A 72089-nucleotide genomic window follows, 5' to 3' on the forward strand; every position below is an offset into this window, starting at 1 on the left:
CGGGCAGAGCAGGCGAGTGATTGAGAGGACGTTTGGCCTCCTGAAGAGCTGATTCCGGTGCCTTCACAAGACAGGCGGGTCCCTCCCATATGCACTGGCAAAGGTCTGCAAAATCTTCCTCGTGTGCTGCATGCTGCACAACATGGCAGTGGAGAAGACGTTGCCACTCATCCTGGAGCAGCATGAGCAGGAACATCCACCCGTGGAGGATGAAGGGCTTGGTCACGAGGCAAGTGAGGAGGAGGAGGAGGAGGAGGATATCCGGAGTCAGCTCATACGCAACTTCTTCTCATAATGGTGAGTCACTGGGTCTGAGTATGCACACTTGGAGCCTTGTGTGGCATGTGTTGCAATGTGTGTGTCCAGCTGATTGTATGCTAAGTGACTTAGATGTGTGTTCTGATGTGTCACTCGAGTGATGATGTCATTCCACTCATTTTAGCTGAGACACTAAATTTTCAAATCGCATGGTGACAACATTATTCCTGTAGAGTAAATGACCATGTATGCGGATAACAATCTTTTAGCTGACTTCTTGTGTGTCTGTCATTCACAGGTTCTTGCGCATGTTGTCTGGTCGTGTCATCGTTGGCCTCCTGCTATTCCTCATGAGTATTGCAACGTGTGCTGAATCAGCGTTCCATGCACGAACATGGGGAAAAGTAATTTTGGGTGAGGATTGCAGCAAGGCATTTTGGGGTTGTTACGTGTTTGGAATGTGTGGGGACTGCTCCTGTGCATGTTGGGTTACCATGCATACATGTCGACTCACCATGGGGCACATGACATGTCGCATGACTCCCATGAATTGATAGTCAACTTTGTGACAGTCATCTGTAATGGTTTGTGGATTCTGATGAAGGCATCAATGTGTGTAAAACTTCCCTCAGAAACATACGGGATGCTACGGGTGGACATAGTGTGGGACATCCCCATAAGAGGCTCAATGGGGATTTGCAGTCTCTCCGTGTGCAGCAGGGGGTGTTTGGCTCATCCCCTTAACTTGTGTGCCAGGCCATTTGGATTTACTACATCTGTGTTGTGAAGGGGTTGTCCAGTGTAGGTCCCACATGTTCAGCCAAATGACCTGTGAGTCTGTTCATATTGATGTATTTCCCTTAGTGTGAGCCTGAATAATAAAGGGGTTCCTCACCCTCCAAGGTGCCTCATCTCTGTCAATGCAGGTCTCTTGCCACTTTGCATGCGGCATCTCTGGCATAGTTGTCAAAGATTGTGCATATGAGTCTATGTGTAGTTTGGCTACATGCATGCAGTTCTTCATGGGTTAGAATCTCGATTGTGCATGAAGTCCATGGTTGTGTATGTATTTGGGCATGTTGGTCCCCACGACTGGCCGTCAACGCCTGCTGAGGGTGTGTCTCCTGTGCGCGGCTCGGCCTTCTGTTTCCTGATCCTGTGTCAGTCATCTTTGGTGATTGTGCATCCATTTTCTCTGGGTGTGCCATGGGTAACCGGACATTCCTTCCTTTACATACGCCTGTTGCAGTTGTCCTTTCTGACATCCTTGTCTTTGTGTGCTACTTTTGGCATAGTTTCCAGGACATGCCGCCTGCTGCTGCGGCCCCTGCAGCAAGGGCTCACAAAGTACCGGGATTCGGCAACACACACGCCTCAAAGACGCTCCTCCCTGCTTCGCTCCATCCATTCATTTGGCTGTCATCATCTTGTCTGTGCCACTGTTGCGGCCACGCGGTGCCAAAGGCAGGACGGTCAGCACATGCAACGTGCACATTGCACGACCCTCATGTCCTTGCATGACCCACATCACACTACAGTCTGATGTTGCAGCCACCCTCCAAGCAATGTCTATCCGAAATTCAACCCCCTGCTCTCAGGCATACCCTAAGCGCACACACGACACCTTTGCATGCTGAGTGTGCAACTCCAACTGCCTACACAGCGCTGCCCCGCCTTCCAGGCCCTGTCACACCAACCAGATCATGTCCCTCCTGCTCCACACCGGCTCCGTCCACCAGCAAGGCCATGGGAGTGGGACTCAAGCCTTCAGCATGTAGTATAGTGGCGTCATCTGGCACATGGCCCAGGGATCATCTCTCAGCGTGTCAATCTTCAATGTGTCCGGGACCCCCCTCTCCACCGTCACATGCGCACACAACCTCATCATCATGTCGTATGCCATTGACATCCAGGTGCTCCTCACCAAAGACGCGGCCATTGCCAGTTCCAACATTCAAGAAGGCATGAGGTCCGTGGATGAATGGCTGAACATCAGCCACCTGAGGCTGGACTTGTACAGGACTGAGGTAATCATCTGAGGATTGTCCCCTTACAGCTGGCTCAACTCCTTGTGTCCCACCCGCAGGGGCCCTACACAAGTACCCAGTGGCCACGCACACAAGATGGTGTGCATCATGGATTTGTCACTCACATTTGCCATGCAAATCACCAGCATCTGTACCTCATGCTGCAACACCCTCTGCATGATGCACATGATCCACAGATAGATCCACTCCAAGGAAGGACAGACCATCCCCCAGGTCCACGACACCAGCCATGTCAACTACTGCCCCGCCCTCTACGGAGCAAGCACATCCAAACTCACGGGAAACTTGTCCACATCCAGGGTGCATCTGCATAACTCAGTTTCAACATCCCGCACCCCATCCACATCACCGTCCACCTGAGATAGCTGCAAGGGATCACTGTGTGCTGCAGGATGACCTTTACACTCCTCACACACACTCAGGAGGCAGTCAACAACCCCAGACCCCAAAATCAACCTTGTATGTCTGTCATCCAAGACCCCGTTGGCCCAACTCTATGCATCCGAACTTGGCCTGGCCACCATTCTTTACATCCACAACATTGCAGCATGAAGAAGATGGTTCTCCCACCTGGACAAACATACCTGGGACTCCCTCCCCGGGAACCTCCACATGAGCCATGACCCTTGTAACGCCCTGAACGTCTCAGGATCGTTTAACAGACACGACAATGAGGACGCAACCACTTGTGAAGGGTTAGTTCTTTTAATGAAGGCAAATAAAATACAAAGAACAAACAAAAGTTATAGTCACTGGAATCCTCCAGGCTAAGTACGTTACCAGCCCACAGCACGGATGGTCCTAACCGTCCTCTGCATATACGCCGATCCCGGCGTATGCCAACAGAGGGCAGAAATGAAATGGCCGACAATGCCAATCGGTAGGCTGTGAGGGGCACGAAGAGTGTTGGGGAGAATCGAGGAGTCAGGGAAACACCCAGCCGGGGTCTCTACCTGAAGGGAGCAGCCGCTCAACCTCTTCCTCCGACTGCACCGGGACGCGGAGTCACCTCCTGGTGATGCGTCACCGATACCCCAATCACAAGCAAGAAGACTGAACCGAGAGCAGCCGCTCGATCGATCCTGTGGACTTCCGAGTCTGTAACGCGGCAAACACCTCCTGGTGTGCGTTACAGCTGGCAGTCCCTGTGTCTCTGGTCGGGCTGGGAGTTACGACTCCAACCAGTAAAAGCGCCACTGCGCTTGGACTCAGCCGAGTCAAAAAGCGAAGCTCAATGGTTGACCGGTAGAGCTTCCGGGTCCTTCACAGGTGACGATGGGGCAAGACACGGCCCAGGGAGTAACGACTCGACCTACCTCCGTTCTTGCCTTACTGGAGCACCACTCCGGAACACTGCTCTTCACGAAGCAGGTACGTCGGTGTAAACACAATATCCGACAGCCTTGTACCTCCCGGTTCCTCCCTTTATAGGGCGTGTTTTCCTTGAGTTATGTAACAGCTCTCCTGTTTACATAAGGGCGTGTTTCCCTTGAGTTATGTAACAGCTCTCCTGTTTACATAAGGGCGTGTTTCCCTTGAGTTATGTAACAGCTCTCCTGTTTACATAAGGGCGTGTTTCCCTTGAGTTATGTAACAGCTCTCCTGTTTACATAAGGGCGTGTTTCCCTTGTATGACAGGAATTCTTGACAGTACATCCTCCCTCTCAGCGGCTCCCCACGGGTCCAGCGCTGGCAGGAAAACGCCGATGGAACAAGGAGACCAAGCGCGGAGCATGAACCCCTTCAGCCGGTTCCCATGAATGCTCCTCCGGGCCATAGCCTTTCCACGCAACCAGGTACCACAGCTTCCCCCTGCGCCATTTGGACGCCCGTATGCCCGACACTTCATACTCCACCTCCGACTCCACGCATACCGGCCTAGGTGTCCCAGACGGCTTGGAGGGTGCTGGTTTGAGCAATGATACATGAAAGACAGGGTGTATCCGCAATGACTGGGGCAAGCACACCTTCACGTTCACGGGACCCATACACTTGGTAATTCGATAGGGGCCCATGTACTTGGGATGGAACACACTGTTCTTTCGAAACCTCATGTTTCTTGTGGATATCCAGACGTAGTCTCCAGTGCGGTACAGTGGCCTGGGCCTTCTCTTCCTATCTGCCGCAGCCTTGTATCTTCTCTTGGCCTCTATTAGGACAGCCCTTGAGCGCATCAACGTGTCTTTTATGTGTGCCACCCTGTCCGCTGTGGCGGGAATCCTGTCCTCTCTGAACGGATGTAGAAATGGCAAGAACCTGGGATGTTGGCCATAGTTGCTATAGAACGGATATGACTGTGTGGAGCTGTGAGTGGCGTTGTTATAGGCTATCTCTGCAACCCATAGCAAGTCGACCCATTCTTCCCTGCCCTGGTCCACAAAACATCGCAGATACTGTTTGAGCGTTTGGTTCAGGCGCTCGGTTTGGCCGTCCGTTTGAGGGTGGTAGCTGGTGGACAGGGCGGTCTTAACATGCAGCGCAGTGCACCAAGTCTTCCAGAATTGCGCAGTAAACTGCGACCCCCGGTCCGACACGATCACCCCAGGTAATCCATGCAGTCGTACCACATTCTTTAGGAGTAGTGACGCCAATTCCCCGGCCGTAGGGACTCTCTTGCAGGGGATGAAGTGCCCCATTTTCGTCAAGTAATCCACCACCACCAGTATTGCCGTCATCCCCTGGTCTACCGGTAGGCCCACCACGAAGTCCAGTGATATGCTATCCCATGGTCTATCCGGGGTCGGAAGTGGATGTAAGAGCCCTTGGGTTCGGCCATGGTCGGCCTTCATGGTAGCACACGTAGGACACTCCTGTCCCCACCTCCTGACATCCACTCTCATGGTTGGCCACCAGAAATGCCGTCCCATGCTAGCCACCGTTTTTTCAAAGCCCAAATGACCTGCGCATGGAGAGTCATGGCACCAGATGAATGCTTGTTTCCTTAGCCTAGGCGTGGGTATCAATAGGCACCTGCCCTTCAGGGGTATCCCGTCCTTCAGCTGCCATTCTCTGTGACTGAGGAGCCACCTCCGCCATGCGAATGACCTGATCCCTCTCTTTATTCCCCTCAGGAAAGTATCCGGTTGGATAACCCCCAATACCATCCTCGGGGAAATGATGGAACGCTCGGTTGCAGGCAATGGTTCCTTAACTGCAGATTGACGGGACAGGGCGTCCGCCTTCCGGTTTTCCGTCCCCGGCCGATATGTGATGCGGAAGTTGAACCCCGCAAAGAAGATCATCCACCGCAGCTGCCTGGGAGAAAGGTGTCTAGTGGCCGTCATGAACTGTAGGTTCCGATGGTCCGTGTACACCGATACCACATGTCTTGCCCCCATCAACCAATGCCTCCATTCGGTGAAGGCGTCCTTGATTGCGAGAAGCTCCTTCTCCGCAATATGGTAGTTGCGTTCGGCGTCGTTGAGTTTGCGGGACATGTACGCAACGGGATGAAGCACCCCTGTGTCGTGGTTGCGTTGGGACAAGATAGCCCCCAGCGCCACATCCGACGCGTCCGCTTCCACCACGTAGGGGAGATCCGGATCGGGGTGAGCCAACACCGGCGCCTTACCAAAGGCGCTTTTCAGGGCCTCAAAGGCTTTGTTCGCTTCAGGGGACCAGACAAACTCCTTGGACTTCCTCAGTAGCTGTGTGATTGGGGCCACCACTCCTGAAAATCCATCTATAAACCGCCTGTAAAAGTTGGCGAAGCCAATGAAACTTTGGACGTCCTTCACGCTTTGGGGCACCGGCCATTCTTTCACCGCCTTGATCTTTCGTTCTGCCATCTCCTGTCCCTCTGGACTCAGCATCACTCCGAGGAATTCCACGGATGTGACGTGGAAGTCACACTTGCTGAGTTTACAAAACAGCATGTTTTCCCTCAGCTTTTGGAGCACAGCTTTGACGTGGTGTACGTGCTCCTCCACACTGGACGAATAGATGAGGATGTCGTCGATATATACGACCACGTAGATATCCAACTCCTCTCTGAATACCTCATTCAAAAAGTACTGAAAGGCTGCCGGGGCGTTGCACAGACCGAACGGCATGACGAGGTACTCAAAAAGGCCGAACCTGGTCTTAAAGGCGGTCTTCCACTCGTCTCCGTCCCTCATGCGCACCAGATGGTATGCCCCTTTCAAATCCAACTTGGTGTAGATACGAGCTTTCTTGACCTGTTCCAGAAGTACACTGATGAGAGGCAAGGGGTACCGATTTTTTATGGTTATCGCATTCAATGCCCTAAAGTCCACACAGGCTCTCAGCTCCCCATTAGCCTTCGGGATGAAGAAGAGTGGCGAGGCGGCCGGAGACTTGGACGGGCGGATGAATCCTAGCTTGAGGAGTTTATCCAGGTACCCCCGGAGATGCACGTTTTCAGGCTCCGTCAGGGCATACAGCCTGCCGCTGGGAACGCTGGCCCCTGGCACCAGGTCGATCTGGCAGTCAAACTGTCTATGTGGTGGTAGCACTTCCGCCTTCACCTCATCAAATACATCCTCAAAACTGTGATAAGCCTGGGGGAGAGCCACATCTTTTTCTGCCGCTGTAGCCACCGTCTGACTCCCGCTCTCATCTGCGTCAAGGGATTCCGTTCTTATTCCACAATGCAGGATGCAATACGGTGACGTCATTTCGATGCGATGTGTTGGCCAATCCACAAAGGGGTTGTGTTTCTGTAGCCACGGCAATCCCAATATGACGCCATATTGGGGCGCTCGGATGATGTTAAAATCGATTTGTTCCAAATGGTTCCTCCCATATCTCATCGGAAGGACCCCCGTGTGCTGTCCGATGGGCCCCGTCACCAATCGCCTTCCGTCTACCGCATAGACGTCTTCGGGTACTGCTTTGGGAAGAAGCACTAGCCCTAGCCTGCATGCCTCGTTGTGGTCCATAAAAATGCCAGTGGCCCCTGAATCCACCATGGCCACAACGGGTATCCACTGGTCATGCACTCCCACGTGCACCGTGATAAACAGGTGTCGTTGTCCCTTAGTGACCGAGTTGGAAAGTGAAGGGATGGATGAGTGACTCCGAGATGCCCCTTCTCTGGTCTTGGAGTCCTCTAGTTTTCCGCCGGTATGTCCACCACGGCTGTTACCGACCGGTTGGCCCGATAACGTGACGTCTTCGGTTTGGCAGGGCATTCACGTACGTAGTGGCCTTTTTTGCCACAATATAGGCACAATCCTTGTTTACGGCGTGACTCTTTCTCCGTGGCTGTGAGGCTCGCTCGTATTGCGCTGATGTCCATGGGTTCTCCCTTGGATGCGGTGGAAGTTTCAGGACTTCCCACCGTCACATAGGATGGAAGGGATTTTCCTTTTCTCCCATGATCCCCCTTTCTTTCACTTAGCCTATGTTCCAGCCGTAATACCAGGTTGATAAGGCCCTCACATGTCTTGGGTTGAGGGTCAATATGAGCCACGGCGTCCTTGAGCTCATCGCACAGCCCTTGATGGAAGAGCGCCGTCTGTTTAGCAACAGGCCACTTCGTTTCCGCAACCAGCCTTCGGAACGCGTTGAGATACTGCACCAGGTCGTTGGATCCCTGTCTCAACTCAAGCCTTTCACGGTCCGCCGTGTACGAGTCAGCCCTTCTGTCGAATACCTTCAGGAATTCCTCGCGAAAAGCACCCCAATCACATAAGAGGGGGTCGTCCCTGCTCACCAGAGGTACGGCCCATTGTGCCGCGTTTCCAGCCAAATAGGATATAAGGAAAGCCACACGAGCCTGACTCGTGGGGAACGCCTTTGGTTTGCACGATAAATGTAGCGCCACTTGTGTGAGGAATACCTGCACTGTGTTAGGATCCCCACTGTACCTCTCTGGTGTTGCCAAGGGGATGGCTACCGGCATTTCCACTACTACCGCAGGGGTCTGGTTCGTGAGGGAGGTGCTGGGCGTGAGCGGGTCCATTTGGATAGCATCCAGTCTGGCTTTTACATCGGCTGTTTCTTGCCTAGAGGCAGCCACTTCAACTTGCATGGCCGCTAAAGCAGCCAGCACATCATCAAGTGTTGCCATGTCTGTTATCGACCGGGAGACAGTTAGTGTTATTAAGGTCGGATATTTTGTAACGCCCTGAACGTCTCAGGATCGTTTAACAGACACGACAATGAGGACGCAACCACTTGTGAAGGGTTAGTTCTTTTAAGGAAGGCAAATAAAATACAAAGAACAAACAAAAGTTATAGTCACTGGAATCCTCCAGGCTAAGTACGTTACCAGCCCACAGCACGGATGGTCCTAACCGTCCTCTGCATATACGCCGATCCCGGCGTATGCCAACAGAGGGCAGAAATGAAATGGCCGACAATGCCAATCGGTAGGCTGTGAGGGGCACGAAGAGTGTTGGGGAGAATCGAGGAGTCAGGGAAACACCCAGCCGGGGTCTCTACCTGAAGGGAGCAGCCGCTCAACCTCTTCCTCCGACTGCACCGGGACGCGGAGTCACCTCCTGGTGATGCGTCACCGATACCCCAATCACAAGCAAGAAGACTGAACCGAGAGCAGCCGCTCGATCGATCCTGTGGACTTCCGAGTCTGTAACGCGGCAAACACCTCCTGGTGTGCGTTACAGCTGGCAGTCCCTGTGTCTCTGGTCGGGCTGGGAGTTACGACTCCAACCAGTAAAAGCGCCACTGCGCTTGGACTCAGCCGAGTCAAAAAGCGAAGCTCAATGGTTGACCGGTAGAGCTTCCGGGTCCTTCACAGGTGACGATGGGGCAAGACACGGCCCAGGGAGTAACGACTCGACCTACCTCCGTTCTTGCCTTACTGGAGCACCACTCCGGAACACTGCTCTTCACGAAGCAGGTACGTCGGTGTAAACACAATATCCGACAGCCTTGTACCTCCCGGTTCCTCCCTTTATAGGGCGTGTTTTCCTTGAGTTATGTAACAGCTCTCCTGTTTACATAAGGGCGTGTTTCCCTTGAGTTATGTAACAGCTCTCCTGTTTACATAAGGGCGTGTTTCCCTTGAGTTATGTAACAGCTCTCCTGTTTACATAAGGGCGTGTTTCCCTTGAGTTATGTAACAGCTCTCCTGTTTACATAAGGGCGTGTTTCCCTTGTATGACAGGAATTCTTGACAACCCTCTAGACCTTCATCATCCTCTTCCTGATTGGTGTGTCCGCACAGTATTTCAAGCCCCCCCTCAGCAGCTTGAGGCCATCACGGGTGAGTATTTGGCTCCCAGGCTGTATCGGATGATACATTGTGACCCATATGTGTCCTGTACCGGACTCAGATCCCAGGGTATGGATGGCTGGAGTTAGTTCAACACTCAGGCATAGTTTGACATTTACCCACACATATGTTGTGGACTAATGCAAAATGACTGCAACATCTAATTACAAAAAAATAGTTTTATTCTCGGTGGGGTGCGTGTTTTGCTAGAAAAAATAAGGTGCTCTACCGGGTGCATAGAATCCAAAATTCACAGGGGGAGATGGGATCCTTGGCATTTGAAGTCATCAGAGTCTAGACCACAGTGTTGGTCATCATTGGTCAGACTGTGACCAGCAAGTCCATGTGGCACAGAATGTCAGTGAATGATGTGCTGCTGTTGCGCATGAAGGCCAGGTGCCAGGCCAGGTGACCTGGGAGATGTGGATGGTCCGCTGCCTCTCACGGTCTTTTCCGTGGACGACCCACCTTCCTCCGGGGACCCTCAGATGCAGGCCTTAACGATGCTTGGGACGCTCCGTCGGACGAATCCTCCTCCTCCTCCTCCCTCCCTGTGGCTGGTGCTGGTCTGCGCCTGGTGTCACAGGGAGGGTTGCCCATGTTGTCAGCGATCCGACGGAGTGAATGGCTTATGTCCCTTTGCACCGCCAGGAGCTCAGCCAGTCTTGCCTCCATCCGTCCTTGGTGTTGTTGTTGACTGGCGAGTTGCTGGACCTGCTGATTCTTAATGTCTGTGAGGGTCGCCACTACCTGACTGATGGCCCCGGTGTCAATGTCTCCATGATGTTGCGTACGTGTGATATACCGGTCCCTTCAGCTGTCTGGTCAGGTTCTCGCCTCCGTGCCTCCACTCCCACCACCCCTGCCCACACGAGCCTGGCCTGCCGTTGTGGGCACATCGGGTCTACGGGACCCCTGAGGGATGGCAGTGTCGGTGTTGGCTGCCTCCTCCTGGGTGCCCGGCGAACCTTGTCCCTCCAGGTCAGACTGGCTCAGTTGTTCAGTGTGGGCAGGGCTCCTGGGTGTCTCCTGGGATGTGGCAGTAATGGGGGTGGTGGTTGGCACAGATGTACCTGAAGCAGGTGCTGCAGGGGCTTGGACACCAGAGGGGCCAGGTGGGTTGGGGTCATCCGCGGAGTGTTGTGAGGTGTCGCTGCCGGTGGGATCAGGTTCCTCCTGAGCCTGGGACTGTGGTACTCCCCCCCCATTGTTGGGGGGAGATCCATGACGTTGCCCTGTGTGTGAGAGAGAGACAATGTTAATGCTGTTTAATGCGACATCCATGTTTCATACATATTCTAGTTCCCACAGTTCCTCAAGGCAGTTGTATGTGCCTAGCATTCACATCAATGTTCACTTGTGGATGGGTATGTTGCAGGGGACTGATTGAAATGTTCTCCAGGGTGTTTGACATGTCAAATTTGGGCTTGGATGCTTCTTTGGCTGTGGCTTGATCTTGTTGTGTCACATGTCCACTGCCCCGGGGGTGTGTGCTTGTGTAAGGGGTGAGTGATCATCCCTCAGCCCGACGCTGTTCAACATCCACATGGCCCCCTCACACAAGTGGCCCGCCACCACAACCTCAAAAACATCTCCTACGCCGACGACACCCAGCTCATCCTCTCCCTCACCAAGGACCCTCACACCACCAAAACAAACATCCACGAGGGTCTGAGGGCCATCGCCGACTGGATGAGGAGCGGCCATCTGAAACTGAACTCGGACAAGACGGAGGTCCTCATCCTCGGACCCACACCCTCAGCCTGGGACGACTCCTGGTGGCCGATCGCTCTGGGGACAGCACCGACACCCACCGACCACGCACGCAACCTAGGATTGATCCTCGCATCCTCCCTCTCCATGTCCAAGCAGGTCAACGCCGTCTCCTCCTCCTGCTACGACACCCTACGCACGCTCCGCCGGATCTACAGGTGGATCCCGACCGAAACAAGTAGAACAGTGACACAGGCCCTCGTCAGCAGCAGACTGGACTACGGCAACGCACTCTACACAGGACTCCCATCCAAACACCAACGGCGGCTACAACGCTTCCAAAACGCCTCCGCACGACTGATCGTCAATACCCCCCGCCACAGCCACATTACCCCCCTCCTGAGTGACCTGCACTGGCACCACATTGATAAGAGGATCACCTTCAAGCTCCTCACCAATGCACACAAGGCACTCCACAACGCCGGACAAGCCTACCTGAACATCAGACTCAGCTTCTACACCCCCACACGCCAGCTCCGCTCTGGCAGCCTCGCCCTCGCAGCTGTCCCCCGCATTCAACATACGACCGCCTTCGGCAGATCCTTCTCCTTCCTCACCGCCAAGACCTGGAACACCCTCCCAACCCACCTACGACTGACCCAAGACCTACTTGCCTTCAGAAGACTCCTCAAGACCTGGCTCTTCGAGCAGTAGTGGATCCCCCCCCTCAGCACCTTGAGACCCTCACAGGTAAGCAGCGCGCCTTACAAGTACCCTGATCGATTGTTGATTGATTGACGGTGCCTGCTGGTGGGTGTAGTGTGATTTGGCGGTGGGTCTCCCAGGTTATGTATCTGTCCCCCCATGGAGCATGCTGCCATGTCAGTGAGTGTGAGTTCCTGTCATAGATATCTGAGCTTGTTGTGTTTGTGTTAGAGTTTGCAGTGGTCACAGGAGGGCCTTGTGCTGCCTACAGCAGGGCCAAGTGTCAGCTACCTTGTCAGTACTTTGCCAGTCCCTGTGCATTGAGCATGGTGCATGGGTATGTACCTGGACCATATGGGCTGAGGGCAATGGTGTCTGTTTCTGAGTTGTACAATAAGTTTAGTGATCCCCACCCTCCCAGCATCCCGGACATCCAGTCTTGGGTTTGTGGTTTGTGTAGGCTGGGACAAGGCATGGCATTGCTTTGTGAATGGGGCATACACATGTTAGTGGCATGAGCGTTGTTTTTGAGTGTGGTTGTGTCCGGTGAGGGCTTGGGGGTAGGTGAGTGCATTTGTTGTAGTTGGGGTGTGGATGCCATTACCCCCATGTTACGTAAGTTGTTTGTGTACTCACCAGGCTCGGCAACTCCTTCGACTCCGTGTACTCCCACTGGCGGAAGCAGGGCCATCACCTTCTCCTCCCAGGGATGATAATGTACCGGTCTGCGGGGCAGCCCACCTCCAGTGATGTTACTCTGGGCGTAGTCCTTGTTCATTTTGCGCTTGACTGCCCTCCGCAGATCGTACCACCTGGCTTGGCATTCATTCCTGGTCCTTCTGATGGGCGCAACAGCATTCACCCGATCGACGATCCTCTGCCACAGGCGTGATTTTTCGGCTATGCTGGTCTGTCTGACCATTGTTCCAAAGAGCTGTGGCTCGACTCTGATGACTTCGTTGACAAGGATGTCCAGCTCCTCCCTTGTGAACTTTGGATTCTTGTTTGTGGGCATGGTGTGGGGTGTGGGTGTAGATGGTTGTGGGTGTGTATGTGTGAATGTGTAGGTGTGTGTCTGAATGTGTATAGGGGGGTATGTGTGAAGGAGGTTGTGTGAAGGTGTATAAGTTAAGGTGTATGGGTGCAGTTGTTTGTGTGTGGTGTCTGTCAGCAGTGGGTCTGTTGCAAAGGCTCATGGATTGTGAGTGTGGGCCCTTTTTAGTGGTCCATTTGTGGGTGTGGCTGGGTTTGAAATTTTGGTGGGTGTGTTATAAGAGGTGGTTGTGAGTTTGGGCCTCTGTTTGCCTGTTTGGATGTGCCAGGACAGTCTTTTAGATGTTTTTTCTACTGTAGACGTGTTTTGTGGTGTTGTGCGAGTCGAATTGACCCTCCTTGTGCTGTTTTACAATGTCCTGGTTCTGTACAAGTCGTTTTAGCGTATGTAAGGTGCGTACATACGCAATGTTGTTGTACAGTGCTCACATATGCAATGTTGTTGTACGGTTCGTACATACGCGATGCTGGGGTACGGTGGTGGGGTATGGTGCGTCCAAGTACGGGGCTGGGGTACGGTGTTGGGGTACGGTGCGTACAAGTACGGTGCTGGGGTACGGTGCTGGGGTACGGTGCGTACATGTACGGGGCTGGGGTATGGTGCTGGGGTACGGTGCGTCCAAGTATGGGCATGGGGTACGGCACTGGGGTACGGTGCGTCCAAGTATGGGGCTGGGGTACGGTGGTGGGGTATGGTGCGTACAAGTATGGGGCTGGGGTACGGTGGTGGGGTACGGTGCGTCCAAGTACGGGGCTGGGCTACGGTGGTGGGGTACGGTGCATACAAGTACGGGGCTGGGGTACGGTGGTGGGGTACGGTGCGTACATGTACGGGGCTGGGGTACGGCGCTGGGGTACTGGGCTGGGGTAGGGCGCTGGGGTACGGTGCGTGCCAAGTACGGGCATGGGGTACGGTGCTGGGGTACGGTGCGTCCAAGTACGGGGCTGGGGTACGGTGGTGGGGTACAGTGCGTACAAGTAAGGGGCTGGGGTACGGTGGTGGGGTATGGTGCGTCCAAGTATGGGGCTGGGGTACAGTGGTGGGGTACAGTGCGTACAAGTAAGGGGCTGGGGTACGGTGGTGGGGTACGGTGCATACATGTACGGGGCTGGGGTACGGTGGTGGGGTACGGTGCGTACACGTACAGAGCTGGGGTAGAGTGCGGACATGGGGGGGTACGGTGCTGACATATGGGGGGGTAGGGGGGGGCTGTACGACTCGTATCCCGGGCACAAGTTTACCCGGATACGAGTGGTATGGCGTTCGCTCCGTACGGGGCCTTTTCCATGCGCTTTTGTTTTCGGAAGGGCGGTACGGATCGTACTTGCGCGCTCGGACTTCAGTTTTACGATTTGTATGTTAAACTGTCCGGGCACGTCTCGTAGACTTTTCCCGAAGCGATTCGTATGTATTTTTCACGTACAAATCGTACTTCACCGGTGGGACGGCACTTATACGATTCGTACGTAAAAAGAAACGGATATGAGTCGTACGGTAATTTTTTTTAACGGATCGGAATCGGCACCTTAATGTAAAAATAATTTAAACATATATATGTATAACATATAATATATATACTTACTTATTAATATTTATAAATAATTATTTTAATAACTTATAAATTCTTAAAAATCACTTTACAAATTATAAATACATATAAGTATACACATACACAAATAATATAAATAAAAATATAAGAAATATATATAAAAAATCAAAAAATTACAATTTTTAAAATCTTTTTAAAATAAATTATACACTACAGTAACAAAAATGGTAGAGAAAATATGATAGGGGAGGGGATAAAATTACTATTCTCACTCCAGAGAGTGCAACAGTAGGGCAAGTGTTGGATAGCGTAGGGATAAAAATTACTATTTCCACTCCAGAGAGTGCAACAGTAGGGAAAGTGTTGGATAGTGTAGGGGTAAAAATTACTATTCCCACTCCAGAGAGTGCAACAGTAGGGAAAGTGTTGGATAGAGGAGGGGTAAAAATTACTTTTCCCACTCCAATGAGTGCAACAGTAGGGAAAGTGTTGGATAGCGGAGAAGTAAAAATTACTATTCCCTCGCCAGAGAGTGCAACAGTAGGGAAAGTGTTGGATAGCGAAGGGGTTAAAATAACTATTCCCACTCCAGAGAGTGCAACAGTAGGGAAAGTGTTGGATAGCGTAGGGGTAAAAATTACTATTCCCACTCCAGGGAGTGCAACAGTTGGGAAAGTGTTGGATTGCGTAGGGGTAAAAATTACTATTCCCACTCCAGAGAGTGTAACTGTAGGGAAAGTGTTGGAAAGCAGAGGGTTAAAATTTACATGCTTATCAAATAAATAATTATTTAAATTAAATAACCAATTAATAATTAATTAACAATAAATTAATTATGAATACCAATAAATAAAAATTTATAATTACTTATAACCCTATAAACCCACAACCCACCCCTAAAATAAATTAATACAATTAATATAATTATCAATTAATCAATTAATAAAAATTAATTAACAATTAATAATTAACAATACATTTATTATCAATAGCAATAAATACAAATTAATAATTACTATATTATAATTAAATACCTTCCCGCCCTATTCCCCAATAAATCCACAACCCACTCCTAAAATAAATTAACACAATTAATATAAAAATCAATTAACCAAAATTAATTACCAATTAATAATTAATTAACAAAAAAATTACTATGCTATCATTAAATTACTTCCCACCCTATTCCCCTATAAACCCAAAACCCGCTACGGAACTAAAATGCAAAATATAATCCAAAATAATTAATAATTCCTAAAAATTATTATTTAGTTTACTATAATTAAATTACTTCCCACCCTATTCCCCTATAAACCCACAACCCGCTACGGTACTAAAATGCAAAATTTACTTTAAAAAAAATTACTAACTTCTAAAAATGTAGTGCATATATTAAAAAAACAAATACAATACTTAACAAAAAATATAGAACACAAACATATAAAATACATATTAAAATACGTAACACTAATATAAACATCGATATTATTAACTACGATATTTTTGCAAACAATATTACTGACTTCGATATTAACAAAAACAATATTTCTTACCTTCAGTTCGATATTCTGGTCACCGATATTCTAGATGCCTATATTCTGTCCCTTCGATATTTCCAACTCGATTTTTCTGTAGGTCGAAATAAAAAACTCAATATTAAGGTGCCGATTCGGATCCTGGAGAAACCGGGTACGAACCGTCGGTCGGAGCGTTTTCTCCGTCCGACTCGTACCCGGGAAATAAACATTACAAACATGCAAGTACGATTCCCACGGACACACCATTTCCGTACGAATCGTAAAAAACACTGACCGACGAAAAAATACATACCAATGTGATCAGAGACAGCGCCGACGTGACGTCGGGACGCATTCAGCCTGCGGTTCACGAACCAGGAAGTACGATCCGCACCGACGTCACCCCGCACAGATAAAATTCTCCGCCTGCCAAAAACTGCCGGGAAACCAGGACGACGCGCACAAGGAACACCTGTACGCGACGGACAGCAATGGACCCGAACCTCCGTGTCATCCCAGCCCTCATAGCAGTCCACCTGCTCTACAGGCACCGACGCAGACGCCGCAGAAGGTCAGAACAACACCCAGGGGCAAAGGGGGGGGCAGGGCAGGACACATAACCCCCACCCAAGTCACAAATTACACATGCCCTGGACAAACCTGACCTGCAGGACCTGGTCACCTCGAGGGGGTGGGGGCGTGTCCAGCAACGCAAGCGTCCGCCACAACGGAAGTGGATGGTGACGCGAACCGGCAACACAACAATACCGGTACGTACCGTACCGAGGCCTTAAGAGCGTGGGTACGGGTCGTACCACGCCCACCACTACGTCACCCCAACAATGGCGGTACGGCCCGTACCCACGTTCTAAAGGCCTGGGTACGGTACGTACCAGCATTGTTCGGGTGATGTAGGGGTACGCGTGGTACGACCCGTACCCACGCTCTGAAGGCCTGGGTACGGTGCGTACCCCTACGGCACCCCATTGGGGATCTGCACCGTACCCAGGCCTTCAGAGCGTTGGTACAGGTCGTACCACGCGTACCCCTACATCACCCCAACAATGCTGGTACGGCCCGTACCCAGGCCTTAAGAACGTCGGTACGGGCCGTATCGCCATTGTTGGGGTGATGTAGGGGTGGGCGTGGTATGACCCGTACCAACGCTCTGAAGGCCTGGGTACGGTGCAGACCCCCAATGGGGTGCCGTAGGGGTACGCACTGTACCCAGCCCTTCAGAGCGTGGGTACGGGTCGTACCACGCGTACCCCTACATCACCCCAACAATGCTGGTATGGCCCGTACCCAGGCCTTTAGAACGTGGGTACGGGCCGTACCGCCATTGTTGGGGTGACGTAGTGGTGGGCATGGTATGACACATACCCACGCTCTGAAGGGCTGGGTACGGTACGTACCCAGGCCTGCAAATCGTGGGTACGGGAATGTATGGAGCATACCCCCACCCGTGTATGAATGGAGCATACCCCCACCCGTGTATGAATGTAGTGTACCCACACCCCACCAGTGTATGTACGGAGTGTACCCACACCCGTGTATGTCCCGACCGTACATGCCCAGACACAGGAGGGGTGTGTGCAGAGTCCTCCCAGCAGTGCCCAGACGCAGGAGGGGTGGGTGCAGAGTCCTCCCAGCAGTGCCCAGACGCAGGAGGGGTGGTTGCAGAGTCCTCCCAGCAGTGCCCAGACACAGGAGGGGTGTGTGCAGAGTCCTCCCAGCAGTGCCCAGACGCAGGAGGGGTGTGTGCAGAGTCCTCCCAGCAGTGCCCAGACACAGGAGGGGCGTGTGCAGAGTCCTCCCAGCAGTGCCGAGACACAGGAGGGGTGTGTGCAGAGTCCTCCCAGCAGTGCCCAGACACAGGAGGGGTGTGTGCAGAGTCCTCCCAGCAGTGCCCAGACGCAGGAGGGGTGGGTGCAGAGTCCTCCCAGCAGTGCCCAGACACAGGAGGGGTGGGTGCCCATCACTCCCAGCAGTGCCCAGACATAGGAGGGGTGTGTGCAGAGTCCTCCCAGCAGTGCCCAGACACAGGAGGGGTGTGTGCCTATCACTCCCAGCAGTGCCCAGACACAGGAGGGGTGGGTGCAGAGTCCTCCCAGCAGTTCCCAGACACAGGAGGGGTGTGTGCAGAGTCCTCCCAGCAGTGCCCAGACACAGGAGGGGTGTGTGCAGAGTCCTCCCAGCAGTGCCCAGACATAGGAGGGGTGGGTGCCTATCACTCCCAGCAGTGCCCAGACACAGGAGGGGTGTGTGCAGAGTCCTCCCAGCAGTGCCCAGACACAGGAGGGGTGTGTGCCTATCACCCCCAGCAGTGCCCAGACACAGGAGGGGTGGGTGCAGAGTCCTCCCAGCAGTGCCCAGACACAGGAGGGGTGTGTGCAGAGTCCTCCCAGCAGTGCCCAGACACAGGAGGGGTGTGTGCAGAGTCCTCCCAGCAGTGCCCAGACATAGGAGGGGTGGGTGCCTATCACTCCCAGCAGTGCCCAGACACAGGAGGGGTGTGTGCAGAGTCCTCCCAGCAGTGCCCAGACACAGGAGGGGTGTGTGCCTATCACTCCCAGCAGTGCCCAGACACAGGAGGGGTGTGTGCCTTTCACTCCCAGCAGTGCCCAGACACAGGAGGGGTGTGTGCCTATCACTCCCAGCAGTGCCCAGACATAGGAGGGGTGGGTGCCTATCACTCCCAGCAGTGCCCAGACACAGGAGGGGTGTGTGCAGAGTCCTCCCAGCAGTGCCCAGACACAGGAGGGGTGTGTGCCTATCACTCCCAGCAGTGCCCAGACACAGGAGGGGTGTGTGCCTATCACTCCCAGCAGTGCCCAGACATAGGAGGGGTGGGTGCCTATCACTCCCAGCAGTGCCCAGACACAGGAGGGGTGTGTGCAGAGGCCTCCCAGCAGTGCCCAGACACAGGACGGGTGTGTGCCTATCACTCCCAGCAGTGCCCAGACACAGGAGGGGTGTGTGCCTATCACACCCAGCAGTGCCCAGTCACAGGAGGGGTGTGTGCAGAGTCCTCCCAGCAGTGCCCAGACACAGGAGGGGTGTGTGCAGAGTCCTCCCAGCAGTGCCAAGACGCAGGAGGGGTGGGTGCAGAGTCCTCCCAGCAGTGCCCAGACACAGGAGGGGTGTGTGCAGAGTCCTCCCAGCAGTGCCCAGACACAGGAGGGGTGTGTGCCTATCACTCCCAGCAGTACCCAGACATAGGAGGGGTGGGTGCCTATCACTCCCAGCAGTGCCCAGACACAGGAGGGGTGTGTGCAGAGTCCTCCCAGCAGTGCCCATGGAAAAAAAAGGGTGCAGTACCCACAGATACAATGCCCACAATAGTCAGTCAGGTGCTCAAAGACCCTGCAGAACACGTAACATGTGTGCGAGTCTGGGAGTACACACATGCATAGTGTGTAAAAGGGAACATGTCCACATGAAGTAACTTCAATATACTCCACACACAAGTACAGTGACCACCAAGGATGCCACAAATGATGCAGGTGGAGACATTGCCCAGCATGCATGGCCAAAGTAGAACGGATCCGTCATACACCAAGGATATGTAGACACAGCTCAGCACAACATTTAGGAAACACCCTGCAGGGAAGATGTCAGGGTCCACAGAGGAAGGGACACACCTTGCGACAGTGTCACCATGCAGTAAGAGCATACATGAACAAAGTTATTTGGCAAATACCTTGTGATGGCACACAGATACCAGGGTCCATCCCATGAGCAGCACACCACTACATTTGCCAGACACCTAACACATTATCCCCACCCCAAACATGGAGCAGCACCACCAACAGCAATACCAGAAAAGCAGTAGTGTGCAAAAGAAAAACAAAATGCTTTATTCAGCAGTCAAAATAAATTGTTATAAATGTCCACTATTTACAAGGCCCATGGACCAGGCCATCAGCAAAGTCCTGGGGGGGTACACATCGGGACGTGTGTCCACTAACTTGCCTGCACAGTTCACATGTCCATTTCATCCACAGAAGGGGGGCATCATGTGGGGGGGAAGGACCAGGCACCGCAGGGACTGGAGGGGCAAGGGTAGGTGTTGTGGGTGCAGGGACGGAGGACTCCACCACAGGGGGTGGGGCAGCGCCAAAGGTGGAGGTCAGAATGGCGCTGCACGCGGTTGCAAGGTCCCCCAGCGTCTCCACTGCACCCAAAGGAACCACAGGCCCCAAGGAGGGGGGGGGCGGAGGGATGGGTCGCAGCGCTACTGGGGGAGGGTGTGGACAGGGGGGGGGACACAACCACCCTGACCGGGGACTCCTTTGACCGCTTGCGGGGTGGTGTCACTTTGGGGCTCAGGGACAGAGCGGCCATGAAGGAGTCTTTGGTGGAATCCTGGCCAGGAGAGCTGAGGGGAGTGGATTTGGAGGTAGTGGGTTGGGATGAATGTGGACTCCCACTGTGGCTGTGTGTCTTCCGTTTGCCCCCCGACCCAGTGGGTGTGCCTACTTCCCCCTGTGTGTGCATGAGAGGAGGTGTGCGCTTGGCCTTCCCTGGTGGTGTGGTGCCTGTGTCTGGTGGGGTGCGTGCATGGCTACGTCTGGGTTTGCTTTGGACAGGCATGGGAGTGGGAAGTGTGGATGGTGCAGGGGTACGGGGGGGGCGTAGCGCTGCAGGAGACCCACTGCTGCAGTCAGTGTCGAGTCAATGGACCTCAGCAACTGGCGTTGGTAAGGCTGCGCAGCTGAGATGCCCTCAATGTATGCCTCCATCTGGGTGAGCACTCGTGTGTGGCCATGGAGGACATTAAGCATTGCAGTCTGACCAACCTGCAACTGGCGCAGGATGTCTACAGACTCGGCATTGGCGGCAGCAGTGGAGACAGGGGCAGGGGGTGCGGTGCCTGGCAAGAAGGAGACACGTGGTGACCTAGCACGGCGGGAAGGGACCAGAGCAAGTGGGAGGCCGGTGATGGGAATCGAGGGGGCGGGTAGAGATCGAGTGCTGCTGTCAGCTGTGGGAGCAGCCTCTGCCCCCTCTGGGAGCTCAGCCTCGGACCCGTCAGCGTCATAGTCGGTGGTGTAACTGGACAGGTCCTCCGCCTCACTCCCCTCGGCCTCCATGCCACTCGATGTGCCAGACAAGACAGCACTGCTGCCACTGGTGCCTGCTCCCTCCTCACGGTCCGTGCCAGTGTCTCCCTCGGAGTCCCCCGACAATGCTGTGGGCAAGGTGAAGAGACAGGAAATGATCAGACACCTGTATACATATGTCACATGAGTCAAATCGACATAGGTCACAGTGCATAGCGTGAAAAGCAACATGAGTAACATCTACAACACAAGGTACATATGTGGGCCCTGCAACACCCAGCTGGTTGACCCACCATGCCACTGAGAAACAATGGAGAGCATGACCCAACAGCAAATTACTTGTTATCAAATAGGACAGAGGAGCCAGGCTCTGGGGACAATCGTGCACAGCATCTGTACCACACAGCGTTGACAAAAAAGGGATGAGCAGGAACCATGTCTATTAACTTTTTGCACATGCTGCAAAGCCAATACATAAAAACATGCACAACATGACTGGGTCACTGCACCTTGAGTGTATGTCCAGACAAACATCACACACAGGCCAGACCTAGCAGGGAGACTTCAGATTTGGACATGTAGGCCTTGCCTGCACAAAGCACCCCCTACCTGAGACAATGTGATTGTGACAGAGGAAGTACTTACACCCCTTACTCTGGGATAAAAACACATGGCCTGCACTAAATACTGATTGTACACAAACTACCCCTGGTGCGCCTGTCCACATATATCATTGACAATCAACCATCATCAGATTGTCGTTCCAAGACACACAGGCACTGCCCACTGTGAGTATGCACAAGCAAAATTGGGTCACACTGTACAGTGGACACATGTAGCACAGTTTACGTCAATACAGATGAGGCCAGGGTACAATGCCACAGAGCCCAACCTATGCTGAAGACACAGAAAATGTCCACATAGTTGGATGACACACATGATACCTAGGAAAAGCTGCCCCAGGGCACGGTAGTGGCCACACACCTCCATGGTCCTGGATGGATATGACTGCAACTGAAGCAACCGTCCCTGCACTATGCATTAATCCCACTCATGGACATCATGTCAGAGGGCACAACATTGGACATGCATGCTGGAAGGTAGTACACTTTAAAGGCACACTCCTATGTTGGGCCTCAGCATGAGTGCCAACTGACATGGACCCCACAATGACTGAACTGGCCAGGGCACAGCCAAGGTACCAAAACCTGTCACACTCCACCCCCACACATGATGCTGCAAGCATTGGGCACTTGGATTTACTGCCGGCCTAGATTACCTTGTGCAAGAGTGACTACACACAGACCAGGGAACACATGGCAAGGAGGGGAAGGGAGGAAGAACAGCACCGGTTTACTTTGGGGAACTGGTTATGCACTGCACATGTAAACCCTGGCAGTGTATCCATGCAACTGCGCACTTCCAAAAGCTGGTGACACACAACAAACACACATGTACCCACCCCCTTCCTGCTGCTGCTTCTCCAGTAAGCGCCTATCCAAGTCGGGGAAGACCACCGCCAGCACACGCTTCTGGATGTGGGTCAGACGCCGGCGCCCACGGTTCTTCCGGCTCTCAGGTGAGTCCCCCAGCAGGACCCGTGCAATCCTCCTCGTCCAGCACCGGATATCCTGCCAGCGTTTCCTCACCTGGGCTAGGCGCCGCTTCCGACCCTCCGTATTCCTCACGGCACTGACGGCTTGCTTCCATATCTCCCCCTTGGCATGGACGCCTACCTGTGTGGATGCAAAAGTGAGAATACTTTAATTCACCTGAGCAATGACACAGAGACACACATATTAACAAATTGTCTTCTTTGAACAGGCCATGGTATGCAGGCAACTCATTGCACATTTGTCATAGGGACATAATCCACTGTGGAAGGCAAAATGCACTACGTGGCATTGAAGGTACACAGGTGGCATGAGGGGTGCCACACAATAAATGATCCTGGATCACACTGTGCATCACATGCTACACAAGGATTATGTACAACACCTCAAAGCAGTCACATGTCCCAGCCCACTGACGCTACCTCAGCAGAGTACACAGACACACACAGGCACAGGACAATCACCTGCCATTGCCAACTGCGGGTACAAACCTCACTCTGCCCATGTGCCACTAGACTGGGAGGTGTCACAGGTGTGGGGCTGGCTCAGCACCGCAGTCACACAGCACTGCTCCCTGCTCACATCACATGGGCAGGGTATATCCATCCCTCGTGCAGCTGGTGTGCAACACTCCCCATATGCACTCACTCATATGACAGGGGACTTACACACACACCAATGTCCAGTGGACGAACACATCATTTGTACCCTCACAGCACAGGTACACTAAACAAACACACATCTATGGGTACTGTCACCTGTCACACTGGGGGGACCACAGAATCACATCAGGACTGTAGCAACAACATTCCCAGGAGGAGTAGCCAGGCAGAATGTGGCATGCACCATGCATTGATTGTCACAGTAAGCACAATGCAAGTGAGGAGTGCACACAGGAACCACAGCATGCTCTGCATGGGAGACATGAGGCCTTCCCCACCCTGTGACCCACTCCAAACAACATTGCATGTCTGTCACACAGGGACACAATACCAGAAGTCAAAGTCACAAAACAGGGGCACAGTCTAAGCTAGTGGAGTCTGCACTCACCTGCTCCCCTGGTCGACCATACAGCATGGTGTACTGTGGGAGGATCACATCCACCAACACAATGTTCTCCTCCATGGTGAATGGCTGGGCCCTCTCCACAGACCTGGACATGGTGCCAGAGGAATCACGAGCAGCAGCAGTGTTGTGGAATGAAAGGATGTGCAGGCAAGTGCTCTCTCATGGGACCTGGCTGCCTTATATCTGCCTTGCTGGCCTGTTTCATTCACAGGAGTACAGAGTGATTGGTCAGTCACATTAGCATCCTACGTTTCCTCCAATCCCTGTAAACCTACCCCAGTGAGTGGCTTTGCATGGTTTAAAAATTGAGCATGATGTCAAGTCAACAACCACTTTGCAACAAAGTATATCTTTTCAAACCGACTTCTGCTGGCCACCTGATGCAATAATTCAAACTTTAAACTCGGTCTCCATGACAACCAGCATGCATTTAGGCCCTTATACTTGTCCCTCATGTGTCCCCTATGTTATTTCAAGATTTACACACAGGTACGGTCCGTTCCATGGCCCTAGGGCACCCCAAATGCAGTGATACGGACCGTACACGCGTGTGTAGGGTCCCTATCACTATGGGAGTGCTGGCGAATGCGTACGCCATAGTGATACGGACCGTACACGCGTGTGTAGGGTCCCTATCACTATGGGAGTGCTGGCGAATGCGTACGCCACAGTGATACGGACCGTACACGCGTGTGTAGGGTCCCTATCACTATGGGAGTGCTGGCGAATGCGTACACCACACTGATACGGACCGTACACGCGTGTGTAGGGTCCCTATCACTATGGGATTGCTGGCGAATGCGTACGCCATAGTGATACGGACCGACCCTACACACGCGTGTACGGTCCGTATCACTGTGGCGTACACATTCACCAGCACTCCCATAGTGATAGGCACCCTACATATGCCCTCAGAGCGTATGTACGGTGCGTTTCACACCTGACAGTGGTGACAGGCAGCACACAGGAAGGAATTGAGCTGTCATACCTAGCCAAGGCTGGACATCAAGGCATTGTCTGTGCAGTACTACATGTGTCGGGCACAGGTGGGTCAGGCTGTGATGTGGCACTATACTCCTGAGGTGTGAAGCTAATTAAAGTATGATGAGCTGTGTACACATGTCATGTGTGATGGTGCCCTATGTGCCACACATCCCCTTCACTCCTTTGACATGTGTGCATGTAGTACAGACTTGGTGAGCCATGCGTCACTGGCATGGCACAGTCACCGACACCCGCAAATGTCCCCTGATGCCAGGTACACGGAATGTTACCCCTGACAAGTGAATGCCAGCGTTGCACGCTGTAACTATGTCATGTGTGTGTCATGTGTTCCCATAGGTTTGCTGTAGGTGTTTGGTCAAATGCATCTGCAGTTGCTGCAACCAACATGTGTCTGTGTGTAGATGGGCATGGCACACTGTTACGCACTTCAGGAGATACTATCCCTATACTGGGACACAATGGTACAGTACTAATTTGACACAACAATCAATTCTATTAAAAAAAGGCACCAAATATTCATTGCATTTATTATATAAAAAATGTACATATATTTCATTAAAATCAATTATACATTTTCATGGATACTTAAAAACACAATAAACACACCATTTGAAAATTAACAAATATTAACTCAAGTACATTCAACAACCTGTTATGAGCCCGCATAACAGAAAACAACAGAAGACAGTGCACTTTGTCATGTATTACACATCCTAGTGGGTCATGAATGTATGACCGTGGTTTGTGATATATTGGCACAATTATATCTGCTAAGGATAAACCACGGTTCTACCTCGGATTGTGTTATTCGAATGCGGAAGTGCTCCTACGGGTGATAGGAGCACTTCCGCATTCGAAGCCGACAATATCGAGGCCAAAAGGTGACGAGCATTGAGGGAGAGACATTACGGACTCCCGTCACCTTGATGAAAATATTAATCAAGAGAATCGCCTTGAAAACGCTTAACATAAATAAACAAGAACATACAGCGCTCCACAACGTGACTTAATAAGAGAACACGGAGCAAAGCTCGAGAAATTGGAATAGAGACATTCATTCAGGTCCCAGTACAATAGATGAGGACCTGTAGCCTATGATTTGGCTTGATAAAGATGGCCTTATAAGAAATTCCATCGAAACGCGTCGACGCCTCTGAATAACACAATCCGAGGTAGAACCGTGGTTTATCCTTAGTAGATATAATTGTGCCAATATATCACAAACCACGGTCATACATTCATGACCCACTAGGATGTGTAATACATGACAAAGTGCACTGTCTTCTGTTGTTTTCTGTTATGCGGACTCATAACAGGTTGTTGAATGTACTTGAGTTAATATTTGTTAATTTTCAAATGGTGTGTTTATCGTGTTTTTAAGTATCCATGAAAATGTATAATTGATTTTAATGAAATATATGTACATTTTTTATATAATAAATGCAATGAATATTTGGTGCCTTTTTTTAATAGAATTGATTGTTGTGTCAAATTAGTACTGTACCATTGTGTCCCAGTATAGGGATAGTATCTCCTCAAGTGTGATAAGTACCCCATTCCCTTGAAATAGATAAGGGGTCTCTCTCGGTCATATACACACACTGTTACGCACACCAGCACACATGTGTAATCCGACGTAAGGTGTGTATGTATGCATCGACACGGAGTTTCAAAACAAGGACATATCTGCATACTCTCAATGTATGTGTGATCAGTCTTGACATGTAATCCTTCATGGCAAGGTGTGTGGTCTGTCCTTTTTCTATGACATGTGACCTGTGCCTCTAGTGTTCCGCAACCTGTCTGTACAATAAACATCCTTCTTCTGCACATATTTGGATGTCTGTAACTCCTGTAATGCGTCTGCCTGCTCACTTACACTGGCCCACAGCTAGTTTCATGGCATGGCATATTGAGGTTGAGAATCACCGTTTGTAGCTGGCTCTTGGTAGGAGTGTCACATGCCTGGCATACATGTCCAGGGCATATTGCACAGACCTGACTCTGTATGTAGCATATGTGTATTGCCTGTTGAGCATGTGCTCAGTACATTGACATTGGTGGTGTACTGTACTCACTCTTCGTTGTCCCTTCTAATTCACTGCAGGGCTCCGCCTCTTCCTCGACCAATTCCGTACTTGGCTGACCTGAGGGAACATGACTGTATACGCCGCTACCGCTTCCCCCAACGTTTGATTGAGGACTTGACGACACGGCTGGCACCACACCTCCAACCGCTACACAGGTATCCTACTGCACTGACACCCAAGATGAAGGTGATGGCAGCCCTACATTTCTTTGCCACGGGTACCTTTCAACATACCATTGCCCATGTCGGTGGCATGTCCCAAACCATGTTCAGCCGTGTTCTGCATGATTTTTTAGAGGCCATGTTGGATCACCTGGATGAGTTCATAAAATTCCCAACTCCTGAGCAGTTGACAGGTGTCAAGCGTGAGTTCTATGCCCTGGGAGGGATGCCCCATGTCATTGGGTCCATAGATGGAACACATGTAGCTTTGGTACCACCACAGGCACAGGAGGTAGCGTATAGGAACCGCAAGCATTACCACTCCATTAATGCCCTTGTGGTGTGTCTTGCCAACATGGTGATTTCACATGTCTGTGCTCGTTTTCCAGGATCAGCCCACGATGCCTACATCATGAGGCGTAGCAGGGTGCCTGAAATGATGCTGCAGCTGCGCAACGAACGAGCATGTATTGTTGGTGGGTATACTCTGGCAGTCCTGTATTTAATGTCATCTTCCTGTCTTACTGCTTCTCCTGACCCACTGTTGTCCATGATGTTTCCATGTAGGGGACGCTGGCCATCCCAACATGCCATGGCTGATCACGCCTCTCCGCAACCCCAGCACGGCTGCCAATTACCGCTACAACAACGCCCATGGGCGGACCAGGCGAGTGATAGAGAGGACGTTTGGCCTCCTGAAGAGCCGATCCCGTTGCCTCCACAAGACCGGTGGCGCACTCCCATATGCACCGGTGAAGGTCTGCAAGATATTCCTCGTGTGCTGCATGCTGCACAACATGGCAGTGGAGAAAGCTGTGCCACTCATCCTGGATCCAGATGAGCAGGACCATCCACCCGTGGAGGATGAAGGGCTTGGTCACGAGGCAAGTGATGTGGAGGAGGAGGAGGCGGTAGAGGACATCCGGAGTCGGCTCATACACAACTTCTTTGCTTAGTGGTGAGTTCCAGTGTCTGAGTGTGCACGCATTGGGCCGTGTGTGACATGTGTTGCAATGTGTGTGTCCATCTGCATGTCTGCCAAGTGAGTCAGAGGTGTGTTTGGATGTGTCACTCGAGTGATGGTGCAATAGAAGAATGTTTTTCCAGAGTCATCATTGTCACCTAGCATGTTGACAACCTTATACGTGTCGAGTACATGCACATGCATGTGGATGTGCTTCTTTTGGCTGACTTCTGGTGTGTCTCTCATCCACAGGTACTTGTGCATGCTGTCTGCTGGTGGCATTGTTGTGCTCCTGCTATTCCTCATGAACACAGCAACATGTGCTGAATCAGCGTTACATGCACGGACAAGTTAGAAAATCTCCTTCGGGTAAGGGATGCAGCACGGCTTTTTGAGAGTGGTATTTGTTTTGAATGTGTGTGCACTGCTCTTGTTCATGTTTGGATACTTTACATACATGTAGAATCACCATGGGGCACATGACATGGAGCTGAATTCACCTGAATTGATGGTCAGACTTGGTGACAGTCATCTGTAATGGGATTGTGGATTGTGATGGAGCCATCAATGTGTGTAACACTGCCCTCGGAAACATACGGGTTGCACCGGGTTGACATGGTGTGTGAATTCCCCATTAGGGGCTCAATGGTGTATAGCAGCCTCTCCGTGAGCAGCAGGGGGTGTTTAGCTGTAACCCATCACTTGTGTGCCAGTGCCATGGATTTCCAGCATCTGTGGTGGTAAGGGGGGTGCCAGTGTTGGTCCCACGTGTTCATCCACATGACCTGTGTATGTGTTGACAGAGTTGCATTAGCATTCCGACACACATGAGTAATAAAGGTGTCCCTCTGCCTCCAAGGTGCCTCATCACTGTCAATGGTGGTCTGTTGCCACTGTGCATGCGGTATGTCTGGCATTGTTCTCAGAGATGGTGCATATGAGTCTATGTGTAGAGTAGAAAGATGCAAGCTGTTTGCCAGGGATTAGATTCTGTATTGTGCATGATGTCCATGGCTGTGTAGGTATTGTGGCATGTCAGTCTCCACGACGGCCACTTTGCTGTTTGTGAATCCATTGTGTGTGTGTGTGCCATGTTGAACCAGACATTCCTTCCTTGACATACACCTTTTGCATAGTTCCTTCCTGAGATCCTTGTCTTTGTGTGCTACTTGTGGTATTGTTTTCCCAGTGTCCACGCAAACGAGCTGGTGTTCATCATGGATTGCTTGCTGACATGTGCTATGCGGATCAGCAGCATCTGTGCGTCATGCGGCAGCACACTCTGCATTATGCACAAGATCCCCAGTTCCATCAACCTCAATGCAAGAGGGAGACCATCCCCCAGGTCAACTACGACATCTGTGTCTAATCCTACCCTGCACTCTACGGACATGTGCGTTAGAAATCCCATGATACTTGTCCAAATACAGGGTGCATCTGCACAGCTCTGCTACTACATCCGGCGACCAGGCCACATCAACGTCCAACAGAGATGGGGGAGTGGATCACTGCCAGCTGCAGGATGACCTTCTCAATCCACGCACACACTCAGGATGCAGCCCACAACCACAACACAACCTTGTGGCACTGTGATCCAACACCCAATTGTGCCATCTCCATGCATCCAACCTTGGCTGGCCCACCATTCTCCACATCCACCTGACTCAAGCATGCAGGACTGGCATGATGCTCGACCCGCAGGGTCTTCATCTCATTGAGGGTCTCCACTACCTGGTCGATGCCTCTGGAGTCACGTCGGTATGTGTCCAGGATGTTGTGGACGTGTGACATTACCGGTTCCTGAGCTAACTGGTCAGTTTCACGCCTCCGCCGTCCTCCACTCCCACCACCCCTGCCCACTTGCGCCTGGCCTGCCATTGTGGGCACATCGGGTCTCCGGGACCCCTGAGGGATGGCATTTGCGGTGTCGCCTGCCTCCTCCTGGGTGCCCGGAGCACCTTGTCCCTCGTGGACAGACTGGCTGTGTTGTTGTGTGCGGGCAGGGCTCCTGGGTGTCTCCTGGGATGTGGCAGGAATGGGGGTGGTGGTTGGCACAGTTGTACCTGACGCAGGTGCTGCAGGTGGTTGGACACCAGAGGGGCCAGGTTGGTCTGGGTCATCCACGGAGTGGTGAGAGTCGTCGCTGCCGGTGGGGTTCTCTTCACGCAGAGCCTGGTCCTGTGAGTCTTCCCCCCCAGTGTTGGGGGGAGATCGACGACGTTGACCTGTGTGTGAGAGAGACAGTGTTAATTGTGTTACATGCGACATCCATGTTCATTCATTTTTGATTAGGCACAGTTCCTCTGGGTGGTTGGATTTGGCTAGCATTCCTCTCACAGTGCACTTGTGCATGGGTATGTCCCTTGGCCACAGCTTTCGACACTTTACCTATGTGTGACACAATCTTAGTTGATGCATCTTTTGGGAACGCAGTCAGCAGTGTAGTGAGCGGGCGTAGCAAGCCATGCAGAGCCGCCTTACGTGTTGCACTGTACGTGGCCAAATGGTGTTTTTTCCATGCAATTTGAGAATGCAGGTAGGTAACTTAACAATTTGTGACAGGGTTCTGACAAACACAGTGGGTGGGTATACTGGGTGTAAGGTTCTGTTTGTGCCTGCAGCACGGATGTACTCGTGCACAGATTGACACATGGCCCAGTGTTTATCAAAGGTTGAAGGGGGGGTTCACGCACTGCCAAACCTTGTCTACATGCACACAGTCCACCTGCTGACGAGCGGACATGGCCACACCACCCAAGGGTGATTTTGTCTCCCTCTGTCTCCCTTTCTCCCTCCCTCTGTCAGCCTCCTCCCACTGTCCGTCTCCCTTTCTCCCTCCCTCTGTCAGCCTCCTCCCTCTGTCCGTCTCCCTTTCTCCCTCCCTCTGTCAGCCTCCTCCCTCTGTCCATCTCCCTTTCTCCCTCCCTCTGTCAGCCTCCTCCCACTGTCCGTCTCCCTCTGTCTCCCTTTCTCCCTCCCTCTGCCAGCCTCCTCCCTCTGTCCGTCTACCTTTCTCCCTCCCTCTGTCAGCCTCCTCCCACTGTCCATCTCCCTCTGTCTCCCTTTCTCCCTCCGTCTGTCAGCCTCCTCCCTCTGTCCGTCTCCCTTTCTCCCTCCCTCTGTCAGCCTCCTCCCTCTGTCCGTCTCCCTTTCTCCCTCCCTCTGTCAGCCTCCTCCCTCTGTCCGTCTCCCTCTGTCTCCCTTTCTCCCTCCCTCTGTCAGCCTCCTCCCTCTGTCCGTCTCCCTTACTCCCTCCCTCTGTCAGCCTCCTCCCTCTGTCCGTCTCCCTCTGTCTCCCTTTCTCCCTCCCTCTGTCAGCCTCCTCCCTCTGTCCATCTCCCTTTCTCCCTCCCTCTGTCAGCCTCCTCCCACTGTCCGTCTCCCTTTCTCCCTCCCTCTGTCAGCCTCCTCCCACTGTCCGTCTCCCTCTGTCTCCCTTTCTCCCTCCCTCTGTCAGCCTCCTCCCTCCCTCTGTCTGTCTCCCTGTGTCCACCTCTGTCTCTGTCCCTCTCTCTGCCCCTCTCCCTCCCTCTTTGTGTCACCCTCTGTCACCTCAGCCCAGCTTCCTGGGCACACACAGTTTGCAGGTGTTTCAAAGGCCATTGGCTTGTTCATGTGGGTTTGTTTCTTCTCTGCAGGCACCCATTGGGCGGAGTGTCTGAGTCAGCGCTGCTGCTGTGGCGGTGTGTGCTGACACTCTTTCAGAGTGATGCGTCTTCATTAGCTGCTGTTATGTGCAAATTGTGCCTTCATACCCATGTCGTCCTGCAACGCGGCCACCATTAGCAGGCAAAACAGTACTGTGTGGGGACACACTGTTTGTATGGCTGTGCCCTAAGCCATATGGGCTGAGGGCATTGTTGTGTGCTTCTGAGTTGCTCTGTTAGTTTTGAGGCCCACCCTCCCGGCATCGGGGACATCCTGTCTTGTGTTGGTGTTTTGTGTGGCCTGTGACTTGGCATGGCCTTGCTTGGGGCATGGGGCATGGAGGCGCTAGTGGCATGTGTGTGTTTTTGGAGTGTGGTTGTGTACGGTGCAGACTTTGGGGGGGTTGCGTGCATGATTGGTATTTGGGTTGTATATGGTGTTTCCCCCATGTGAGGTGAGTTGTTTGTGTACTCACCAGGCTCTCGGACTCCTTCTAGTCCGTCTACTCCCACCGGCGGCAGCGTGGCCATCACCTTCTCCTCCCAGGGATGGTAGTGTACCGGTCTGCGGGCCGGACCTCCTCCAGTGATGTTGGCCTGGTTGTGGTCGTCCGTCATTTTGCGACGGACCGTCCTCCGCAGATCGTACAACCTGGCTTGGCACTCATGCCTGGTCCTTCTGGTGGACCCAACAGCCTTCACAGAATTGACTATCCTCTCCCACATGGCAGATTTTTCGGCTATGCTGGTCCGTCTGACCAATGTTCCAAAGAGCTGTGGCTCGACTCTGACGATTTCGTCGACAAGGACCTCCAGCTCCTCCTTTGTGAACTTTGGATTCTTGTTAGTGGGCATGGTGTGGGGTGTGGGTGTGGATGGTTGTGGGGGTGTGGGTGTGGATGGTTGTGGGTGTGTGAGTGTGGTTGTGCAGGTGTGTGTGTGTGAATGTGATGAGGGTGTGTTTGTGATGGTGGTTGTGTGAAGGAGTGCAAGTGTAAGGTGTATTGATGTATGAAGTATGGTGCAGTGCGTTGTCTCTGTCGTCTGGCAGTAGGGGATCTGTTGCAAAGGATCATGGTTTGTGTGTGCTGGGCCTTTTTATTGGTCAATTAGTGGGTGTGGCTGTGTTTGAACTTTGGGTGGGTGTGTTATAAGGAGTGGTAGTGGTTTGGGCCTCTGTTTAGCTGTTTGTCAGTTGCAGGTCAGTGTATAGGATGTATTTGGCCTTGTTGGATATGTTTTGCGGTGTTGTGTGCATCGAATTGACTCTCCTTGTGTTTTTTTGGTTTGTCCTGGTTCAGTACGAGTGTTTTTTGCGTCTGTACGGTGCGTACATGGGCCATGTTGTTATACAGTGCTGTCCTTTGCTATGGCTTAGTACGACTCGTACATGCGCGATGTTGGGTGAGGGTGCTGGTGTGTGGGCCTGGGGTAGGGTGCGTACGAACACGGGCAGGGTGTTGGTCCGCACCGTCCATGGGTGGTGGTGTTTCGCACCGTACATACAGGGGGGGGCTGGGTGTAGGGTCCGTACATACACTGGTGGGGTGTGGGTACGGTCCGTACATACACGGGTGGGGGTACGCTCCATACATACACGGGTGGGGAGTTGGTACGCTCCATGCATACACGGGTGGGGGTACGGTCCGTACATACATGGGTGGGGGTACGCTCCATACATACACTGGTGGGGTGGGGGTACGGTCCGTACATACACGGGTGGGGTGGGGGTATGGTCCGTACATACACGGGTGGGGGTACGGTCCATACATACACTGGTGGGCTGGGGGTACGGTCCGTACATACACTGGTGGGGTACGGTCCGTACATACACTGGTGGGGTGGGGGTACTGTCCGTACATACACTGGTGGGGTGGGGGTACGGTCCGTACATACACGGGTGGGGGTACGGTCCGCACATACACTGGTGGGGTGGGGGTACGGTCTGTACATACACTGGTGGGGTGGGGGTACGGTCCGTACATACACGGGTGGGGGTACGGTCCGTACATACACTGGTGGGGTGGGGGTACGGTCCGTACATACACGGGGAGGGGTACGCTCCATACATACACGGGTGGGGAGTTGGTACGCTCCATGCATACACGGGTGGGGGTACGGTCCGTACATACACGGGTGGGGGTACGCTCCATACATACACTGGTGGGGTGGGGGTACGGTCCATACATACACGGGTGGGGTGGGGGTACGGTCCGTACATTCACGGGTGGGGGTACGGTCCGTACATACACTGGTGGAGTGGGGGTACGGTCCGTACATACACTGGTGGGGTGGGGGTACGGTCCGTACATACACGGGTGGGGGTACGGTCCGTACATACACTGGTGGGGTGGGGGTACGGTCCGTACATACACTGGTGGGTTGGGGGTACGGTCCGTACATACACGGGTGGGGGTACGGTCCGTACATACACTGGTGGGGTGGGGGTACGGTCCGTACATACAAGGGTGGGGGTATGGTCCGTACATACATGAGTGTGGGTACGGTCCATACACACACTGGTGGGGTGGGGGTACGGTCCGTACATACACTGGTGGGGTGGGGGTACGGTCCGTACATACACGGGTGGGGGTACGGTTCGTACATACACTGGTGGGGTGGGGGTACGGTCCGTACATACACTGGTGGGGTGGGGGTACGGTCCGTACATATATGGGTAAGGGTACGGTCCGTACATACACGGGTGGGGATACGGTCCGTACATACACTGGTGGGGTGGGGGTACGGTCCATACATACACTGGTGGGGTGGGGGTACGGTCCGTACATACACGGGTGGGGTGTAGGTACGGTCCGTACATACACGGGTGGGGAGTTGGTACGCTCCATGCATACACGGGTGGGGGTTCGCTCCATACATACACTGGTGGGGGTTCGGCGTGTACATCCGCGGCCGAGGGGGGCATTTGGCGCGTACATGCGGGGGATGGGGGGGTTCGGCGCGTACATATGGGGTCTGGGGTGGGGTGTTCGGCGCGTATGCGGGCACGTGTCTCCATGGTTGCTATAGGACTTCGGTCCGTATGGTGTTTTTTCCATACAGTTGTAAAATCGAAAGGACGGGAGTGATCGTACTTGCGCGGTCTGACTTAATTTTTCCGATTCGTACGGTAAATCATCCTGGGATGTGTCGGACACATTTTCCGACCCGAGGACGTGTGGGGAAATGATCCCGATGTGATTCGTATGGAGTTTTTCCCATGCGAATCGTACTTGGCAGTTTGTACGCTACTTGTACGATTCGTACGGAAAAAAATCCGGATACAATTCGTATGGGGGAAATTTTTCCAGGATCCGAATCGGCCCCTATGTCTGTGCACCAAATGTACTCTTAGGCTGTTTAGATAACCAGTGGATCTCTCACCCTGCAAGTGCATCCTAATGCCATCATGTGCTCCTTTGCCTATATATACTGCCTCGATATCAGATGCCCTTTGCCTAGAATTGATGTCGTCAATTGCTAAATTCTTCTCAGGCATATATGTCTCTGTTAACATGGCAGATATGCTACACGAGAAGCCACATTTTACACAACCTGTTATGGCCTGGATGGTCACTAGGCAATGCAACAGAATTACTAGTGAAAATAAGTTTGCCAATCAAAAATCTGTTCTGCCCATAACTGGTGCCAAAGTGGGTGTCATAACTTTATGGTAGACATGTAAGACTGTATGGTTAGTTTGTGCTTTATTCCCATATTCATCGTAAGGCCTAGACGTATTTTCAACTCCCCAATTGAAATGGGGTTCCAACAGGTGTCAAAAGAAGTTCCCTCAGAAACTGTTCAGCATTCAAATTTGTTTGGTGCATTATTTCCTCACAGAATTAATCATTGTCATAATTCTGAAGAAGATGAAAGTAGCCAATAGGATTTACATCCAGCATATGCAGCGAATGGGGTAATTTGTGGTTCTAATAAATTGAGTGTCTGCCAAGTGAGCATTCTCCCTGTGCTCAGTGTGGAAGCTGTCTGAACTTGTGATTGGGCTACCCAGTCAGTGTCTCTCAGCTGCCCTGATTGTGCTTGCGAAGGGACATAGCAACTGTCATGGGAATGTTCCTTAGAATCCATAGAAGATCATTGGATGGAACTCCGCCAACTGAAACATTACAGATTCTGCTACACGACCATCTCCATCAGATGCTGTTTCATTATCCTACTCTGTTTCCAACCTTTCCTCCATTTTTTGAATTCGGTCCTGGGCAGCAGTCATCCAACGCAACACCATCTTTGTTAACTATCTAAAACGTTCAGCCTCAAATGCTGTAACCTAGATAAAATGTAGAACTACTCAGGGGCCGATTCCGATTCCGGCCACAAAACGAACCGACCGACACGGACCCGGACCGAATACCGACCGACGCGGACGAGCGCCGTACGACCCGTGCAGTACAATGCAACGCGTGTGAATTACAACCGACACGTACGAAATACAAGCCGTATGACCGAGCCGTAGGAAAAATAGTGATCCGGCCGAAAAACCGATGCGATTTTCACCGACCGACATGAACCCGGAATGAACCCGACCGACCCGTACCCGCGATGTACGATTAGCGCAGTACGATGCAATGCGTGTAAAACCAGACCGACGCACACGGAGACCAGGCCGCACGACCGAGTGGAGTGGCAAGGGACTGACAAGATGTCTGACACTGGGCTCTGTCGTGGGGAGCACAAGGCCATGCTGGGAAATGGCCAACATCATATATCAGGACTACACAGTCAGCCATCTTGCCATTGCTGTCACACCCCCTCACAGGGAAGCAGAGTCAAGATGGAGGAAGTATGGGCGTGCTGGGAAGGGGGGTGCAGCCAAGAGTATGATGGGAGTTGCAGTCACAGACAACCTACACCCACCCACATGGCCCAGCAAGATCAAACTGAAACATACTCGCCTCACAGGGAGTGGGAAGGGACTGACAAGATGTCTGCCACTGGGCTCTGTCGTGGGGAGCACAAGGCCATGTTGGGAAATGGCCAACATCATACATCAGGACTACACAGTCAGCCATCTTGCCATTGCTGTCACACCCCCTCACAGGGAAGCAGAGTCAAGAGGGAGGAAGCATGGGCATGCTGGGAAGGGGAGTGTAGCCAAGAGTATGATGGGAGTTGCAGTCACAGACAACCTACACCCACCCACGTGGCCCAGCAAGATCAAACTGAAACATACTCGCCTCACAGGGAGTAGGAAGGGACTGACAAGATGTCTGACACTGGGCTCTGTCGTGGGGAGCACAAGGCCATGCTGGGAAATGGCCAACAACAATATCAAACTCTGTCCGTGACAAGCTGGGAAAAAGCAGTGTACAGGCAGGCATCTGTTTGAAAAGTAGAAAATGTCATGTTTGTGAACCAACGATGCATGTAGAAACATAAATCACATTGTGTGTTGCTTCCAAACACAGGTGGTGCTGGGCACCCAGCACCAAATGACGAGGATGCCCAGACTCTGGTGGACACTGAGCTCTCTGGTCTGACTCTCCCACTGTCCTCTTCGGATGACAACGACCAACCTGGCCCCTCCGGTGTGAGCCATCATGCAGCACCAGCAGCATCAATATCTGCCCCCCCTGTACCCACGCCTCCAGCATCTGGACACCGACAGGGCACCCCCGCCAACACGGACAGACCAAGGACAATCAACACCCACAGCACAGGGACACAGGAAGCTACAGCCAACACCACCAGCAACACCACCCAAGGGGTCCCAGTGTCACCTGTGCGTACCACCGCTGGTCCTGCCCGTGTGGAGAGGGGTGCTGGGAGGGGTGGGATGCGTTACAACAAACAATTGATGGACGGAATGCTGACAATGCAGACATTCTCCCCCAGTCAAGAGATCTGGGTTAAACCCATCATTCTTTTGCCCACTACACCACCCCAGGGGGGTGGGAGGCACAGGACGCGCCTTGCAGAGGGGTCTGGACTGCATGATGACCCCCAACTGGCACGCATCTTAGATGCGTACCAGGATAGCACCGGAGGATTTGGCCAGGTAGTGGGGATCCTCAAGGACATGCAACACAAGCAGGTCACCCACCATGTCCGCATAGAGGCCAAGTCCGGTGCATCGGGACATACTACAATGCCTCCGCCAGATCAACACCAACCTGTCCACACCCCCCTGTGTGCCCACAACATCTGTCGCAACACCATCTGCCAGCGCCACAGGGAGGGAGGAGGACTCTGGCGGAGAGTCCCCTGCCCCGCAGAGGCCTGCACATGAGGATCCCCCCGGAAGAAGAGGGGTCGTCCGAAGAAGTACATGTGAGAGGCAGATGTCCCAGCACATCCCCCAGGGCCTCCAAACCTGTTCTGGACAATGTTCTTTGTGTGCAACCCGTACACCTTGTCCAATCGCACACAACTCGCCCACATGACATGGAGGGTTCATGTTGGGCCAATGTATCAGATGACTGTGGACTTTACTCTGGACATTTCATCTACCAGCACTTCCAACTCCAATGTGAACTTTGGATTCCCAAACCACTGTACATCACCCACCATCCTGTGCACTTCCCTCACACATGTTTGTAAATAAACTCACCAGTACACCATACTTGCCTCTGTTGTGATTCCAACTTGTCATGTTCAGGGAGATGTCGATCTGCTACACAACACAGTGCATGCCAAATACTGCAACAATGTGACCAACGTAAGGTGAGTCATGGGGATGTGACACATGTGAGGGAGACACACCACTATGGCAACACAAAACATACTCACCATGGCCATGTTACTCATCACACACAATGATGTTGACCTGAAACACATTGGCATGCACAGACACAACACCAAGCCCAGTCAATGGTAACAAGTCCACAGGTGAGGTAAGCAGATGTCACTCAGATGTGGGAAGACAGACAAAGTACATAACAAAGCGTAGCACAGGTTCATTACACATCAGCAACACGTTTATTCCACACTAGTTGCACGGTAATTCTACGTAACAGTGGACACACGCTCACAATGTGTTGGAGAATGGAATTCCAGGGATGTGGGGTACATCAGTTGATGGCAATTGTCAACTTCCACACTGGTGTTGGCTTCTGGGTGTTGGGGTTCAGTGTTGACCACACAACAGGCAAAGTACCCTGGGAAGGACAGACAAGATACAGTCAAAAGCACAGAAGAACAGGAGAGAAATGCAATACACATGCACAAAACATGTTGCAAAACACCTACACAAACACTAGTTAGCAGTACTAACCTATTGTGGAGTACACACCAGCTGAATGGACACATCACAGCACGCATCCTGTCAAGTGGCACACAGACACACTCAGACAGCAACAGAGCTGGCTCAACACATTCCAGGCTACCTCCATACATTCACATAAAAACCCTGGAAACTCACATTCAGGTGAAGAAGTTGTTGATGAGCTGGGAGCGGACGTCACCATCATCTTCATCATCACTGGCATCTTGGCCCAGGCCGGGATCCTCCACAGGTGCCGGAGGTTGGTCGTCGTCATCGCCATCCTGGATGAGAGGCACCTCCTTCCGCATCGCCATGTTGTGTAGCATGCAGCAGACCAGTATTATTTTGCACACCTTTGCTGGCTCATATGGGAGGGCCCCTCCGGTCTTGTCCAGGCAGTTAAAGCGGCTTTTCAGGAGGTCGAATGTCCGCTCAATCACCCTCCTGCTCCGACCATGTGCCTCATTGTAGCGCAGCTCGGCTGGTGTCACAGGGATCCTGAGGGGTGTCAGCAACCTCGGCATGTTGGTGTATCCGGAGTCACCTACACACAAAAATGAACAAGTAGCTGAGTTTTGTAGGAGTGCGGAATACAACAGTGACAAACACACACAATGAGAAACAGTCAGTACACACCGACAAGCCAGGCACGCTGAGCTGGCATCAGTGACATCAGCGTTGCAATGCGACTACTCCTCATAATGTAGGCATCGTGAGCCGAACCAGGGAACCGTGCACACACGTGTGATCGACATGTCAGCAAGACAGACCACCAGAGCATTGATCGAATGGTAGTGCTTCCTTTTCCGGTATGCCTGCTCATGTGCCTGTGGTGGTATCAGGGCAACATGTGTCCCATCAATAGATCCAATGACGTTCGGCATCCTCCCCAGTGTATAAAAGGCATCCTTAATTTCAGGGAGTTCATCTGGGCTCGGGAACTTGATATACAGGTCGAGGAAGTGCAACATCCCCTCCAAGACATCGCGTAGCACCCGACTAAACATCGTTTGCGACATACCACCAGCAGTAGCCATAGTGTACTGGAAGGTACCGGTAGCAAAGAAGTGCAGGGCTGCCATCACCTTCACCTCTGGGGTCAGTGCTGTAGGGTATGTCCGGCCAGGTAGCAGATGTGGTGCCAACTGCTCCGCCAACTCCGCAATCAGTGGCCTGGTGAAGCTGTACCGTCTGATGCAGTCGCGTTACTGCATGGTTGCAAGGTCTGGGAACGGATGATGGACAGCTGGTGCCCTGCAGTATAGAGATGCACAAAGGAAGATTGTCAGTACATCCACCCATGTGGCCATGACCACCATCAATATCACATGCTAGTTCATGACATTACACAATGTACTGAGGTGTGTGCTGTTGGGCATGGACACATATGTCACCTACAAGACCACCACCTCACATCTCAATTCCACATGTCCACATGAGTGCCATGTAGTGCAATGGGCCAATCATCTGGCTGTGTCACCCAACCTATGTGCTGCTGCAACGTTAAAAAAACACACCCCAGTGACAATGGAGGCCTCATGTCTCCCAGGAATCACAGATCTCTGCCATGCAGAAACCCAGGCTCCCTGTATTGCCACATCAACACAGCAATGGACATGGCGTAGCACGTACACACCACAAGGCAAGCGTAAGTCCCACAGGTAGTGGCCACTGTTGTTCCTGCCGGCCCTACATGTACGTCTCTTAGACACACACCCCATCAAGGTTGTTGCATATACCACATGGATGTGGAGACTGTCACCCATTGGTAACATGTGATCAGACACATCTGAGACACAACATGCACACAGACTGTGGGGGCACATCAGTATTGGGGCTACAGGTCTCACTGTGACGTACATGCCATCATCCCTAGGACTCAGGGTGTATGTGACATGTCTTAAACATATCCAACCTGACACTGTGGCCTTGACTCATGCCCATTACTGTCCAATTGCACATCACAGTGATAATGTGCACAACACACAAAGGATTCTGCCCCCATGTACACGTGCACAGCCTGGGAGTGGCTGCACAAAGTGCCAGCCAAAAAAACAGATGTGGCCCCCCCCAAACACCCAGGGAATGCAGCCTTACATGCCATGTGACACTGTGTGGCCAATACTATAGTGTGGCAGGTGTGCGCAGGTGTCCATGGCCAGTATATGTGTATTGCATCCGTATAATAGTCACACTAATGAGGTCCGACGCGGGTGACAATGCGTACGCATTGCACGGTTCATGACCAAGTTATGCGTATGCTTTGTCATTGAATGCAATGAGGTCCGACGCAGGTGACAATGCGTACGCATTGCACGGTTCATGACCGAGTCGTGCGTACGCTTTGTCATTGAATGCAATGAGGTCTGACGCGGGTGACAATGCGTACGCATTGCACGGTTCATGACCGAGCCGTGCGTACGCTTTGTCATTGAATGCAATGAGGTCCGACGTGGGTGACAATGCGTACGCATTGCACGGTTCATGACCGAGTCGTGCGTACGCTTTGTCATTGAATGCAATGAGGTCTGACGCGGGTGACAATGCGTACGCATTGCACGGTTCATGACCGAGCTGTGCGTACGCTTTTTCATTGAATGCATCCGTATAATAGTCACACTAATGAGGTCCGACGCGGGTGACAATGCGTACGCATTGCATGGTTCATGACCGAGCCGTGCGTACGCTTTGTCATTGAATGCAATGAGGTCCGACGCGGGTGACAATGCGTACGCATTGCACGGTTCATGACCGAGTCGTGCGTACGCTCTGTCATTGAATGCAATGAGGTCTGACGCGGGTGACAATGCGTACGCATTGCACGGTTCATGACCGAGCTGTGCGTACGCTTTTTCATTGAATGCAATGAGGTCCGACGCGGGTGACAATGCGTATGCATTGCACGGTTCATGACCGAGCCGTGCGTACGCTTTGTCATTGAATGCAATGAGGTCCGACGCGGGTAACAATGCGTACGCATTGCACGGTTCATGACCGAGCTGTGCGTACGCTTTGTCATTGAATGCAATGAGGTCCGACGCGGGTGACCATCATGCATATGCGTCGGACAGGCATGGTCCGAGACAGGCGTACGCCTTGGCCATTGCAGCGTATGGAGACGGGTGCATGTGTATATTCAAAATACGCATTGTACCGTCAGTTGAACGAGCCGGGCGCACCCATTGGCTCAGGACTGTCATGGAGACGGATGCGGATTCAAAACTTGTATGAGTTGTGCACTGGAAATTCATTTGGATGCCTACAACAATGTTGCAATTTCAAGTGTTCCATGAAGGTGAAGATTTGAACGATGCGGAAGGCGTGTACGAGTCGTACTTTTGAATGGATTGGCCAGATTCATAGAATGCAACCATGTTGGACCTATCACTTGGGACACATGGCACAGAGTCTGCCTCTGCAGCACAGATATAAGGCTGGCTGGCCCCCAGGGAGCTCACTTGCCTGCACTACATGCTACTGGACCACATCCCTGCTACCACTGCTGCTGTCTCTTCATCCTCTGGCTCCTGCTATGGCACGTACTCTGGAGAGGGCCCCAGCCTTCACTGAGGAGGAGAACCAGGCCCTGCTGGACGGGCTCCTTCCAGAGTACAGAAATCTCTATGGGACACCAGGGGAGCAGGTGAGTGTGCTGTCCACTGCCTTCCTAATTATGCATGTTGTCTGACTAGCAGTACTAGCAGTGTGTACATCAGTGGCAAGCATTCTCGCTGACTACTTTCATCCCCCAAAGTGTGTAGGTACATGTAATGAATAGTTTTCCTGCTGCTAAAGTGCATTATTGCAAGCTTAAACTATCCAGGCATTGTTAACATGTCAGACATGCATGTGAGTTTTCATTCCCCATGGTTGCACTACCTGTGTAATTTATTTCCCTTTGTGATGATGACAAGTATATCCAAATGTGTGCTGCACAAATCTGGGGCATGTGTGTGAATGTACTTTTCACTTTGTCATCCTCACAGGTTGATGCCCACCAGAAGCAGGAGATCTGGCTGACCATCGCCCGGGCTGTTCGTTCTGTGGGGGTCTACAAGCGCCGCATCCGCAACTGCCAGAAGAGGTGGCAGGACCTTCGTGGCTGGACCCGGAGGATAGCTAGAGTCCAGCTGAAGCTGTCACCTCCACGCAGGAGGGGCGGACACCGGACCCTGACTCCCCACATGCTCCGTATCCTGGCGGTGGTCTTCCCGGACCTGGATAGGCAGCTGAAGGCCAGACAGCAGCAGGAAGGGGGTAAGTCCATGCCTGATCTGTGTACTATGTCTGACATGCAAATAGCTGTCTTTTGTCCTGGTCACACTTCCACATTACGTAGGTCTTGTAGTCCCAAACTCAGGTCCCTCATTTGTGTGATGCACCCTCCTCATCTGTTCCACAGGTGTGGCCCCTCCAGTCTGTTGCTTGTGTCACTAGGGCACTGTGTCTCTGCAGTCAGCTATGCTTCAGGTACCGGTCAGCATCAGTTCCCATGAATCTGTTGTGTGTTTCAAGGGTGGGTCAATTTTTACACAATGCCTGAGATATGACATGTGATCTGTGTGTGCCCTTGAGATGTGTACCAATTGCTGGTCTGACTCGCAACATGTGGCTGGGTTATTTGAAACAAACCCATGCAGCAGGGGACTCCAATTTTTGGGCATCAGGAGTATGTATATCAAGTATGTCACACTTGCTTAGCTACCTGACTACTGTCCGGGGCAAAACACTGTTTCACTTAGTCCTGGCCAGTCATGCCCCCTCAAGGGCATTCAGAAACACTCTGTAATCCCACTCCTGTGTTTGAAATTGCAGGTTATGCTTAGTGACATGTGCCCTCAGGTGTCTGCCTCTGTTTCATTAGGGTGTGGCTTGTTGCTACGTACAACTGGGGTGTCCATGATTCAGAGGGTCAGCATGACATCTGCGATGTGACTGTGAGAGACAAGACCTGTGTGACATATAGGTGTGTGATCATCTGACAGCGCACAATGGTGTATGCAACTGTGTCCTTCATGCATCTGGGTTATATGCATGGCAGACTGTGATGTGTTAATGTACAGGGATTTGTGTTTGCTGAGACTCATATGAATGATTTGCATGATGTGGGGACTTCTGGGTCCTGGATATGTTGTTTGCATGGGATGGGCAAGTGCGCCGGTCATCTGCAGAGTCAGCTTTACCCCTGAGCTAGGATTGTGAGTCAGTGCATATTGTTTTTGTCTGGATGCCCTGCCCCTGTGACAGGAGACAGTGTTGACTGACTTTCAGGGCATCCCAGTTGCATGGCATTTAACTTGCTATGAGTGAGCCTGCGTTGTGTTCAAGTGTGCACCATGCACCCCATTGTGGCCTTGCCCATCAGGACATGAGTACATCATAGTGTGTGTTGCTGGCATGCATCCCAAGCATGTGCAATGAGTCTCTGCCCATCCCTTCATCCGGACACCTGTACTGAGTCAGTCGCAAGAGATGTGCTGTGTGTATAGTGACATACTCCTACATGTTCACTTGCATGTACAACTAATGTGTGGGTGGTGCATGTTGGCACATTGGTGTGTTAGCATCCAACATGCAACGGACATATGTGTGAAAGTCAAGGAGGGATATGTGTACCATGGTTGATGTTGAGAATGACAATTGTCTTATCCTAAACAGTGTTGGCACTTTGAGCTCTGTTCAGCTGATGATGCCAGGGCTTGCCCTGTGATGTGATGTACTCACTGTGGTGTGTGCAGTCGGTGCAGGTGACTGATGTAGTTCTGTTACTTCCTATTCCTATCCAGATACATCCACGGCCACAGGAAGGGACAGCTCCACGGACCAGGAGGAGCCACAGAGCCTTACAGGGACAGAAGGAGAGGAGTCGGGTGGACCCAGTGGCACGGAGGGCGAGTTGAGCCACACAGAGGAGTCGTCAGCACCATCCCCCCAGCTGAAGGCCACAGCAGCTCTGAGGATGACTCCCTTGTGGAGGCGGGTGTCAGCAGCCACCAAACCCCAGCTAGTGAGGCTGTCTCCGCCCCCGCCACTGCCACCACCACCCCCCTATCAGCTCCCTTCCCAGAGGTCCCTGTGGGCTCCCGTGTTCGTGAGCATGTCTCCTTTGCGCCAGGCACCGCACCCCCTGCCCCTGTGTCCCCTGCTGCCCTGAGTGAGGAGTCTGTGGACTTACTTAGACAGATCCATGTAGGGCAGACGTCGATGCTGAAGGTCCTCCATGCACACACAGGTCTGTTGACACAACTGGTGTCATTCACGGAGGGCATTTCTTCGGGCATGTCTGCTCTACAGAGGACCAATCAGTCCGTGGCCTCCTCCCTGACAGCAGCAGTGTCCCTACTCCAACAGTCCTGCACCCCTCCTACCCCTGCACCACCCACGATTCCTTGCACCCTACCTGTCCCAAGCACAGAAACCCCCAAACCAAGGGCTAGACGTGCACACAAGCAAGTGCAGGGGACTGATTCCACACTCACAGGGGCTGGTTTGCTGACACACACACACAGTCATCCACAACCACTCCACAGTCCTCCGAGACCTCTCCCTCCCAGCCCGCTTCCCTTGCCTCACCTGCAACCCCATCCCCCCAGAAGCTCTTCCTCTGTGACCTTAGCCTCTTCCTCACCGACCCTGCAGATCCTGATTACAAGGGGAAGGCCCCACACACAGAAGGGAGTGCCCCTCACACCTGGACACCCTCCCCCAGGCGCAGTCAGACCGAGACACCCACCCGCAAGTCCTCCTGGTGCAAGAAGAGCAAGACCCCCCCGCCACCACGCAGCTCCAAGGCAAAGTCTCCGTCCTCCATCCCCCAGGCCACCACTCCAGAGGTTCTCTCGCCACTCCCTGCCCCGGGTTCCCCCACACACAGATACACCATCCCCAAAATGCTAAGGCCATCCCCCCTAGCACTTGCTCCTCCACACCGTTTCCCCCCCCGCCCTGCCGACCTCACCTGTCCCCCATTCCGCTCCTATGGATGTAGGCACTGCTTTGGAGTCCACGACCACCCCGTATGACTTGGGCACTGCAGTGGTGAGCCAATCCACTCCATCTGACCTGCCCACTGGAGTTGTGCCGGCACCCACCCCTTCTGACTTGTACCCCACAGTTGTGACAGCACCCACCACTTCAGTCAGCTCCACTGCAGTTGCAAGTGTCTCGCCTGCATCCCCCACCTCTTCACTGCCTCCTTCTGCTGCGCCCTGACCCTGTCCCTGTGGTGCCTGGCCTGCCCCCGTGTATGCCCCTCCGAGGGGATGACCCCGGTCCTTAGCAGTGCAGGCTAACAAGGTGTGACAGTTGTCACTCTAGTTCACTCCTTGGCATTTGGACATGGACTGGCCATTGGCCTTTTGTTTGCACAGATGTTTAGATTTTCATATACTGAATTTGTCACTCTAGTTCACTCCTTGGCATTTGGACATGGACTGGCCATTGGCCTTTTGTTAGAACAGACGTTTCACTTTTAATGTGCTGAATAAAGCTTTTTTCTTTGTCCCTGTGAACTTGATTTAGCTGTACATCATGTTGATGTTGTTTTATATGCCCTTGCACCTGTAATGCTTGGTTTACAATGTTGCATGCTGATGTGTTGATGTGAGGTACTCCCTGTGGTCCATGAGATATGTATCCTATTCTGGTGGGTATCCATGTCATCCTTTGCAGCTACCTGGGTGTGTCAGGATCAACTATTTGTGTGCATCTCTCTGTGAGCATTTCATTGGCATGGTCACATCTGTGGCCTGCACCCCTGCACATATGATGTGCTTCCCATTGTCCAAATTGTCACTTCCACATACTTTGTGCTCATCAAGACTGGACCTACAGGTGTGGGCATCATTGTAATAGGAGCAACTGGGGCCTCTGTGCAACTTGCTAGACATATGTTTTGGGTATGTGCAGATGACTTAGGGGAGACTCACATACCCAGGCTGTTGTGACCAGAGCCTTCATTGTGTGGTAACTGATGGCTGACTGACCAAGTGTTCTGCAGACATGATTGGGACTTGCGGTGAATATGTTTGGCACAGCTGGGCTCCCACAGGAGTTGTGTCCCTTCAAGTTAGTGTGTTGTCCAGTGACATGGCCTGGGCCCATGGTGTGTGTTGTATGTGCATGTGTGTGTGTCCACATCCCTGTTCATACACAGACAGTGTTCCCTTGATATGTTCCTGTTGTTGATGCTTGCTGAGTGGTACTGGGTTCATCCCACTTCTTTTCCAATGGGCTACCAGATGTGTGGGTGCATGACACACTACTGTTAAATGGTGTATCATCATTGTGATTTGTCAGTTCTGAGTGGTGATGATGTTGTCAGACACAGATGGGACACAGTCAGGGTTCCTCAAGGCACTTGTTTGTTCGCAATATCATGTAGTTGTCCCTAGGTGGTAGTTTTCAGTGATTGAGACATTTGTATGTGTGTGTGACTGCTCCCACTTGTCGGGTTCACGGCTGCGATGCTGGCAGGTGTCAGCATGGGTGCCTTGTGTTTCTCCTTGGCATCTGCATTGTCCTGGGACTGTGGCAGGGATTCTGAAGGTTACATGAGCTTTGAGGTCATGGCCATGTACCGCATACTGTGCAGTATGTCTGTCATTCCCCAGGGTTGTAAACAGTCCTTGTGTGATGTGTCTGTGCACCGTAGTTCCTTCCAACATTCCTGTGTTTGTCATGGGTGCATGTGCCACCTGTCCATGTGGACTTCACAGATACACATTGTTGCAGTTCAGGTGTGTGGTGTTGAGGGTGGACTGATGTGAATGTTTGCATGGATGGTCCCCTAGCTCCCGTTTGTCCATGGATGAGGGGCCATGCTGAGTGATTTGTATTTGTGTATGTGTGATGTACGTTTGTGGCACAGGACACATGTCTGGGTTTCCCAGTTTGTACGACATCTCCCTTTGTCATCACAGTGGAGGTGTCATGCATGCTTGTGTCACCCCACTGCCTGGTCCCTGGGGGTAGTGGTGTTGTGTGTCAGTCTCTTGCTTCGTTAGTTGGTGTTCATTACAGCTTGTGTCACATGTGTCTGTTGTGCTTCCTCTCATCTCCCAACACCTGATTGCCCACTGAGGGTGTTCCAATGATTTGTTTACTTTTGTATGGCACTGTGTCCACATCTGTGTCACTGTGGTTCAGCCCCCCTCATGTGTTGTGTAGTTGCCTGGGGATACTGTGACACACACACACACACATGTTGTGTCCGATGTGCAGTGTGAGTTTGCCTGTTTGTGCATCTGCACCAGTGCATTGGTATTGCTGTTGTGGGCCTTTGTCTGGATGCTGTTTCTGTGATTTTGCATGCTGTCCCTGTGAGTCATTTCACATCATTGTGCACATTCATCCTGGTTGTTGGGTGCCATTGCTGGCATGGAATGTGAGTTTGTGAGCTGACACCTACAGTCTACACATGTTGTTTTGATTGGTGTGTCTATTTTCAAGATGTGTGCATGCTTGGTGATGGTCACTTCTGCTGTTGTCTCATTGTACGCTGTATGCATTGTCAGCCCCCATGTGTGGTGCTTGTCTGCACATGGCCGAGAGTGTTATGTTTCCATAGCACTGTTAGCCTCACCACATCTCTGTGTGTATGGGACACAACCACTAGTGTGCCCCAGAAGTGTTTGATGTGTTGGGAGCATGGATCATACATGCTGTTTGTTATTTGCAGCTTTGACCATGATGACACCCACCTTTTGGTCACTGTGATGAGGGGGGTTTGGTCCCCATCACCACAATGCTCCACATCTGCTGCATTTTGTGAGCCCCCACTTAACTTCTGTTCTACACAGTGAGGGGGTGTTCTTTTTACATTGCCACAGTGCTATGGTGATCCTTGCCTTGTGTATGTCACACTCATGTGTTGGTCACACATGTGCTGTTACTTACATTGTATGCTTGTAGCCATAATCACTGTTGTGGGTATTTGTCACAGACTACACACTGTTGTCATGATTTTATGGAGGATGTATTTTGCGGACATACCTGATGTTTGCGTATGCTGGATGTGTTGCGCATCACCCATCCTATGGCTGGGGGTGGCAGGGGTGATGGGCAACATAAGCACTATGGGTGGGGGTGGCAGGGGTGATGGGCAACATAAGCACTATGGCTTGGGGTGGCAGGGGTGATGGACAAAAGGTCCCCTATGGCTGGGGGTGGCAGGGGTGATGGGCAACAGGTCACCTATGAGTGGGGGTGGCAGGGGTGATGGGCAACATAGTCCCTATGGGTGGGGGTGGCAGTAGTGATGGGCAACAGGTCCCCTATGGGTGGGGGTGGCAGTAGTGATGGGCAACATAAGCCCTATGGCTGGGGGTGGCAGTAGTGATGGGCAACATAAGCCCTATGGGTGGGGGTGGCAGAGGTGATGGGCAACATGTCCCCTATGGGTGGGGGTGGCAGTAGTGATGGGCAACTGGTCCCCTATGGGTGGGGGTGGCAGTAGTGATGGGCAACATAAGCCCTATGGCTGGGGGTGGCAGGGGTGATGGGCAACATAAGCCCTATGGCTGGGGGTGGCAGTAGTGATGGGCAACATAAGCCCTATGGCATATGGCCATGTCTGAACTGGGGTGGCAGAGTGGGCTAAAGAACGGTGATGGATCAAACCCAGATCTGTGGACTGGGTGTGAGTGTTTGATTGGTTCTGATGCTCCGTCCATCACCACCCCCTTTTGAACCGCTTTGTTCGCCATAAGTTGGCAGGGTATGCTCAGACGTGAGTCCCTTGCTCACTTTGCCACTGGATTCAAGCAAGCCTGGCTGAAGATGGCTGAAATGCCAGAAACCGGTCCTAGGAAGCTTGTTTCCGGTCCAGGGAAGGCATGGCTTGGCAGTTCGGGCTGGGCTGTTCCCATGAGGCACAGGGTCAGACTGATTTGCATATGGCCATGTCTGAACTGGGGTGGCAGAGTGGGCTAAAGAACGGTGATGGATCAAACCCAGATCTGTGGACTGGGTGTGAGTGTTTGATTGGTTCTGATGCTCCGTCCATCACCACCCCCTTTTGAACCGCTTTGTTCGCCATAAGTTGGCAGGGTATGCTCAGACGTGAGTCCCTTGCTCACTTTGCCACTGGATTCAAGCAAGCCTGGCTGAAGACGGCTGAAATGCCAGAAACCGGTCCTAGGAAGCTTGTTTCCGGTCCAGGGAAGGCATGGCTTGGCAGTTCGGGCTGGACTGTTCCCATGAGGCACAGGGTCAGACTGATTTGCATATGGCCATGTCTGAACTGGGGTGGCAGAGTGGGCTAAAGAACGGTGATGGATCAAGCCCAGATCTGTGGACTGGGTGTGAGTGTTTGATTGGTTCTGATGCTCCGTCCATCACCACCCCCTTTTGAACCGCTTTGTTCGCCATAAGTTGGCAGGGTGTGCTCAGTTGTGAGTCCCTTGCTCACTTTGCCACTGGATTCAAGCAAGCCTGGCTGAAGACGGCTGAAATGCCAGAAACCGGTCCTAGGAAGCTTGTTTCCGGTCCAGGGAAGGCATGGCTTGGCAGTTCGGGCTGGACTGTTCCCATGAGGCACAGGGTCAGACTGATTTGCATATGGCCATGTCTGAACTGGGGTGGCAGAGTGGGCTAAAGAACGGTGATGGATCAAACCCAGATCTGTGGACTGGGTGTGAGTGTTTGATTGGTTCTGATGCTCCGTCCATCACCACCCCCTTTTGAACCGCTATGGCTGGGGGTGGCAGGGGTGATGGGCAACAGGTCCCCTGTGAGTGGGGGTGGCAGGGGTGATGGGCAACATAAGCCCTGTGAGTGGGGGTGGCAGGGATGATGGGCAACAGGTCCCCTGTGAGTGGGGGTGGCAGGGGTGATGGGCAACAGGTCCCCAGTGAGTTGGGGTGGCAGGGGTGATGGGCAACATAAGCCCTGTGAGTGGGGGTGGCAGGGGTGATGGGCAACATAAGCCCTATGGCTGGGGGTGGCAGGGGTGATGGGCAACAGGTCCCCTGTGAGTGTTGGTGGCAGGGGTGATGGGCAACATAAGCCCTATGGCTGGGGGTGGCAGCGGTGATGGGCAACAGGTCCCCTGTGAGTGGGGGTGGCAGGGGTGATGAGCAACAGGTCCCCTATGAGTGGGGGTGGCAGGGGTGCTGGGCAACAGGTCCCCTGTGAGTGGGGGTGGCAGGGGTGATGGGCAACATAAGCCCTATGGCTGGGGGTGGCAGGGGTGATGGGCAACATAAGCCCGTGTGTGACGATCCGTCTGGCGCGTAGGAAGTACGCATCGTACTTGTCAGGCCGGAAACTGCTATGGATACTGCTTCCGGGCGACTCGGTTCCTCTTTAGGAGTTACGGCTCGGACGGAGAATGGGGCTTGATTCACAGCCTACGTGTCGGTCGTGTTTTTGGCAGTTATGCGCATCGTACTTACTCTACAGGACGGACCGGCTCCGGGTACGTGTCGGTCGCACGGTAAGGCTACGGACAGCTGTCCGACCGGCCATCGGAATCGGCCCCTCAGTGTGCGTGTGTGTATGTGTCTGTCTGTGTGTGTGTGTGTGTGTGTGTGTTAAAGAGAGAGTAATAGAGAGGGAGAGAGAGAGCGAGAGAGATGTGTTGAAAGTGAGAATGCAATGCTGTGCAAGTGAGAGTGTAGTTATGGAATATTGCCTCAAGAAAAAGTAACAAATGGCTTACCAGTGTCCACCATGGGATGGAAAGATGTGTTCCAAAGAAGTTAAAATTGAAAAAACTTGTAGCACATGCAGTAAGGAAAAAGAACGTATTTCCATTATTGTCCCTGGAACTGAAAGGAACTACTTCATGTGAGAACATGCTCCTTGTGCAATAGGAATGTGAGGGTGACACACATTGACGTTAGCCATGTGCCTCTCTGCTTCTGCCCACCATAGCATAAGGCAATGTGTCAGCCCTCATCAGTCACTAATCAGTTATTGTGCCATTTACATTTTACTTCCACCTACCTCAACATAAGTCATGGGGCAATGTTTCGGCCTTCACATGTCACAGAATGTATTATATGGCAATGGGTGAGCCCACTTCACACATTGATCAGTTTTTGTACCATTCACATATTGCTTTCAATCACCTAGTCTACACCCTGGGGCAATGGGTATGCCTACTTGTCATGTTTTTTATTATGCTGCGGGGTGGGGGGGAAAGGTGAGTGGGGGCAAAAGAGAGACCATGATTAGGGGGGATGATCGTGCCATCCTCAGAGGCTCGATCATCCCCCCTGTGAAGGAAAAATCTTCAGATTTAAATACTTCACCTGGAGGGCTCAGCCAATTGTTTGTGCGGGTGACCCCCCACCCCTGAGAAAAAAAGAGAAATCCATGGTGCATAGTGGGATTCTTTTCCTTGTATTGCATTGTGTCTGCAATCCACGAGAATGTATCAGTTGTAGAGAGACATTGCTGGAAAGTGCATGCTCTCCCCTTTCCAGTAAATGCCTTCCTCAAACTTGAGGGTGCGTTTTATGAGAAAACTAAAATGAGAGTAGTGGGAGTGAGCAATCAAACCTGCTTCAGGTACAGGCTGGTATCTCCATACCTAAATATCTTGTTTAGAAGCTATTTTTCCCAGAATGGTAAATAACACACGAACCAAGGACTACCTGATCTAATGTTGCATGGGTTTTCCCTTTCCAAGGAAATAGCAGGTCCAAATCTGCAAGCATGCACCACCTCCCTGTAGCAGGCAGGTGTTAAATGCAAATTCTTACTGTTTTCAGGCCAATTGCGGCTTGTGGAGGCTGGGAGGAGCGCAGAGCAGGTGAAGGTGTAGCGTTTGCTGCTCCCCTCCTGTAGTCTTTAAATACAGAAGTTATTCGCCGCACCTGCAGCTATGCACAAATAGTCCATGTCAGGTGACTCTAAACCTACATTTATCAGGTACGAATGAAGGACCAGTAATTCCAGGCCCCGAGAAAGATAGAATAGGCTAGAGCATTATACCCTCAGGGTTAAATCTCTGAGCCACTGGTAACCAAGATCAAGTAGTTTGATTTTTACATACTTATAGATATTCAGGGAAAATCAAAGGTTATCCTGCGCCTGAATGACCTTTCTATCCATTAATATTTTACTCTTCAACCCCCTAGTGCGCCAAGTATGAACCTATTGTACCTGCTCAAGGACCTACACTGCATGATAAATCATTTTCTTTTAAAAAGTAAAACCAATGAATACGTTTTCAGTGCAATTGGACAATCTAAGTTCTGAAAAGCCAGAGATCATAACATTGGTGGTAATACAGAAAGCTGTAGCGCAGGAGAACAATAACGTCAAACTTAAAAATGCCCTGTAACTGTAATTACATATTTGCGACATGCATTTACTAGCGATAGAATATGTGCAACATCCTTACTACTTGGAAAAATGTGGAAAGATGTGGATTCAGCTGGACATGTTTGAAGTGAACCATTAAACATATCTGCTGAGGTGTTTAATCCCTAAAAGTGTTAACTTTATAATCTACTTTTATCCAGCCACGTTCCTGCATGAACCATTGTATCAAATATTTTAGTGGAGTGTGACTGATGTCTGCATGTCTTTTACCAATATTACCATTATTTCTTAGTATACTGTGTGTTAGTTCCCTAACATGCAAACTTTTTAATTATTCATAAATTGCATAAGCAAATTATCTTTATGTTGTTGTCCTATTTGATCTATTAGCTCTACTACATGCAAACATAAAGGAATTTCCTCTCATACTTTTCAAATAAATATCTTTAGGATCATTATGACATATGGATTTTCCATTGTTAATACTCTGCAAAATGAAGAAGGATCGTTTTTGAGTACTATCTTTCATTTTAGTTTCATCCATAATTGGCAAAAGAGTTAACAAGCATTTGCAATGCAATAGGTCTCGTATTTGGAAGAGTTTGAACAATTGGCATTGTAAATGGCATTGCCTTTTATTTATGCATTTTGAAAACGTGCAAGCGGTGTGTAAAAACGCAGTTTGTACTTAGTCGTTGCTAACGAGAAGCAAGGCTGTCAGTAACTTTGCCTCATTTACTGCGAGCCTTGCTTCTTGTAAGCAAGGACTATAAGTACAAAGTGTGTGTTTACGCACCGCTTGCAGGTTTTCAAAACACAAATAAAAAGCATTGTAATTTAAAATGCCAATAGCTCAAACTCCCGTATATGCGAGACCTATTGCATTGCAAATGCTTGCACTTTTTGTTCTATTTGTTTACTTTTAAAGTATCAGCACTTTAGCTTAAGATATTTAAAGCTAAAGTGCAGGTGCCGCCATTGGCGTTCGGCCAGCATATAACAAAAGAAAAGCACGGTTGCCATAATTCTTGTCGAGGTGTTCTGCGCTGGTTAAATAATTTTACAAAAGCATGAGGGAGAGCATGTCCTGCCTGTGTTGCAAGTCGAATTGAAAGAAAGTGGTTGATTCCGCTTTCAAGTTGGGGGCGCGCACAGGTATACTAAGACCTATGTAGGTCTAATTCATGTAAAAGCTTTCAAAAGAAATTCTTTCAAAGTCGTACTCTTGAATTATCATCCTTATGTTTATTCACATTCATTTAATTGTGTCTCCATTACAAATTCATTCTTTGCTATGAATATTATATCCTTTACAATTTTACAATCACCCAATGCATTTCGGGTCGATAAATGGACCCTTCCTCAGGGGTCTGTGAATGGAAAAGAGAAAGGAAATTTTCAGGGCTATTCAGCCAATTACAGTGTTAAGTAAGTACAAAATCCTAATGAGATACTCTGGTTATTTAATGAACAATCTATTCCTTATACTACGCTAATCGTGGAAGGTTACACATCTCTAGATTTAATGGTATTAAAAATGTGATATTGGACGGTCTAAGAGAAACAATGTCAGTGTTTCACAAAATTGGATACAAACAACCTCCTTATTTGAATAGTCTGAACTCAAACTCAAAACCAGTGTATTTAAATCCTTCATGTTATTTATAAGCAGTTCACTATTTCTGAATACATCTAGTTATTTAAGGATGTATGAGTTTTAAACCCAGTAACCTAGCTATTCCCTGTTCGCGTGTCCTTATCTGTACTTACTTCCTGATGTAAAACTGCCGCATATCCGTCTTCCAAATGAAAACCGGGCTTATGGAAGTCCACGAGTCTATGCTATTTAAACGTGTCCTAATTGGTTCAAACTTAATCGAGTCTTCCAATCCGACAGACTTAAAGAAGTTCTCATGTCTGTACTATTTTAAACATGTTGTGATAGGTTCACGTCAAAATGACGTTTCTACACTCCCGTGACTGTGTCTGAACTCTTCCGTGTATCAGAGTTTACCACGTATCTGTCTGCCAATGAGAATCCAGTATATGCGTGTTAACGTGACTCTGCTTCTCAACTAGACTCTGATAGGTTCAACCGCGCTGAAATATCGCTATAGAACCGGTTAATGAAGTGGTACTGCAATGTTACTAAATTATTAGTTGATATTAATCTTAATAGACACTAACATATTTATGAGAGAATACAATTGCAAAAACTCAAGTATTGGCTATTCAAAATGTAACCTAAAATGTGTCAAGGAGCTTGTCATTCTAAAATAAACAATGCAAATAATAACAGTGTGAAAAAAATAATAATAATAATAACGATGTAAAAAGAAAATAAGATCCAAACAAGATATGACATGAAAAAACGATCTTCATGAGTTCAGCCATCTTGGATTGGGATAGTGATATGATATTTTAGCAGGAATGCAATATTTATTCCTCAACAGGTGCTCAAAGAAAGCAGGATAGTTCAATCCTGTCATTAATTCCTTTCGGTTGCATGCTGTCCATTTTCCTGATCCAAAAATACTCCGCTCTTAATCTTTGTTTGTGGGCATCCATGGTTGGGTATGATTTAATCACTTCCAGTATCGTGAATCTCAGCTGTGCGATATTGTGACCTGCTTCTGTCCAATGTCTGGACAATGCCGATTTTAGGTTCTTATTTCTGATGTTACTTTTATGTTCTGTTATTCTTGTTTTTATCTTACGTTCCGTTTGTCCTATGTATAATTTCCCACATGGACATTTGATTCCATAGATTACTCCTTTAGTATCGCAAGTGCTTGAATGTAATAAAGTAATCCTTTTACCAGTCGTGGGATGAGTGAAATCTTGGCCAATGATCACATTATTGCAATGTATGCAATTTTCACATTTCCTCATTCCTTTGTGTGTAATCTGTTTATTGTCCATGCGTGAACTCTTCATTAGTTCTTTTAAATTCCTTGATCTTTTGTATGCAAATGTAATTTGATTTGCTACCAATGGTCGAAGATCTGGTTCTTCTGTGATGAGAGACCAATGGTTTTTCAAAATTGTTGTAATTTGCCTAGTTTGCACTGAATGTTTCAATACACACACTGTGAGTTTTTTGTCTGTTCTTACTTGTTTGTTGAGTAAAGATCCTCTGTTCATTGATAAAACTTTCATTTTTGAATCCTGAAGTGTTTTTTTTGGATATCCTCGTTTCATGTATTTTTGGATCTGTGTATCGATGGTGGAGGACAATTCATTAGGGTCTGATGTAATCCTTTTATAACGAATAAATTGAGACAACGGTAAATGTGTTTTCAATGAGTGGTGATGAAAGCTGTCAAAGTGAAGACCACTGTTTCTGTCAGTGGCCTTAGTGTGAACCTTGGTGTTAATTTGGCCATCCTTTATGGTTATTCTTACATCCAAAAATGCCAATTCATTTCTGTCCATTTGGTGAGTAAACTTGATCCTTTCGTGCACTTGGTTCAGTATTTGAATGTTGTTCACAAGATGTTCTCCAGCTCCCTTCCATCATATAAAAATATCCTCAATGTATCTTTTAAATACCATGATACCACTTGTCCATAGTGGATTGTTCAATATGTGATCATTTTCAAACTTTGCCATAAAGGTGTTCGCGTAGGAAGGTGCCCCCGCAAAACCCATCGATGTTCCACTACACTGTTCATAAAATTCATTGTTCCATTCTAGGTAGCTGTGAAATAATGCAAAATGAAGTAGTTCCAGTGTTGCAAGCAGGATACATCTATTTGCAGCAGAGCAAGCCTCTGTCAGAAAAAAGCAATACTAGCATCATAGCAGCAGTGCATACTTTACTTGTACACATAGATAATGTGCAGCAGCCATTCAAAATCCTTTTTCTCTTTCCAATTCCAGTACAATAGTCGGTTCACATGAATGTGCTCACCCCATGTGTACACTTCTCTTGCGGTCTCACAATTTCCCAACGCAGTGCCAGAGAAACGTAATAAAGTGAAAGCAGTAGGAGCAGCATGTGGCCTAATCACTCCACAGGGTAGTGAGCAGCAATAATCTGTTTGTTATGGGGTGGGATGAGCTGGGTCTGGGAACTGCTAAGCTCCTCTCTCCATAGAGAACTGCACAGATCTTGGGAAAACAAAATGATGTAATGCAGCCTGAAGAGCAAATTTGTTTTAAATACTTGCCACTTTGCCAAGACGTAAAAATCATTCATTCACAGTGTAAGAAATTGATTACTCGTAATGAGAGACAACCCACCTCAGAAATAATTCAAAACCCATGTTGGAATGAACCATTGAAATCACTAAATTAACCTGAGCTAACCATGGCACAGAGAAAACAGGCTTTATTAAGGGCACCATGTAAAGTTATTATGCAGAACCAAAACAGTAATATAGTAAAAATGCAAAATAGTATAAAACCCAACCTGATGTTCGTGAACTGGTTGGCGCTACAAGCTTCAGTGACGTCACACCTATTCAGTTTTAAATAAAGGAGAGCTTTAAAAAGTTACAGATACAATCTGGTACCTGGAGATATTCTTAAGGCGAGGAATCTGCAGGTATAGTATGCACCAGAAAAATGACCACCAAAGATAAGTAACTTTTTTACTTGAGAGGGTTTAGTAACAAAATCTGAGTCGCAGCATGTGGGAATCATGTCATGTAGAACTGGGGGTTCATTCTATAAGTTGACTTAAGTGTGAGGACCCATGCGTGTCTCTGGCAAGAGTAACAAGCATTGGCATAGCCAATAGGTCTCGCCTTTGGGACCTTATAAGTGTTTAGCCATGCAACAGTTGTTGTTGCACCAAGGATATTGTGCTGCATAACTAAATACTTATAAGGTCCCAAAAGCAAGACCTATTGGCTATGCCAATGCTTGTTTAAAAGTGTAGTTGATTGAATAATTGTATTTTTATAGTGCTAAATTGATGTTGGTGTAGTGTTTTAAAAGGCTTTCAATGCGTTGCATGACATATTTATGCGTCATAGGGGCAGTGAAAGGGCTACGAGGAGCTGGATTTCTCAACTTCCATAATGGAAGTCTTGGCTACATGCTGCGCTATGGTGTGTGCAAGGCTTCTTTGCTTCTTATGTTACGTGAAGCGCATAATGTTCTAGTAAGTTTTTCAGGACTCTAACGTTTATTGAAGGGATATGTCATTGAGGAAAAGTGCAGAGTGGTGTCTGGGTAGAACGAGCATTGATAAAGCCAGTAGGTCAGGCTTTATGTTGCCAAGGCATGTTAATACAGGCATTCACAAATCTTATTCACATGCATTGCATGCACCAGTGCTGAGAGGATTTGGCCTAATGGCTAGGGCGGTCGACCTCTAATCTGGGTAACCGGGTTCTAGTCTTGGCAATGACCTGAACATCCTGTGATTCTAGGCAAATCACTTAATCTCACCGTGCCTAACAAAAATGAATGTGTCCTCATGTAACGCAACTGGTGCTATTGAAAGCGCTCTGAGACCCGATACTGGGTCAAGTTCGTTCTATATTAAACTCTGTAAAACAAATTTTTAAAAAAAGCATGCCCTTTTGGCTTTGTATTGCTGGGAAATAGGTTGCAACAAAGAACTCTTTGTGTATAGGATGACCAGATTGTTAAAACCAAAAACTGATAACATTCCTCAAACGAAAAAGTGGGACTCCAGTTTTGCAACGAGTAAGAGGCACAGAATGACGATCGATAATGGTAACATACTTAGAAAACACGGAGAGTGAGGCAATAAGGTGAATTAAATGCAATTTTTACGCAATCTCATCAGTGTTCACTAAATTGCTTTTTGCATTGGGCTACTAACCTAATTCTGCACTGTAACACGTGAAAACGTGCTACCCTCGGTGGTTATTCAGCCTACTTTGAACACTGGAACATGTGCTACATTTCGTGAAATTTGTTGGGACAAATGGTGAAAAAACAGAACTATTTTTGTCAATCCACGGCGCCTCGTTACTCTGTTTCTGTACAGAATGTGAATAGGACATATAGAATTCAGTGTGACAAACAGCATGATGTTTGAGTGTTTTTTCAACATATAAAATAGTCCCTTATTCATTCCAAATATGGTGCTTACTTGAAGGCGGAAAGATACATTAGATAGCCAAATAGCATGAGGTAAGGGAGTATACTCCTCTGGGTGGAGCCAAAGCCCACTCTACATACATTTTAAAGAAACTAAAGCCAGGCCTAACAAGCATTGGCATAGCCAATAGGTCTGCCTTTGGGACCTTATAAGTGTTTAGCCATGCAACAGTTGCATAACTAAATACTTATAAGGTCCCAAAAGCGAGACCTATTTGGTATGCCAAGCGGGCGTCCGCGAAAGTGAAAGTGATCGCAATAGCGATCACGATCAAACATCAAAGCGGCCGTGCGGCCGCGAAAGTGAAAGTAATCGCGGTCAAGCGCGGCGCGCGCGCCCGCGCACATGCACTGTAGCTCTAGGCTGGCCTGGTAGCACTTTTTGGAGCCCTCTCAATAAGTCTCGCCAGACCAGCGCATGCGCTGGGTCAGGCGAGACCTAAAAACAGTTGTCACCTGCTATGTTCATACATCGTTATCAGGATATGTAGGTATGTAAAGAAGTTATGCACGTACACAGTATGTAAAAAGGATATGCATGTACATGTACGCAACCACATCAACATTGTGGACTGAAATATATTTCACAGTTACATTATCCACCGCTTTGCAACACCAGGAAAGATTTTTCAAAAGAGGTGCAATTTTTCAGAAAGTGAAGATTTCAGTATGCCTGGAACTGGCTTCCGTGTATAAAACGTGCAAGATATAACACATTAGTTTGCCAAGCCAGAGACATCAGCTTTGTGGTAAATAAGTAAAGCTATGCTCATAATAGAGCACTCACCTATCAGGGCTCTCTTTAGAAGCTGTTGCGTGTCAGCGTCAAAGGACTGCATTTTATAATCTTCTTTGCTTGCTTCTCTCACGATTTGGTCACAATCATATGGTCCTGATATATGGGCGGGCAAGGTTAGCTAGTCTGAGGCAAACCAAAGGAAAATACTGATTTATTTATTGACCTCAGCCCGATACACCCCCTCAAAGTTCGTGCCTTAACGAAAACCAGTTGGACACACTATGTGCCATCTCCTTAAAATGTAGCAAACCTATACAGCTCCTCGTTAGTGCAATGACCAGTAGAGGCAGGGCTTTAAGTGGGCCAGGTCGTGCCGGTGCTCAGCGCTGCCAGTTGTAAAAAGCAGGTGCTGAGACGGGTCCCTATCGAGCTCTCCCTTTTTGCCCTCACCCACGGTGAATAGATAAATCTTAACTCTGCAGCAGGACCACCCTTCACTGCTTTTGAGGTACCTTCAAAGAGACTCGTTATAGTTCTTTCACAGTCTCATCATTTCAACATGGAAGCATTTTCAATATCAATACATACAACAAAGCCATAGTTGTTGCTTATTTATCTTATGTTGCTAACAACCATTGGCAAAGCCAATAGTCCTGGCTTGTTGTAGGCGTAAAGAGACTTGCTGTATTATACATCTGGATGCAGCAATAGAACCAGCAAAATGCCAGATGAGCGGCAAGCTATGGTAAGCGCAGATTTGTAGCTTGTGTGTTTTTAAGCAACGTCCGTAATTACTTCGGCCACTCTCCTTTAAGAGTCCCTCCAGTTTTCTCATCCCACTTAAAGCCCTGAGTAGGGGGTATACTCCAGAGGCTGTCTCATGCCTCTTTCTACTCTGACCTACACCAAACTGTTGGATCGACCGGCTTCTAAAGTATGGACTCATAAAAAACTACAGTTCGGTTCACATTGGGAATGAGACAAGATTTGAGCGAATAAAAGAACTAAACAAACTCTCCACACATGACTGGTATTTCTGCATGTGAAAATGACAACGAAAATCCCTCTCATAATGCACACTACCGCTTATCACATGCCCTCTTGGGGGCTGTGCAGGCCCTCTACCCGATTCACTGGCAAAACAAACGTATTAACGGGAGGGGGGGATAAAAAAAAATCTTGGAGACATACACCTAATTTAGTTTTACATTCAACTCAGCCAACAGTGATCAGGAAGAGGGGTTTCCAGTGCAGGTTCTTTAGATCAACATACGTTGGCAATTAGAAACTTTTATACCATGATAACTTTTCTGAACTATCTGGGTTTAAATTGAATCTAATCTATAGAACCGACTTGCACTCTGAAAGCGCAATGTATTGGTACAATGTATTCTTAAGTGAGCCCGTTAGAAAATGAGGCGATCTGGGGATAGTTCATTTCAACGCCTTAAAAAGTAGAATAAAAAATAAACAATAAAAATCTATGACGAACTGACATTTCTAGATCCGTAAATAGGCATTATGTCAGAGAGGTGTCCTGCAGGGAGGCACAGATGAATGCTTATGGGAAATTCAAGGCAGAATAAACAAGCATTTGCAATGCAATAGGTCTCGCATTTATTGGAGTTGGAGCTATTGGTATTGTAAATAACAAATCCTTTCTATTTAAGTATTCAAAAAGTAATCCCCAAAAAAATGCATTGTTATGTGCAATGCCAATATCTCAAACTCGTGTCAATGCGAGATCTAGTGCATTGCAAATGCCTTTTTTTAAATGCGAGACCTATTGCAGTGTAAATGCTTGTTTCAGTACTGCGTGATTTTTAAAAGTTGTAGTCAATACTCAAAATGGAATCCATGTTATCAGCGTTCCCAGTGCTCCTTTATGTTTAATGGCCTAAATGAATCACAATGTTTAAAGCAGATTGCTAAATAGGATCTCCAGCCCCGAGGACAATGTCTCACTTCATGGTGGACAGTGTGTACCCTGTTTTCATGCAGTGCCAAGACGGGGTTAACTAATGCAGAGAGTGAGGTCTGTTAGCCTCTGAGGATCAAAGCATTCCTTGCAACAGTGCGCTGTGGCACGGTGTTGCTATGTGTACAGCATACACTTTGCAACAGCAAGATGGTTTGAAAGTTGGGGGTGACTTTCTAAATTTTCCCGAGTGTTCATCGGGTTTGTTGACAGCGTATTTATGCTGTCAGCCCAAAAATTGTTTGTGGTTGTGTGTGTGTGTGTAGTTGTGTGTGTGTGTGTAGTTGAGTGTGTGTGTGTGTGGTTGAGTGTGTGTGTGTGTGGTTGAGTGTGTGTGCGTGTGGTTGAGTGTGTGTGTGGTTGAGTGTGTGTGTGTGTTTGTGTGTGTTTGTAGGTGTGTGGTTGTATGTGTGTGGTTGTATGTGTGGTTGTATGTGTGGTTGTGTGTGTGGTTGTGTGTGTGGTTTTGTGTTTGGTTGTGTGTGTGTGTGTTTGTGTGTGTGTGTTTGAGTGTGTGTGTGGTTGAGTGTGTGTGGTTGAGTGTGTGTGGTTGAGTGTGTGTGTGGTTGTGTGTATGTTTGGTTATGTGTGTGTGGTTGTATGTGTCTGTTTGTGTGTGGTTTTTTGTTCTGTTAGTGTGTGTGGTTGAGTGTGTGTGTGGGTTTGTGTGTGGTTGTATGTGTGTGATTTTGTGTCTCTCTGTGTGGTTGTGTGTGTGTTTTGTGTGTGTAGTTGTGTGTGTGTGTTTGAGTGTGTGGTTTTGTGTCTTGTTTGTGTGTGGTTGTGTGTGTGGTTTAGTGTCTTGGTTGTGTGAGTGTTGTGTGTTTGTTTTTGAGTGTGTTGTTTTGTGAGTGTGGTTTTGTGTTTGTGTGGTTGTGTGTGTGTGGTTGTGTGTGTGTGAGTGTTTGTATGTGCTTGTTCAGTTATTTACTTTTGTGGGAGAGAGCAACTGTTAGAACTAAGGAACCATTGCTGTAAATGGTTAACCAAATTGTCCCCCCCATTAATTTATTTGTTTGTGCTCTCAAATGTAGACGAAAAGAAATGTTACTAAAGTTTATATAAAAGTTATTTTATATGTTTGAGTTGAGTACAGTCCTTTGTAGTCTTTCCCTATTAATGCAGTCTATATCTATATATACTGTGTTGTTTCTTACGTGACTGATCTTGAAACATATATATTTCCTCTGAGCGTATATATATTAAAGAGTGCCAAATAAAAATTAGTCTAATGTATTTTCAAAATAAAGCATATTTCTGCAGTATCGACATAAATTTGTAATTCCTTCCAATAATATCCTGACTGAGTAAAGAGGGCGTAGGTTGAACTTGTGAACCTTTGCTATGAATGGATCGGTTTGGCAGCGTGAAACCTATACAGCGTTTGTCAATAGCCACCTTGGGCAGTGCCTGTGTATACCCATGGCGCGCTGTAATGAGAACCGGCACAGAACTGAAAGTGCGCTGTGTGCGCGTTGTACTGAAACACTCACATGAATGGATCGGTTTTGCAGCGTGAAACCTATACAGCGTTTGTCAATAGCCACCTTGGGCAGTGCTTGTGTATACCCATGGCGCGCTGTAATGAGCACCGGCACAGATCTGAAAGCGCGCTGTGTGCGCGTTGTACTAAAACACTCACATGAATGGATGTGTTTGGCAGCGTGAAACCTATACAGCGTTTGTTAATAGCCACCTTGGGCAGTGCCTGTGTATACCCATGGCGCGCTGTAATGAGCACCGGCACAGAACTGAAAGTGCGCTGTGTGCGCGTTGTACTAAAACACTCACATGAATGGATCGGTTTGGCAGCGTGAAACCTATACAGCGTTTGTCAATAGCCACCTTGGGCAGTGCCTGTGTATACCCATGGCACGCTGTAATGAGCACCGGCACAGAACTGAAAGTGCGCTGTGTGCGCGTTGTACTGAAACACTCACATGAATGGATCGGTTTTGCAGCGTGAAACCTATACAGCGTTTGTTAATAGCCACCTTGGGCAGTGCCTGTGTATACCCATGGCGCGCTGTAATGAGCACCGGCACAGAACTGAAAGTGCGCTGTGTGCGCGTTGTACTAAAACACTCACATGAATGGATCGGTTTGGCAGCGTGAAACCTATACAGCGTTTGTCAATAGCCACCTTGGGCAGTGCTAGTGTATACCCATGGCGCGCTGTAATGAGCACCGGCACAGATCTGAAAGCGCGCTGTGTGCGCGTTGTACTAAAACACTCAAATGAATGGATGTGTTTGGCAGCGTGAAACCTATACAGCGTTTGTTAATAGCCACCTTGGGCAGTGCCTGTGTATACCCATGGCGCGCTGTAATGAGCACCGGCACATAACTGAAAGTGCGCTGTGTGCGCGTTGTACTAAAACGCTCACATGAATGGATCGGTTTGGCAGCGTGAAACCTATACAGCGTTTGTCAATAGCCACCTTGGGCAGTGCCTGGGTATACCCATGGCGCGCTGTAATGAGCACCGGCACAGAACTGAAAGTGCGCTGTGTGCGCGTTGTACTGAAAGACTCACATGAATGGATCGCTTTTGCAGCGTGAAACCTATACAGCGTTTGTCAATAGCCACCTTGGGCAGTGCTTGTGTATACCCATGGCGCGCTGTAATGAGCACCGGCACAGATCTGAAAGCGCGCTGTGTGCGCGTTGTACAAAAACACTCCCATGAATGGATGTGTTTGGCAGCGTGAAACCTATACAGCGTTTGTTAATAGTCACCTTGGGCAGTGCCTGTGTATACCCATGGCGTGCTGTAATGAGCACCGGCACAGAACTGAAAGTGCGCTGTGTGCGCGTTGTACTAAAACACTCACATGAATGGATCGGTTTGGCAGCGTGAAACCTATACAGCGTTTGTCAATAGCCACCTTGGGCAGTGCCTGTGTATACCCATGGCGCGCTGTAATGAGAACCGGCACAGAACTGAAAGTGCGCTGTGTGCGCGTTGTACTGAAACACTCACATGAATGGATCGGTTTTGCAGCGTGAAACCTATACAGCGTTTGTCAATAGCCACCTTGGGCAGTGCTTGTGTATACCCATGGCGCGCTGTAATGAGCACCGGCACAGATCTGAAAGCGCGCTGTGTGCGCGTTGTACTAAAACACTCACATGAATGGATGTGTTTGGCAGCGTGAAACCTATACAGCGTTTGTTAATAGCCACCTTGGGCAGTGCCTGTGTATACCCATGGCGCGCTGTAATGAGCACCGGCACAGAACTGAAAGTGCGCTGTGTGCGCGTTGTACTAAAACACTCACATGAATGGATCGGTTTGGCAGCGTGAAACCTATACAGCGTTTGTCAATAGCCACCTTGGGCAGTGCCTGTGTATACCCATGGCACGCTGTAATGAGCACCGGCACAGAACTGAAAGTGCGCTGTGTGCGCGTTGTACTGAAACACTCACATGAATGGATCGGTTTTGCAGCGTGAAACCTATACAGCGTTTGTTAATAGCCACCTTGGGCAGTGCCTGTGTATACCCATGGCGCGCTGTAATGAGCACCGGCACAGAACTGAAAGTGCGCTGTGTGCGCGTTGTACTAAAACACTCACATGAATGGATCGGTTTGGCAGCGTGAAACCTATACAGCGTTTGTCAATAGCCACCTTGGGCAGTGCTAGTGTATACCCATGGCGCGCTGTAATGAGCACCGGCACAGATCTGAAAGCGCGCTGTGTGCGCGTTGTACTAAAACACTCAAATGAATGGATGTGTTTGGCAGCGTGAAACCTATACAGCGTTTGTTAATAGCCACCTTGGGCAGTGCCTGTGTATACCCATGGCGCGCTGTAATGAGCACCGGCACATAACTGAAAGTGCGCTGTGTGCGCGTTGTACTAAAACGCTCACATGAATGGATCGGTTTGGCAGCGTGAAACCTATACAGCGTTTGTCAATAGCCACCTTGGGCAGTGCCTGGGTATACCCATGGCGCGCTGTAATGAGCACCGGCACAGAACTGAAAGTGCGCTGTGTGCGCGTTGTACTGAAAGACTCACATGAATGGATCGCTTTTGCAGCGTGAAACCTATACAGCGTTTGTCAATAGCCACCTTGGGCAGTGCTTGTGTATACCCATGGCGCGCTGTAATGAGCACCGGCACAGATCTGAAAGCGCGCTGTGTGCGCGTTGTACAAAAACACTCCCATGAATGGATGTGTTTGGCAGCGTGAAACCTATACAGCGTTTGTTAATAGTCACCTTGGGCAGTGCCTGTGTATACCCATGGCGTGCTGTAATGAGCACCGGCACAGAACTGAAAGTGCGCTGTGTGCGCGTTGTACTAAAACACTCACATGAATGGATCGGTTTGGCAGCGTGAAACCTATACAGCGTTTGTCAATAGCCACCTTGGGCAGTGCTTGTGTATACCCATGGCGCGCTGTAATGAGCACCGGCACAGATCTGAAAGCGCGCTGTGTGCGCGTTGTACTAAAACACTCACATGAATGGATGTGTTTGGCAGCGTGAAACCTATACAGCGTTTGTTAATAGCCACCTTGGGCAGTGCCTGTGTATACCCATGGCACGCTGTAATGAGCACCGGCACAGAACTGAAAGTGCGCTGTGTGCGCGTTGTACTAAAACACTCACATGAATGGATCGGTTTGGCAGCGTGAAACCTATACAGCGTTTGTCAATAGCCACCTTGGGCAGTGCCTGTGTATACCCATGGCGCGCTGTAATCAGCACCGGCACAGAACTGAAAGTGCGCTGTGTACGCGTTGTACTCAAACACTCACATGAATGTATCGGTTTGGCAGAGGCTGAGGGGGGGGGTTGCTTAATGAGACAGTGTGAGGAGCCATAGCCAGAAATACGATGTTGGTGCCATTCCGATAATAAACGGAGCCCTTTAAAGTTTTAAACTTGTGCCTTTCCATTTTTTGGGAGGGTGGGGGAGGATGGGGGAGTTTGTGCTGAACATGCGAGTGCGACTTTGTATTCTCCACAGTTCACGGGGCCCACAGGCTAGAGTGCAATGGGCTGTAAGTCTGTAAGCAATAGAATGTGTACATTTCTGTGTTAGAACTGTGGCTACACGCAAAACTGTGCACGTGCTCTGTATATCAATGTATTGTTTTTTAGGTAGTGGCTTGAAACCCATTCAGTGTTTGTCAATAGCCACCTTGGGCAACGGCTGTGTATACCCATGGCGCGCTGTAATTCGCACCGGCACAGAACTGAAAGTGCGCTGTGTGCGCGTTGTACTAAAACACTCCCATGAATGGATGTGTTTGGCAGCGTGAAACCTATACAGCGTTTGTCAATAGCCACCTTGGGCAGTGCCTGTGTATACCCATGGCGCGCTGTAATGAGCACCGGCACAGAACTGAAAGTGCGCTGTGTGCGCGTTGTACTGAAACACTCACATGAATGGATCGGTTTTGCAGCGTGAAACCTATACAGCGTTTGTTAATAGCCACCTTGGGCAGTGCCTGTGTATACCCATGGCGCGCTGTAATGAGCACCGGCACAGAACTGAAAGTGCGCTGTGTGCGCGTTGTACTAAAACACTCACATGAATGGATCGGTTTGGCAGCGTGAAACCTATACAGCGTTTGTCAATAGCCACCTTGGGCAGTGCTAGTGTATACCCATGGCGCGCTGTAATGAGCACCGGCACAGATCTGAAAGCGCGCTGTGTGCGCGTTGTACTAAAACACTCAAATGAATGGATGTGTTTGGCAGCGTGAAACCTATACAGCGTTTGTTAATAGCCACCTTGGGCAGTGCCTGTGTATACCCATGGCGCGCTGTAATGAGCACCGGCACATAACTGAAAGTGCGCTGTGTGCGCGTTGTACTAAAACGCTCACATGAATGGATCGGTTTGGCAGCGTGAAACCTATACAGCGTTTGTCAATAGCCACCTTGGGCAGTGCCTGTGTATACCCATGGCGCGCTGTAATGAGCACCGGCACAGAACTGAAAGTGCGCTGTGTGCGCGTTGTACTGAAAGACTCACATGAATGGATCGCTTTTGCAGCGTGAAACCTATACAGCGTTTGTCAATAGCCACCTTGGGCAGTGCTTGTGTATACCCATGGCGCGCTGTAATGAGCACCGGCACAGATCTGAAAGCGCGCTGTGTGCGCGTTGTACAAAAACACTCCCATGAATGGATGTGTTTGGCAGCGTGAAACCTATACAGCGTTTGTTAATAGTCACCTTGGGCAGTGCCTGTGTATACCCATGGCGTGCTGTAATGAGCACCGGCACAGAACTGAAAGTGCGCTGTGTGCGCGTTGTACTAAAACACTCACATGAATGGATCGGTTTGGCAGCGTGAAACCTATACAGCGTTTGTCAATAGCCACCTTGGGCAGTGCTTGTGTATACCCATGGCGCGCTGTAATGAGCACCGGCACAGATCTGAAAGCGCGCTGTGTGCGCGTTGTACAAAAACACTCCCATGAATGGATGTGTTTGGCAGCGTGAAACCTATACAGCGTTTGTTAATAGTCACCTTGGGCAGTGCCTGTGTATACCCATGGCGTGCTGTAATGAGCACCGGCACAGAACTGAAAGTGCGCTGTGTGCGCGTTGTACTAAAACACTCACATGAATGGATCGGTTTGGCAGCGTGAAACCTATACAGCGTTTGTCAATAGCCACCTTGGGCAGTGCTTGTGTATACCCATGGCGCGCTGTAATGAGCACCGGCACAGATCTGAAAGCGCGCTGTGTGCGCGTTGTACTAAAACACTCACATGAATGGATGTGTTTGGCAGCGTGAAACCTATACAGCGTTTGTTAATAGCCACCTTGGGCAGTGCCTGTGTATACCCATGGCGCGCTGTAATGAGCACCGGCACAGAACTGAAAGTGCGCTGTGTGCGCGTTGTACTAAAACACTCACATGAATGGATCGGTTTGGCAGCGTGAAACCTATACAGCGTTTGTCAATAGCCACCTTGGGCAGTGCCTGTGTATACCCATGGCGCGCTGTAATCAGCACCGGCACAGAACTGAAAGTGCGCTGTGTACGCGTTGTACTCAAACACTCACATGAATGTATCGGTTTGGCAGAGGCTGAGGGGGGGGGTTGCTTAATGAGACAGTGTGAGGAGCCATAGCCAGAAATACGATGTTGGTGCCATTCCGATAATAAACGGAGCCCTTTAAAGTTTTAAACTTGTGCCTTTCCATTTTTTGGGAGGGTGGGGGAGGATGGGGGAGTTTGTGCTGAACATGCGAGTGCGACTTTGTATTCTCCACAGTTCACGGGGCCCACAGGCTAGAGTGCAATGGGCTGTAAGTCTGTAAGCAATAGAATGTGTACATTTCTGTGTTAGAACTGTGGCTACACGCAAAACTGTGCACGTGCTCTGTATATCAATGTATTGTTTTTTAGGTAGTGGCTTGAAACCCATTCAGTGTTTGTCAATAGCCACCTTGGGCAACGGCTGTGTATACCCATGGCGCGCTGTAATTCGCACCGGCACAGAACTGAAAGTGCGCTGTGTGCGCGTTGTACTAAAACACTCCCATGAATGGATGTGTTTGGCAGCGTGAAACCTATACAGCGTTTGTCAATAGCCACCTTGGGCAGTGCCTGTGTATACCCATGGCGGGCTGTAATGAGCACCGGTACAGAACTGAAAGTGCGCTGTGTGCGCGTTGTACTAAAACACTCACATGAATGGATCGGTTTGGCAGCGTGAAACCTATACAGCGTTTGTCAATAGTCACCTTGGGCAGTGCTTGTGTATACCCATGGCGCGCTGTAATGAGCACCGGCACAGATCTTAAAGCGCGCTGTGTGCGCGTTGTACTAAAACACTCACATGAATGGATGTGTTTGGCAGCGTGAAACCTATACAGCGTTTGTTAATAGCCACCTTGGGCAGTGCCTGTGTATACCCATGGCGCGCTGTAATGAGCACCGGCACAGAACTGAAAGTGCGCTGTGTGCGCGTTGTACTAAAACACTCACATGAATGGATCGGTTTGGCAGCGTGAAACCTATACAGCGTTTGTCAATAGCCACCTTGGGCAGTGCCTGTGTATACCCATGGCGCGCTGTAATCAGCACCGGCACAGAACTGAAAGTGCGCTGTGTACGCGTTGTACTCAAACACTCACATGAATGTATTGGTTTGGCAGCGGCTGAGGGGGGGGCTTGCTTAATGAGACAGTGTGAGGAGCCATAGCCAGAAATACGATGTTGGTGCCATTCCGATAATAAACGGAGCCCTTTAAAGTTTTAAACTTGTGCCTTTCCATTTTTTGGGAGGGTGGGGGAGGATGGGGGAGTTTGTGCTGAACATGCGAGTGCGACTTTGTATTCTCCACAGTTCACGGGGCCCACAGGCTAGAGTGCAATGGGCTGTAAGTCTGTAAGCAATAGAATGTGTACAATTCTGTGTTAGAACTGTGGCTACACGCAAAACTGTGCACGTGCTCTGTATATCAATGTATTGTTTTTTAGGTAGCGGCTTGAAACCCATTCAGTGTTTGTCAATAGCCACCTTGGGCAACGGCTGTGTATACCCATGGCGCGCTGTAATTCGCACCGGCACAGAACTGAAAGTGCGCTGTGTGCGCGTTGCACTAAAACACTCCCATGAATGGATGTGTTTGGCAGCGTGAAACCTATACAGCGTTTGTCAATAGCCACCTTGGGCAGTGCCTGTGTATACCCATGGCGCGCTGTAATGAGCACCGGCACAGAACTGAAAGTGCGCTGTGTGCGCGTTGTACTAAAACACTCACATGAATGGATCGGTTTGGCAGCGTGAAACCTATACAGCGTTTGTCAATAGCCACCTTGGGCAGTGCCTGTGTATACCCATGGCGCGCTGTAATGAGCACCGGCACAGAACTGAAAGTGCGCTGTGTGCGCGTTCTACTGAAACACTCACATGAATGGATCGGTTTTGCAGCGTGAAACCTATACAGCGTTTGTCAATAGCCACCTTGGGCAGTGCTTGTGTATACCCATGGCGCGCTGTAATGAGCACCGGCACAGATCTGAAAGCGCGCTGTGTGCGCGTTGTACTAAAACACTCCCATGAATGGATGTGTTTTGCAGCGTGAAACCTATACAGCGTTTGTCAATAGCCACCTTGGGCGGTGCTTGTGTATACCCATGGCGCGCTGTAATGAGCACCAGCACAGATCTGAAAGCGCGCTATGTGCGCGTTGTACTAAAACACTCACATGAATGGAAGTGTGTGGCAGCGTGAAACCTATACAGCGTTTGTCAATAGCCAATTTGGGCAGTGCTTGTGTATACCCATGGCGCGCTGTAATGAGCACCGGCACAGATTTGAAAGCGCGCTATGTGCGCGTTGTACTAAAACACTCACATGAATGGAAGTGTGTAGCAGCGTGAAACCTATACAGCATTTGTTAATAGCCACCTTGGGCAGTGCCTGTGTATACCCATGGCGCGCTGTAATGAGCACCGGCACAGAACTGAAAGTGCGCTGTGTGCGCGTTATACTAAAACACTCAAATGAATGGATCGGTTTGGCAGCGTGAAACCTATACAGCGTTTGTCAATAGCCACCTTGGGCAGTGCCTGTGTATACCCATGGCGCGCTGTAATCAGCACCGGCACAGAACTGAAAGTGCGCTGTGTACGCGTTGTACTCAAACACTCACATGAATGTATTGGTTTGGCAGCGGCTGAGGGGTGGGCTTGCTTGATGAGACAGTGTGAGGAGCCATAGCCAGAAATACGATGTTGGTGCCATTCCGATAATAAACGGAGCCCTTTAAAGTTTTAAACTTGTGCCTTTCCATTTTTTGGGAGGGTGGGGGAGGATGGGGGAGTTTGTGCTGAACATGCGAGTCCGACTTTGTATTCTCCACAGTTCACGGGGCCCACAGGCTAGAGTGCAATGGGCTGTAAGTCTGTAAGCAATAGAATGTGTACATTTCTGTGTTAGAACTGTGGCTACACGCAAAACTGTGCGCGTGCTCTGTATATCAATGTATTGTTTTTTGGGTAGCGGCTTAAAACCCATTCAGTGTTTGTCAATAGCCACCTTGGGCAGTGCCTGTGTATACCCATGGCGCGCTGTAATGAGCACCGGCACAGAACTGAAAGTGCGCTGTGTGCGCGTTGTACTAAAACACTCACATGAATGGATC

This window comes from Triturus cristatus, chromosome 1_1, assembly GCF_964204655.1.
Source record: "Triturus cristatus chromosome 1_1, aTriCri1.1, whole genome shotgun sequence".
In the NCBI taxonomy this organism is placed as follows: Eukaryota; Metazoa; Chordata; class Amphibia; order Caudata; family Salamandridae; genus Triturus; species Triturus cristatus.